General features: G+C 32.1%; 5 protein-coding genes across 8 annotated transcripts; 1 reads left to right on the forward strand and 4 right to left on the reverse strand.

Annotated features, from left to right (window-relative positions):
- Positions 1-10,642: 10,642 nt before the first annotated feature.
- On the reverse strand, positions 10,643-15,927 carry LOC107430343 ((S)-ureidoglycine aminohydrolase). The gene is made up of 13 exons (XM_016041179.4): positions 15,670-15,927; positions 15,246-15,374; positions 14,735-14,822; positions 14,584-14,660; positions 14,426-14,465; positions 13,995-14,061; positions 13,619-13,704; positions 13,234-13,315; positions 12,842-12,898; positions 12,712-12,750; positions 12,357-12,427; positions 11,078-11,131; positions 10,643-10,954 (listed from the first exon to the last, which is right to left on the reverse strand). The coding sequence occupies exons 1-13, from the start codon at positions 15,725-15,727 to the stop codon at positions 10,885-10,887; spliced, it is 918 nt and encodes a 305-aa protein (XP_015896665.3). The 5' UTR covers positions 15,728-15,927; the 3' UTR covers positions 10,643-10,884.
- A 172-nt stretch (positions 15,928-16,099) lies between these two features.
- Positions 16,100-32,562, forward strand: LOC107430356 (uncharacterized). 4 transcript variants are annotated; one of them, XM_060817792.1, is made up of 36 exons: positions 16,100-16,477; positions 16,933-17,026; positions 17,434-17,528; positions 17,633-18,138; positions 18,263-18,473; positions 18,590-18,898; positions 19,094-19,247; positions 19,410-19,547; positions 19,937-20,018; positions 20,239-20,528; positions 20,646-20,759; positions 21,903-22,165; positions 22,523-22,771; positions 22,887-23,039; positions 23,619-23,756; positions 23,883-24,125; positions 24,253-24,380; positions 24,605-24,728; positions 24,909-25,070; positions 25,158-25,305; positions 25,395-25,495; positions 25,593-25,754; positions 26,808-26,855; positions 27,261-27,368; positions 27,785-27,859; positions 28,233-28,283; positions 28,735-28,878; positions 28,986-29,116; positions 29,395-29,482; positions 29,986-30,045; positions 30,112-30,355; positions 30,684-30,835; positions 30,960-31,030; positions 31,659-31,815; positions 31,994-32,050; positions 32,164-32,303. In XM_060817792.1, the coding sequence occupies exons 1-35, from the start codon at positions 16,301-16,303 to the stop codon at positions 32,042-32,044; spliced, it is 5,421 nt and encodes a 1,806-aa protein (XP_060673775.1). In that variant the 5' UTR covers positions 16,100-16,300; the 3' UTR covers positions 32,045-32,050; positions 32,164-32,303. The 4 variants fall into 4 exon arrangements, with proteins under 4 accessions (XP_060673775.1, XP_015896678.3, XP_060673774.1 ...); XM_016041192.4 differs by lacking the exon at positions 31,994-32,050 and having other exon boundaries at positions 32,164-32,562; XM_060817791.1 differs by lacking the exon at positions 31,994-32,050 and having other exon boundaries at positions 18,269-18,473; positions 32,164-32,562.
- Positions 32,518-34,537, reverse strand: LOC107430357 (disease resistance protein Roq1). The gene is made up of 2 exons (XM_016041193.4): positions 33,911-34,537; positions 32,518-33,595 (listed from the first exon to the last, which is right to left on the reverse strand). The coding sequence occupies exons 1-2, from the start codon at positions 34,405-34,407 to the stop codon at positions 32,794-32,796; spliced, it is 1,299 nt and encodes a 432-aa protein (XP_015896679.3). The 5' UTR covers positions 34,408-34,537; the 3' UTR covers positions 32,518-32,793.
- Positions 34,538-36,646: 2,109 nt separating this feature from the next.
- Positions 36,647-43,785, reverse strand: LOC112493411 (uncharacterized). The gene is made up of 8 exons (XM_060818046.1): positions 43,132-43,785; positions 41,712-42,870; positions 41,301-41,585; positions 40,041-41,144; positions 39,277-39,951; positions 38,595-39,175; positions 37,528-38,506; positions 36,647-37,438 (listed from the first exon to the last, which is right to left on the reverse strand). Exons 1-8 carry the CDS (start codon positions 43,608-43,610, stop codon positions 36,857-36,859), a joined length of 5,844 nt encoding a protein of 1,947 aa, XP_060674029.1. The 5' UTR covers positions 43,611-43,785; the 3' UTR covers positions 36,647-36,856.
- A 9,113-nt stretch (positions 43,786-52,898) lies between these two features.
- On the reverse strand, positions 52,899-60,154 carry LOC107430342 (TMV resistance protein N). The gene is made up of 8 exons (XM_060818048.1): positions 59,595-60,154; positions 59,408-59,470; positions 58,106-59,264; positions 57,696-57,980; positions 56,426-57,529; positions 55,678-56,334; positions 53,930-55,568; positions 52,899-53,835 (listed from the first exon to the last, which is right to left on the reverse strand). The coding sequence occupies exons 1-7, from the start codon at positions 60,089-60,091 to the stop codon at positions 54,972-54,974; spliced, it is 4,362 nt and encodes a 1,453-aa protein (XP_060674031.1). The 5' UTR covers positions 60,092-60,154; the 3' UTR covers positions 52,899-53,835; positions 53,930-54,971.
- Positions 60,155-72,089: the final 11,935 nt, after the last annotated feature.

A 72,089-nucleotide genomic window follows, 5' to 3' on the forward strand; every position in this document is an offset into this window, starting at 1 on the left:
AATAATTTATTATTGGTTTATAGCAATCATTGGATGTTAGGGGTTGTTGACCCATTCCACGCAACAACTTGGTTTTTTGATTTTTTGGCAAGTCATAACAATGAAATCAATAAGGACTTTAGGAAGATGATCGACAAGTAAGTTCAATACAAACTTAATTTTAATAATTTGTTTGTAATGAAATTTACAAAGAATTTCATAATATTATAATAATGCTATAATGTATGTGTTGATATAGTTCATTTGTTGCATGGAAGAAAGAGACCAGGAGCGTAACCACAAAAAAAAATGACTGGCAAACCCATACACAGGTAAATTAGGATGGTTAAAATTGAGTAGTATTGTTGCTAGTTTATATGCTTATCAAACACAAGTAGTATTTTTTACATAATATGACGTTAACATTTATGATTGCAACTGTAGACTCCTAAGCAGCTTGATAGTATGAAATGTGGTTACTACATAATGATGATAATGCAGGATATCATTAGGCAACAAATACCTTGGAAAAACTTAAACTCACATGTGAGAACCACTAATTTGCCTGTACTTCAGTGCAATTTATTTATTTTTATTAAATTGTTTTGTACATGTGTATCCAATTGGTAATAAACTAATCGCATGTGTAGTATGAGGGAGGGAAGTGGCCACAAGATGCTGTCAACAAATTACGAGCTGAATGGGCATCTACTATGATCAAAGCTATTTCAAACTCATGACAATTTATGCTTGGTGGCCTCATTGGGTTTTGTAAACTTTGTTCATTCTTTGGTACTTATTATTAATTTATTAAATAATGATTTTGTAGCTTTTGTAAAATTTTTTTTTTTTTTATGTAGTGTACGGGTTTTTTTTTTTTATTTTTTGTTTACAAACTCATTTTTTTATTTTTTTTATGATGTTCTTACTATCATTTAAATTCCTTTGTTATAATTTTGTCTTAAACAAATCATTCGAATAATTACAAGCATCAATGGTAATGACAACAGTGAAGGCTAAAAGGGGAAAGAAATTTAAAAAATGAGGCCTAAGCCGACACTGGTACACCCCAACGGTGATGGCTTTGGTATTTTTAAAGTTTTTCTACTCTCTTTTAAACTTTCATCTTTTTAATGATTTTCTTACTTTTGTTTAAATTCCTTTGTTATTAGTTTGTCTTAAACAATTCATCCAAATAAGTACACGCATCAATGAGGCATACGCCGACGTTGGTATATGTGAACAACATTGGATTTGATATTTTTTAAGTTTTTCATTTTTCTTTTAAAATTTGTTAACGATACAAAAAAACAAAAAAGAGGCCTACGTCGATGCTGGTACATGTAAATAGCGTTGGCTTTGGTCATTTAAAATTTAAATTCCTTTGCTATAATTTTGTCTTAAACAATTCATTCGAATAATTACAAGCATCAATTGCAATTACAATAATGAAGGATAAACAGGAAAAAGAAATTAAAAAATATGGCCTACGCCGACGTCGGTTCATGTCAACAACTTGGGCTTTACTGTTTTTAAATTTTGTCAATTTTCTTGGACAATTTGTACTTTTTAACGTGTACTTATTTGATCAAAATTAGACGAGAAATTTACACGCATTTAACGAAATTACAAAGGCAATACAATCAATAAATTATCCTAATGTTGTTGTCGTATGCCGGCGAGTGGTCGTTGAACTAGCGACGATGAAATGAAAACGTAACGTCGGCGTTGGTCCCATAGTAAACATAACACATCATATTTTTGTTTTGGCTTGATTCTTTACATGATTTTGCAAAGTTTGTTTGAATTCCGTAGTAATTATTTCTAAAAAATCGGTACAAAAATATTTAAGAATCGAACGAAATTACAAAGGCAATACACTCAATAAATAATCTTAAGCCGACACTTGGTCATTTACCTAGCGTTGGCGTTTATGATTAAGACAACAATGATGCGAAAACGTAGCTTTGGTGTTGGTCTCCTGGTAAACATAACACATCATCTTTTTGTTCTACCTTGATTCTTTATATGATTTTGTAAAGTTTGTTTGAATTGTTCAGTAATTATTTCGACCAAAATCGGTGCAAAAACTTGCAAGAATCAAATGACATTACAAAGAAAATATACTCAATAAATTATCTTAAGCCGACGCTTGGTCATTTACCTAGCGTCGGTGTTTATGATTAAGACGACGATGATGCGAAAACGTAACGTTGATGTTGGTCTCCTGATAAACGTAACATATCATCTTTTTGTTCACGCTTGATTCTTTACATGATTTTGTAAAGTTTGTTTGAATTCCTCAGTAATTATTTTGACCAAAATCGATGCAAAAACGTACAAGAATCAATTGAAATTACGAAGGCAATAAAGTTAATAAATTATCTTAAGCCGATGCTTGGTCATTTAAATAGCATTGGCGTTTATGACTAAGACGACGATGAAGTTAAAGTGTAACGTCGGCGTTGGTCCCCTAGTAAACGTAACACATCATCTTTTTGTTCTACCTTGATTCTTTACATGATTTTGCAAAGTTTGTTTGAATTGCTCAGTAATTATTTCGACCAAAATTGGTGCAAAACTTGCAAGAATCAAACGAAATTACAAAGAAAATACACTTAATAAATTATCTTAAGCCGACACTTGGTCATTTAAATAGCGTCGGCGTTTATGAGTAAGAAGATGATGAAGTTAAAATGTAATGTCGACATTGGTCCCCTAGTAAACGTAACACATCATCTTTACATGATTTTGCAAAGTTTGTTTAAATTCCTCGGTAATTATTTTGACCAAAATCGGTGCAAAAACATGTAAGAATCAAACGAAATTACAAAGGCAATACACTTAATAAATAATCTTAAGCCAATGCTCGGTCATTTACATAGCGTCGGCGTTTATGATTAAGACGACGATGATGCGAAAACATAACGTTGGCGTTGGTCCCCTGGTAAACGTAACACATCATCTTTTTGTTCTACCTTGATTCTTTACATGATTTTACAAAGTTTGTTTGAATTCCTCAGTAATTATTTTGACCAAAATCAGTGCAAAAACGCACAAGAATCCAACGAAATTATGAAGCAATAAAATCAATAAATTATCTTAAGCCGATGCTTGGTCATTTACCTAGCGTCGGCATTTATGAGTAAGACGATGATGACGCGAAAACATAACGTTGGCGTTGGTCCCCTGGTGAACGTAACACATCATCTTTTTGTTCTACCTTAATTCTTTACATGATTTTGCAAAATTTATTTGAATTCCTCAGTAATTATTTTGACCGAAATGGTTGAAAGAACATGCAAGAATCAAACTAAATTACAAAGGCAATACACTCAATAAATTATCCTAATTTTCTGGACGTACGCTGACGAGTGGTTGTTGATATAGCATCGGCATTTCTAACTACGATGACGATGAAGTGTCAATGTAGCATCGGCATTTGTTCCCTAATAAACATAGCATATCTTTTTGTACTAACTTGATTCTTTACATGATTTTGCACAATTTGTTTGAATTTCTCAGTAATTATTTTGACCAAAATCGGTACAAAAACTTATAAGAAGCAAATGAAATTACAAAGGCAATACAATCAATAAATTATCCTAATTTTGTGCCCGTAAGTTGACGATTGGTCTTTGAACTACCATCGGCATTAACCTATACGACGACGATGTAGATAAAAAGTTGCATCGGCATTGGTCCCCCAATAGCCATAACATATCTTTTTGCTCCTGCTTTATTCTTTACATGATTTTGTAAAGCTTGTTTGAATTTCTCAGTAATGATTTTGACTAGAATCGGTACAAAAACTTACAAGAAACAAACAAAATCACAAAGGCAATACAGTTAATAAATTATCCTATTTTGTGGACGTCAGCCGACGAGTGGTTGTTGGTATAGCGTCGGTGTTGTTCCATAAGACGACGAGTAGTTGTCAACATAGCGTCGGCATTAGTCCCCTAATAATCATAACATATTTTTTTGTTCTACCTTTATTCTTTACATGAGTTTGCAAAGTTTGATTGAATTCCTCAGTAATTATTTTGATCAAAATCGGTACAAAAACTTACAAGAAGCAAACAAAATCACAAAGGCAATACAGTCAATAAATTATCCTAATGTTGTAGAGTAAACGAAATCACAAAGGCAATACAGTCAATAAATATCCTAATGTTGTGGAGCAAACGAAATCACAAAGGCAATACAGTCAATAAATTATTCTAATGTTGTGGTCGACGATTGGTGGTTGAACTAGAGTCGGCGTTTACACATAAGATGACCAGGAAGAGAAACCATAGCATCGGTATTGGTCCCCTAGTTAACATACCACATCTTTTTGTTCTAGCTTTATTTTTTACATGATTTTGCAAAGTTTGTTTCAATTATAATTTTATCCAAAATCGGTACAAAAACTTATAGAAGCAAACAAAATTACAAAGGCAATACAGTCGATAAATTATCCTAATGTTGTGGCCATAAGCTGACGAGTGGTCGTTGAACTAGCATCGGCGTTTACTCATAAGACGACGATGAGTCGAAATCATAACATCGGTGTTCGTCCTCTAATAAAGGTATCATTTCTTTTTGTTCTTGCTTTATTTTTGACAGGATTTTGCAAGGTTTGTTTAAATTTCTCAGTAATTATTTTGTCCAAAATCAATGCAAAAACTTACAAGCAGCAAATGAAATACAAAGACAATACAGTCAGGAAATTATCCTAATGTTGTGGCCATAAACCGACGAGTGGTCATTGACCTAGGATTTTGCAAAGTTTGTTTAAATTCCTCAGTAATTATTTTGTCCAAAATCGGTGCAAGAACTTACAAGAAGCAAACAAAATTACAAAGGCAATACAGTCAATAAATTATCCTAATGTTGTGGCCTTAAGCTGACGAGTGGTCGTTGATCTAGCGTCGGCGTTTATACAAAAGACGATGATGAAGCTTCAATTTAGCATTGGCGTTGGTCCACTAAATTATCATAACATCTCTTTATGTTCTAAAGCCGATACTTGTTTGTTTTCGTAGCGTCGGTAGTGGTCCATTTTTTAATTTCTTCATTTTCTTTGTAACTTCTTTTCTTTCTAATGAATTTTTTTTTTTTTTTGTTTAGAATCATTTGTCATTATTTTGTCTAAAATCATTCAAATAATTTACAAGATCAATTGAAACGAGAGTGGTGAAAGATAACATTCATAAACAAGTAATAAAAACAGGGGTAAGCTTTACATGTCAAAAGCACGGCTTTGTTGTTTGATTTAATCTTAGGAACTTTTGTAAATTTTATGGTTTGTTAATGATTTTTATAAAACATTTACAAGCATCAATGGAAATTTCAATAGTGAAGGATAACAAGAAAAAAAATGCTTAAAATAGTAAAGTCAAAAATAGCCGATGCTATTATTTATAAACAGCGTCGGCCTTGGTGTACTTTTTAATGTTTTAATTTTGTTCATGATTTTATTTTTTTATTGATTTTGTATATTTTGTTTAATATTATTTGTGATTATTTTGTATAAAATCATTAGAAAATTTACAAGCATCAATGGAAGTTACAATAGTGAAAAATAACAATAAAACAAAATTTAAATAAAAAAATGTAATACGCCAACACTGTTACGTGTATGTAACGTCGGCTTTGGTTCAAGTTTGTCAATTTTGATTTTTTTTTTAAATTATCTGAGAACTTTTGTTTCAAAACCTTTATCATTATTTTGTCTAAAATCATTAAAAAAATTTACCACCATTGATGGTTAGACATAACATATTTACATTTAGCTTAGACAAGATTTATTGTGCTAAACGAGTAACGTTGAATGCATGACAAGAGGTTAAACCATTGTATTGCACATTTTAAATGTAAAATTTACCAATATAGCGTGCAACATTAACTAAACAGTCAATGTACCTTAGACATCGGCTTTAGTGTTTCCATGGAAAAAAAAAAGAGATAAAAACATTTTGATGTTTTACTTCGACTTGCTAAAATTAGTATACTTGAATGAGTAGCAAGATGTTAAACCATCTTGAATGAGTAACTTGCCCCCTCCATTGTGCCAGACAATCCCTTTGTCCTGGTGGATCCCATAGAAGTTGAACAATTGCTTTGCAGTTGCACTGAACTTTACCAAGTGTATCCATTAGTACCATTTTATATGATTCATTTAGAATTGACAACAAATAGAAAAATGCCATTTATTTAATGAAGTCATATTGCATAGTTCAACAACATAAGTCAAATTTTTTTGGGATACATTTGCTTCTTAACAAGGACATAGCAGAATTTAGTACATAATTAGTTTACCAACACACACATATATTGTCACTTGGTCAATAGCCAAACATTTTAAATAAACTAAATAATAAAATTACTGCAACTATAACAGTCTTAAGGTCATATTGGTGGCTCCTCTTAGTATTCTTTTGAATTGCTTCAAGAATATTATTAGATTTCTCCACTTGCAAGGACAAACGATGAATTTCACCGATAAGTATATCCATTTGGTCAACCTTAAGCTCTCCTTCTTTTGCTCAAATGAATTTACCACATTCTTTTTCCTGTGTCAATTGAATTTATAAAATGAAAACCAAATGAAAATTTAATTAACTTATAAGCAAAAACAAATGATAATTCAACACATTCATAATTCTGTACGACCTGTTCTCCATCTATGCATTTCCAAAATTGATATTTTGGGTTCTTATCTGTCCTTGACGTTTTTAAATGCATATATTGTCCACATGAGCACATCCGGATCGGTTGAACTTCACTAGTACTAGTTGACATGCTTACACAATTAATCTTCAGCTGTGACTTCTGAATAAGACAATGCAAGATTTAATAAGTCATTGGTTCACATTAAATAAAAAAAAAAAAAAAACAAAGCAGAGGCTCACAATTACTAACCTTTGAGATTGTCGAGGAGAAGGTCTGGACAATGGAAGCAAAGAATATCTGGGGCTGGGAGAGGGAGATGTCGGATTTTATTTGGGAACTTAGAAATGTTGAGAGATGGTGGGATTTGAATGGAGAATTTTGAAACAGTTCAAGATGGTGGATTTTATTGAGAATTTTGAAATTTTGAAACGGTAAGAAATGGATTTCGAAATTTTGAAATGATGAGGTTCATGAACAGTTGTGCGGTGTGGGAAAGGAAATGGGAAAGGAAATGCTTTTTTATTGCTGGATGGTTGCAATTTCTCATGTGTGACGGGAAGTATCTAAGTCGTTTATTGGATAAGTTGAAATCCAATGGCTGGACATTTCTCCATGTTTTTGGACCGCACCCATTATGGTTAGGACCGACCTGACCATAGAATCTCTCCCTCTCTCTCTCTCTCTATATATATATATATATATATTACCTAGATTATTCAAAAACACTTAGAACTTTAGCCTTAAATTATGATTAGGAGGCAATATAGGTTTTGTTATGGTTACTATTAGAGATTCACAATTTTTAGTTTCTGTTCCATTTCATAAATTTCCATAAAAAATTCATCAAAAGCATTGAGTTTAATGTGAAAAGCATACAAAAACTACTAATTAATACATTGCAATAAGACATAGACTAGTAGGTTTCCCTAAAATTCACACACACATATATATATATATATATATATATATAAAAAGAGAGAGAGAGAGAGAGAGAGAGAGAGAGAGAGAGAGAGAGAGAGAGAGAGAGAGAGAGAGAGAGAGAGAGACTCACACTATGATGATTTGATGATTTTAACATCAGATCTTCATTTATTAGCTCTAGGATCACATAAAATATTAGAATTGAAATATAAAAAAGAGATTAAAAATGGATTTAATAATATATTAAAATCTTATTTAGAAAAAATAAACATTTTTACAATCCGATGATTAATAAATATATATACATATTTTTTACAGCAATACCCCCTTAACTTATAAGGGATTTGCAAATTACGCACTAACATTCATTGCCTTGGCCTTTTAAATTTATGGATTTTTTGTACCAACGCCCTTCAACCTTGCTTTCTTTCAAATTTAACTATTAAACGTCATGTAAAAGGCACATATACTGTTAAGTTAGAGTTATAATCGACATTTTATCATCATCTTCCTCCTTCATCTTCTGCTCCTCAAAGGGGGCTCAACTACATTGTCATCTTCTTCCTTTGAAAGCTTAAGCTTGAAGGAAATAGGACCTATCAAATTAGCACCCAATTATCAATACAAACCTTCAAATTTATTGGATAGCCCAAAAAAAAAAAAAAAAAAAAAGGTAGCCATGATTAACTAGATTTACTAGCATTTTATCTTCAAGAATGATTTATTGCTTTGTTTTTATGTACTAATACACAATAATAATAATAATAACAAAAATAACAATAATAATATTGTTGTTATTATTATTATTATTATCATTATTATTTAAGTCAGAAAGATAATCAAAACTCAAAAAGAAGTCATTGCAAAGGGAATTTGATGACCAAGAAGAAGGCTTTAGAAAGGGTGGGGAATTTTGTAACAAATTAAAAAATTAATGCCACTAATGATAGCTTTAGAGAAAGTAGGTCATAAAGAAAATAAAAGATAAAATCCTTTCTGAGACAAAAGCGGATAAAATTCTTTATCATAATATTCCCATTTAGGAAAGGCTGATATGGAGGAAAAGAATGGTGGAGGGAATGCGTCAGTGGTGGAAGTGGTGGTGGTGTGGTAGGGGGGAAAATTGGTGCTCTCAGTCATCATATTTTCATCTGTGGGTCCGTGATTTTAATTCATTCCTAGGTGGACCATCCTCTGCCTACATGGAGCACAATGAACCATATGTTCTATAAAATCAATATGATATTTGCTGCTAGTATCATTCTTGGCCATGGAAAAGTTAAACTGCATATTTATGATGATAATGTTGATGCTTAAATTAATCAAAGCTTGTTTGAAAGAGGATTCTAAAATTCCCTAGCTATCTTTTTGCGCAATGGGTGTGAGACCAATCGTGATGAATATTATCCATATAAGATTATTCCTTTGTGTTTTGTTTGTAAGAAAAATTAGCAGTTTTGCTAATTTTGAAGCCAAAATTGATTTTCATAGGCATTTGGGAATCTGGGTTTGTTAAGGATTTGAAAACAAGATAAATCAACATGAAGTTTTGTATGTAATTCCAAGAAATATAAGCTAATAAAACAATTTGCCCATAGGAAAATTTCTCTTTATTCAAGAAAGCATTTTACCAAGGGGAAAAAATAGTTGGCCTGAGCAGGTAGAAAAATTCTGTAAACAAATTTACGTGAAATGTTACTAAACTACATCATAAACAATTGTTTTTGTTATTTCACAGAAACTATCACTCAAAATTATAATGGACACAATGACTAGACAATTATAAAAGGTTACAATTTTTCTACTAAAGTGTTGTTATCTGTTTATTTATGACACTTTCTACGTTACCATATATCTCATTGTAATTTGACAGATTATTGTCCAAATGAACAAGACTTACATTGGTAACCAAAATATATCAAACTTGTAATATGGCTCAAACATCGAAACCATAGAAATCTAATCCTTTCTGGGATTATCGATTCTCTTTCTGGAGAAATGGGAAAAAAAAAACAGAAAAAAAAAAGATGGCATTGGAATGACAACTCTGCCATCTTCTAGTTTATTTCTCGACAATTTTCCTTCTGTTAAAACCCCAATGGCATTTTTATATTTATGATAATTTTTGTCAATTCAACATTATTTTGTTAAAATTACTATCATAAACTAAATATGCAAGTCAAAAATAAAATTTTAAGCCTGCCCCATCTATCGAGAAATAAATAGTTTACACCTTTTTAGAGTATCCATCCTATCTCCCCAATAAATAATTGACACATCATTTTAAATTTTTGTACGGAAATGAAATTCTATAGCCGTTAACTTACTTTCCGTTTTGCATTACCCTTTCTCCTTTCATTGGCTTCTACTAAGGAATACCACAATTTATTATGTTTAATTCATTAAAAATCTGACCACATATAATTTTTTTTATTGAGTATAACGATCAAATTTTTCCTTTTAATGTCAGTTTTGCATTCCAGAGACCACCAAGATATATGGAATTAAGCCATTCTACATGTTTGTCCTATAAAATACTAACAAGCAAAAATATTTCTATTGACCTTTTCATAAATTTGAATCATTTTGAAGACTATTTTGATGTGCTTCCACTGGATAGGATAGCTGATAAACACCAATATTACCCCAAAAAAATTAAAAAATAAAATTAAAAAAATGATAAACAGCAAGGGCTTCAGAACACAACCACATCTGTGCTAGAAAAATTACATTTACATTTTTTTAATTTTATCTTAATTACAGTTAGATTTATGCTTACGAAAAATTAAGTCCGCATTTATTTGTCAATTTTTATTAATTAATTTTTATAGTTAAATAATATAAAAGCTGAGAGGATTTAAATAAAATTTATCCAAAACTCAATTATGACATTATGGGACTTCGTTAAGAACATTAGGATGCAAGTTGGTGATTCAAGGTACTATGTGTGTACATTCTTCAAAAGCCAAAATAAAAAAGGAAAAAAAAAAAAAAAAAGGGAAAATATAGCATCGTGGAAATCAATAGGACATGATGAATTGAAGTAGAAAAGGGAAAAGGGACGTACAGGCAAACAGTAGAATAAAAAAGAAGATAAACGGCCTAGGGGTCCATTTGGCATTGAATTTTTTAAATACAAAGTATCCATTTTTAAGTGGTGGGGCAGAAAATTGAGGATAGAGTTTTGGTACAGAAGGTCCTTATCCTAACATAACATATATTATATTTAACAACATTAATGTACGGTAAAAATGCAATGAAGATTAATTAACTTGTTTTTGGAAGTATGTGATTGACAGTCTTTGTGTGGCAATTGACTACAGTTTACAGTGGATCCCTATTTGCATCTTTGTACAGAAAATATCGTGTACGGGTTTTACCCAGTGCAGCATACCTGAAAGTGTAGCAAATTATATATTCTTCACCTGCTTGATGGAAAAGAGAAAAAAAAAAAAAAAAAAAAAGAGAAAAAGAAATTGCAAATTTAACAACAGAAATTTATAATTTTCTAGCTTACCATTGAGGAACAAACGGTGCCATCCAAATGGCATCACCTGCTTGAACAGGGTACCTAATTTGCAGTACAATCAACAAAGAATATGATGATATTAGAGAAAAAAAAAAAAAAAAAAAAAAAAAACAGAATGTGGTGAACTTCATTGAAAGTGCCAGCAAAAGGTGAATTCTGATAATGTGAAACTAAAATGAAATAGGGCAAGAAGCAATCATCAAATAACATAAATTTTACTTGCAAAATATGTGTATAATATATATACAGCTCTTCTATGGTACAGATATTGGCAAATTAACATGTCTCTCCATGAGAGGTGGGACTTATAATTAGAAAATAAGTGCCTCGCAAGTTAATAACTTGTAGGTGTCCACACCTTACAATTTATATATAGATATATATTATTGATATTCTAGGATAAGGAGACATGCTGACATGGTAACTGTTAAGAATCGCCACTTGTTCAACCAGGTTTTTAGTTTTAAATAATTAAGGTATCACTTATAGTACATACCACGGAAGCATGTCTTGCAACACAATTTGTGAGATAGTTCCCATGAGAAAAGATTCCTGTATATGCTGATTACTTTTCTTCTCAAGGTTAATGCATGCAAAGCTACTTATTACTTGCACTAGATGGTAGATTCCATATAGGTGTGCAGTTGAAATCCACTTACCGATGCCCAAATGTCCAAAACCTTTGCATTTCTTTTTTTTATTTACTTTTTCTCCTATTGCTCCTTTTGCTAATATCCAAAACTTGCATGCAATGCCAATGCATTTTTAAATCAAATAAGTAATTCTTATTTAACTCTGGCTATTAGTTGTGATAAATAATTTACTGCCCATAGGAAACATAGCTCTTGAGCAATGTATCAATGGAAGCATTATGCATACAAACCAGTAATACAATGCATTGAACTCATAAAAGTGTGTCAAATGTTTAATTTTAACTATCCTCCATGCAAATATACAATATGTGAATCTTTTTATATTCTGAAATGCTAAACCTGGTGGAAAAATCACGACCAAAGGATGGTATCACTATTAACATTCATTAACTCTATCATCACCAAAAAAGAAAAATAAATAAATAAATAAATAAAATAAAATAAAATACAAATAAAAATAATAAGAAAGAGGAAAAACCAGCTATTCGTTATTCTGAAATGTTCTAAGCTATTAATTTTTTTATTCAGGGAAAAAACAGTTTAAGACATTCATCAAGTTGTCCAAATAAAGTTAATTAAATGTTTTTCTTTGACTTTAGATTAAAACTCCTTACCAGCTGTCACCCAAGCGGTAAATGCCCTTCCCCTCCAAGAGCAGCAATCCATGCTGATTATAATGGACCTCCTGCAAATTCAATAACCAGGTGCAAAATATAAAAAACATGCATGCTTGATATGAAACTATCCCCAAGAGTCTGGAGATCCAAATAACAATAAAAAAGAGGAAAAATTCTGTTATTTAAAGGTTGTACTGCAAACCCTAGGGCTTTAAGCTTCAAAACTTCTTTTATGTGGACTGACTAAAACAAAGTTTAACGATTTAAAAACCCACAGTAATTTCACTTTAAACACAACAAAACTAAAAACCAAACTCAACGTGATAGGTTCAACCAAAAACAAAGAAAGTACCTTCACATTAAGATATTCTCCAGGCTGAAAATCCATAATCTGCATAGAAAGGGGTTCAAACATATTGAATCACTACAAAAGAAGTCATAACTTGAACAAGGACTTGGATGGAATAGATCAAATGGCTTACATGGACATTGAAGTCATAGGCAATAGACACAGGCAGAAGCTTCCTTAGCTCAAAGACCTGATGATGGATAAAGGAAAAGAAAACACAAGGCTATCAGTTCTCAATCTATCATATCAGTGCATATCTGAAAATGAACAATTATGAAGAATATCTAGTAAACTTAACGCACATCAACCAACTAGAGTTTAGTTCCTCTTCATTGCATACTTAAAATGTCAATAGTACAAATACTATAATCTTCAAGAACAACCAAATCTAAAAATCATGGTCAAGTATCTTTTGTTATTAATATCTGTTGAGGATTATTTTCTAAAAATTTTAGCAAAATTATATTGCTAAGTCTTTTCAAGTCCATATGAATTCAGAAGTTCAAAAAGAAATTCACTATATACCTCTCCTGGAGTTTCAAGAATTGGCTGTTGGTCTGTTGAACCCACAATCAGCTCTGTAAAATGATTCTCCAGAGAAGCATACCTGAAAAGAAGAAAGCACATTAGGCACTTGAAAGAGTACTAAATAACTGTTTAGACAAGTCAGCAAATGGTAAACCAGACAAACGAGATCCTGCTAAGCAAAAACGTTAACGGTTTTAATGATAATTTGATATCAAAAGAATTTTCATGTGCTAAACAAGGTTGTGATTGTATTTCCAAAAGAAATTATGCCTTCAAAGTGTGGTCTGAATGAAATTTATTGCTAAGTATGCCGAGAAGATGCGACAAGTTTTGAGAGGGTGGCATGCTAAACATCCAGGCAATCATAAGTGGTGAAACAAACCTTCTCTCCAATACCACAAGTGTAGCAGACTCATCACACTTAAGGAGATGTTCAAAATTAGGAGGTAGATAAGCATATGAATCCACCTGTGTTTCATATATGATGACATCAGACTTCCTTTCAGTAATTGTTGCCAATCTGTTACAGCATCGTGACTAGCTGATAATTTTTAAATCTTATTACCCTACCCAAAGAATAAATACTTTATATATATTATTATAAAAGAACCAGATGCTAAACTAACATTTCCACTAGATGGTCCACCTGTGTTTCATATCTCTAGCTCTTTTTGACAGAATTTAAAGATAATATCAGAGGTAAGAAGCAAAATTGCTTCAACAATTCACAAAAGAAATAACAGATGGACTTCTCTTACCATAAGTTTGTGGCTAGCACCAGAAGCATTAGTCAGAGTCACAGCACCCTGAACCACAAATACGAACCTAGAAGGGTAAACACATACCAAAAAAGCATGAACATAAAAAATACATGAAAGGAGATCCTGACATATTGTTTAGGAAACAGGTAATGAAAGATGGATGTAAAGAATCTTACATGTTTTAGTAGGTTACTCAAAAATCCTGACATTCATGAGTCAATTTAACCCTTATGTTTAAACCAGATATTGTGCATGTGTATGTGCTATTCACTACTAGAATAATACAGAACACTATTGTCATGTCTCTCTATGCTACTCTTTCATATAGTTATGGAGCCTGATTCCAATCCAGGGATTCTTGGATTTACGGCCCCACCACACTTCCAGTGCATATAAAAATGAGAGAATAAAAAGAAAAAGGTTTATACCTCTCAACATTGTACGCTGGGAGTCCAGATAGTGAAGTCTCTGCACAGAGTAAATTAGTAACTTAAACGAATGTGAGTAAGAGAAATTATAATCCATGTTTTAACATTGAAAGCCATATGTCAAATTGACTGCTAACTTATAGGCATGTCAATCAAACCTTGCATCTTTGCCAAGTACATCACAAAGTGTGATCCAATGGCTGGAGTAATCAAATAGGCTCCTAACGTATTTTTCCTGTTAGAAGAATTCAGATTACTGCACAGCCAGAGAAGAGTTATAATCTTCATAGTAATACATCACAAAAATACCACTCAGGTAGGGGGCTGAAAACATGACTTTCAGGTGTTATCAGAGCATGGTCTCTTTTATAGACGCTTCGTGTAAAACCTGGTAAGTCTGCCAAGAAAAATACAAAACAAAATAACTTTAATTTCTCTTTATAGCCGATCGTTCCTTGATCAGTAACTAAAACAGGACAGGACTATAAGAAAATTAATTTCATGGTTTGAATACAAGCCCATTATTACCCACTCCGATTAAAAAATAAAAAAAATAAAAATCATTACATCAACTTGTACCAGAATCAAGACCAATTTGATTGCCAAGTGTGATTTTATTTATGTAACACTTGCTAGTTTATCAGTAACAGAATCTTAAGATAATACACCAAATGCACACACTTTAACAGTACAGCTTAAAAATTGATTACACTTCATATGAATATGAAGCAATACTCTTTTTAATAGTTTTCGATACCCATAGAATCCATTCTCTTGATTACCCCTACGGAATTTCAAACAAAATAGAGGTTTTTCTGACCTTGAAGATGAGAAGGTGAAAGCGTGGGATTCGTAACCTTCCAATACAGATGCTTTGAGTTCGAACTCGAATCGCTTATGGAAGACCAAGAGCAAAACCCCTCTTCAGCAACTATCACTTTGAGCAAACCTAAAAGATTTCAGATTGAATTAGTTCTGTTACAAACTTCCCAAATAGCTAGATAGCTTAACCATCGGTTAGGTTACTGGAAAAACCGATAAATAGCACGGGAAATAATGAGTGAAGATCAAAAACCCATATAAAACAAAACAAATTTTATCGGGGTTTTATTTTCATTTTCCTTGATGCAAGTGAAAGGCAGAAGTGATAATCTGTATTTTCTCTTCAATTTTCCTGTGTTCTCCATGCAACCAAACAGATGACCGAATGAAAAAACAAAGTAAAGATGAAGAATTTGAAGTACTTAGAGTGGTGAAAAGTGGGAGGAGAGCATGTAGAGAAAGTGATGAGAGGCGCTGCATTGTACTTGTGAAATGTGAATTGCGAGAGGGTCGGTGATATTCGAATCTCGTGGACTTCAGAGACTCTACTATGTTGTTGGGTTTAAAGCTTTCAGCTTTTGGGTTTGTGGGTTTGTAAAGTTTCAGACTTTTGGTAAGACGATGAAGACGACAAAAACATGCAACGCGGAACTTGGCCAGTCATTGGTCCAGGCTGACGAATTTTGGCATTTGTGAAGTGGGCAACCGGAAACATATTATTATTTTAATTTATTTTTAATTTTTTATAATAAAGTTTTTTTTTTTTTTTTATATTGTTGGCTTGGATAGGATTGAATCTGGGTACCTTAAATAAATTACAACAATAGAAGGGCACAAGAATAATTATCGAACAATTGAGAGGGTTGCTTTTGCAAAATCACTTCAAAGGGTGGTTTATGATTCGGAACCATTGCCAAGGGTTTATCAAGCCTGGTTTTTGATTTAGAGCCGTTTGAATTGAATATTTTCAACTTTTCGTTTGAAGATTAACCTTAAACTGTAGACACAGAGGAAGACAGTGACTCTCTCTCCTTCCATTTGAAAGAAGAACATATGGCTACAAACGAGAACGCTTCTTTGTCCTCTCTCATCACTTCTCTGTCTAAGAGCTTTGGGCAAGTACCTTTGGTTGCTGTTCCGGCGGTTCTGGATTGTGTCTTGGCTTCTACTGGTTTATCTCCGTTGACCCTTTTCACTTCACTGCTTGATACTTTTCCTACCCTCATTCAGGTATCAATGATTGATCAAGTAACCGGTTGGTATAAAGCCTGTATTTGGTGTATGTCAGTGTTACCCTTTTTGGTTGCTGTGAAAATGGAATTTAAATAGAATAAAGGCATTTTTCCAATATGAAGGGACTAATGGTATTTGTACTTTCAATAGCACACAGCTTTTGGAATGGTTATTTTGTTTAGTTGTTGAGGTGGGTTTTAGTTAATAAGAACATTGAATGAAATTTAAGCTTGGGTTCTAAAAGTTCATCTATTCTGGGTTTCTTTTCAACTAAACGTATTGTGGTTGATGGTCCTTAAAAGGACTGCTTGGATACAAAATTGCCGTTTCATTCTAGAAGCATTTGGTTCAACCAGGGGACGTCTAAAAGATGACTAACTACTTTTCAAGCCAAAAAACCAAAATTATAGGCTGGTTGGTTTTTAAGCTAAATTTTATCTGGGTTTTGACAGGATTTAAACCAAAAGGAGGAAAAATTGGATTCTGATCAGTGTAGCTACGTGGTTTCTTTAATTGGAGCACTTTGTCACCTTCTAAAGAAAATTGGTGAGTAATGTTCCAAAGTCCAGTCTCAGAAATGTGTTTTCCTTTATTGCTAACAAGTTGTCATAGTGTAATTTTCTGCTTGGTGATGTCTGACAATAGAAAATCACGCAGTTGTTGGAAAATAATTTATCTCCAGGAGCTTATAAACCATATTCCCAATGTTGATTTTTAATGGTTTCCGGTAGCTTGCTATAGATCTTTGTTAAATTTGTACTTATTTCTCTCATTGTATCATGGTTATCACAATATTATTGTGATTTATATATTATCATTATTATTATTTTTTGATTTAAAAAAGAAATTTGCTAGAAGTGGGTAGATCTCATGAGAGGATTTGCATTGGTAACTTTTAAGCCTATAGAAGTGTTAGCCTATAACATGCTGTCCATATGGAGTTGAATTTTCAGGATTTAAAGATGATGCTTTGGAATTATTTATCCGGAGAAGTTTTCTTCCATTAATGAAAATGGTGCATTTGTTCAATTATGAATTGCTTAACCAGGTAGTGTACTAACATCTTGGCTGTTGTCATATTTCTGATGTTCTCTGTCTCTAATATTTTGCTTTCTGTGTATACTGTTGTTGGTATTGGACAATGGTCATTAGGTTGCAGAATTATTCATTGATGTTGTGGTTAAGGCAAACACATGGGCAGTTGTTGAGGCAAACGTGGTGCCAGTTTTACTAAGATCAGTTAGTCATTCTTTGGGTATGCTTCAAAATGAAGAATCAGATATCTTAAAATGGGATGTGGACTCTAATAACCTAGTCAATGATTTAAGCACCTATAAAGAACGCTTTCTTTCTGCATCTTCATCACTTTCATTGCCAGTTTCATGCCACATTCTAAGTGTAATGCTTGAGGCAGCCCTTTCAAACAAGCAAATAGCTCCAATCTTAAAATCAGTGGTTGCAAATGGGAGTTTTGAGGGTCATAATTTTGCTGGTAACTTGATTTGGCGTCTTTGTAATATGGCTGAACGGATGTTGTTGCAAAGTTTGGAACATCGCTCCTGTGCAGTTGGCTTTCTTTTGCCAATCATTTTCAAAGCATTTGTTTCTTACAGTTCATTTGAAATCGTAATTCATGGGAAGATATGTCTGTTTTCAAGGTAGGATCTGCAGCTTCTTCCAATCACATTACTCTTACTGTATTATAGTTTTTTGAAAATCATGGATTATACCCAATTTCTTGTTTATTTTCTGTCATACTTACTATATCTGATTGGCTTCCAGGAACAGTTTCTTTCTGAAAATTTGGAACTGCTGTAGAACACTTTTTTCTCTTGGTCCTTTGGAGAGAAGAGATGCCTATAGCATACTGTCTCTGTACTTGTCTGTCTTGCCTTGTTCAGAAGATTGTGGAGATGTTGATATGGGTCATGAAGTGGAAGGATTTGATATAAGAACCCAAAAGGAATTTTGGGATGTAATTAAAAGAGGCTTGGTATTTGAACACTATCTCTTTACCATACCTTGTTAAATTACAGTACATTGTTAGTATATGTAGCAGTTAGAATCATAATGGCATCTCTTCTTTTTGATTTTTGTTTTACTGATCAGGTTGATAAGGAGGGATTAGTGAGAAAACAGTCATTGCATATATTAAAGACAGCGCTATGTATCACAGAAGGTGGCCAATCCACTTTGGTTTCAGAGACTACATCATATGAAAAATGTTCAGTACCTCATGGCATGACGAAAAGGGAACTCTGGGCTGAAAAGGAAGCCAAGTCATTGGGTGTAGGGAGAATTTGCAATTCCATTGAGTCAAATTGTAACAACCAGCAGAAATGGGAAGCATTTGTATTACTATATGAGATGCTTGAAGAGTATGGTACTCACTTGGTTGAAGCAGCATGGAATAATCAGGTTTGTCCTGTTAATGCTTGCATGTAATTTATCTTAAATTTGTAATGAAGGTAAGATTTTGTACCTGGCTAAACATAATGCTGCACCCATACTTAGTCTTTGCAAGAGAAGTAAGAAGGTATCTTATTGATTAGGTTAGAGTCTCTTGGAAATTTGAACTAAGCCTCCGAAAATTTTATAATTGTTTTCTTGTAGGTATCCTTGTTGCTTCAGTCTTTTACCTCTTATGATGATTTTGCGAGCTCTCTCATCGGGGCAGAACATGAAAAACACAGTGAAAGTAAAGGTGAAATCTTTAATTGGTTAGCAATTTTGTGGGAGAGGGGTTTCCATCATGATAATCCACAAGGTAATTGTGACTTTTGGATTCATCAAGTCTTATTATCTTGGCAAATTTATTGGGAAGTTTACTATGAACAATTTATTTTTGTGTTTTATAGGATAATTAGTACTTTGGATGTAATTTCTCCTCTTTTTTTTTTTTTTTTTTTTTTTGGGGTGCAAAATGCAGTTAGGTGCTTGATAATGGAGGCATTTTTGGGCATCAAGTGGCAGGATTATGGAGAATCTGTAAACTTAGTGCCCGAAACATTTATCCTCGGTTCTTTTTTGCAAGGGTTGAATGATCCCGTGCACCACAAAGAATTTGGTTGGTATTTTAAATTTTTCTTCGACAAGTTCAATGTTCAAGAATTCTTGATCTCCTGCTAATATATTATATCCATTACCAAAACTATGAAATACTCTATTGCAGGGAATGGAAATTGGCTATTTCATTGATTTAACAGAGCTTTATTGCAATAAGCATTGTAACTTTATTTAGTTTAAATTGGTACTACATATTTAATTTTCTTGCAAGCTTATAATTGTATTTATCATGTTGGTGAACTTTTATTATCTTGAGTATCAGTACCCGTTGATTATTTATTCTTTAAATTAGTTGGATTAATGCTTCTTCTTGACTCTGCCAATGTTGCAAGCAAAAATATTTAGGATCTCTGATTCCATTTACTTGTCATTTTGCTGTTTCTCTTACAGGTGTAAAAGGAATATATTCATCTAAGACAATTGAAGGGGCAGCTCAGTTCTTACACCAATATGCTATTTGTCTGAATGCAAGGTATGTTGTTATATCTTGTGCTTGATCCAAATATGTATTTCTCTACAACCACTTACATATTAATTTGACTGATGTATAGTGACAAGTACTTGGTATGTATGCGCCTTCTTAACATAGTGCTAAATAAAATGCTTTTACTTACTAGGAATTTATTTACTTCAAAATTGGTATGTTGGCTAGGAAGTGGGTGATATATGTTATTCATTCTAAATGGTTACAGGAGGAGGGTTGCTTTTTTGAGCAATTTAGCATCTGCTGCCAAGCAGCTATCTTTCAGTAGAGCTGGGTTGATTGGCCTTGTTGAATGCATAGCTTCTGCTGCCTCTAGAGTTAGAACAGATACTGATGACCATGAAGCAGAATTGGGTGGACATATATTTCCTGACATCGTGCAAGAGGAATTTGAGTCAGAAAGTTCTCCCCAAAATGGCAAAATCCTTTTAATTGATTCTTTGAGATTTATAATTGAGAGCAGCAAACAACATTTCAATCCTAACTATCGTCTTCGAGGTCTCTAATCACTAAATTGGTTAGGTTATCGTGTTTTCTCTTTTAAGCTTTAATATTCACGTGCAGGGGCTAAGAGGCCAGAGTATAACTGACTGGGTATCTTCTTAATGACTCCAGTTTGTGAAAAAGTCTTGGAAACTGGTGCTTCAGTGGTGTGTACTTATAATGTACCTCTTGAGATACTTTTGCACTTCATTTCGTCATTTCCACGGGAATTTACTGATTATGGTGGTAAGTTTGAAGTCTTTTTGGCAGTTTCTGATGTTCAGCTTCCTCATCTCTCTAGTTATTGTTGCACTGCTTATGTGCTTTTGCTTGTTTGAATTATGAGGATACTCTTTTGCATATATCTATATGAACCGTAAAGATAATTGTGAGGAAGAGGAAATAAAAGCCAATTTTATTATATATAAAGTAGAAACAGAAGAATGTGAATAATGGGATATTTTTTTATGCTTCTGTACATTAGGTTTTATAACCTTTTCTAGGATACATAATAGGTAATAAATCCCCTTAATTCTAAATATAAATAAAATAAAATAAAATTGATTCCTAAATATCTGTACAGCTCATAACTACCTAAAAAAAAAAAAAAAAAAACACATAATCAAACACATATGTACAGAATCTTCCAACATTATATTTATGGAAATACTAGTCATAAACCTAATTATGTAAATGCTAGACTGAAAGAGAATGTTAAATAGCTAAGAAGAGTGTGTTTGGCTGAAAAATGTACAATCATCACTTCACACAGCCCAAGAAGTTTTTGATTAAACTTCTTGAGGTTTGTTATATATATTGGTCATGCTTAGAGCCATGTCATCTGTAGACTTAACTTTAGTCGGTATTACCCTCTACAAATGGGGGTGATGGTCTACCGTTACCTTGTTTTGCATGGACCAGTGTATGCATATTGATACAGGTACTTGCTCCAAGTACTAGATGTTACTAATTTCTAAGATTTTCCAATTTAAGACTGTTTATTGGCCATATTCTTACAAATTTGATGTGCCATTTTCAAGGGTATGACTAGGTGAATTGAAAGGTCTACTTTATATCCTATTGCAGTGTAAAGAATATTTTAGTTTGAAACAATTGTGGTGAAATTATGCATATTGTACTTTTAATGATTCAATGAAACTGGGCATGTACGTTTTTTTGATAAGTGAAATAGTACTTCTAATATTGTATATACATTCTAGAAAAGTAATTTGTCAAAAGAATACTTTTTTGTTTTTGAAATTTAGAAGGGCGACCTCTCATGATATTTGTTTGATCACTTGAAATTTAAGCTTCTTCAGCTGTTGATTCCTTTATGTGCAAATTACTTTGGAAGTCACTAAGAAGCAAAATTTTGTCAATCAATTCTAGGTTCCTTAAGAGGAAAAGTACAGCAATGGCTTTTGGGTTGTGGAAAGAAGCACTGTACTGTCAATTGTTCCAGTACCAAGATGGAGCTCCTGAGTAGTCTTTACAACTTCCCCAGTAGGTTTACAAGTTCTCATTATATTGATAATGCCTCAGCGACTTGTAATGATGAAGACCTGAATGCATGGGAGGTTGAAGCTAAAAGATGGGCAAGAGTGCTTTTTCTTGCTATCAGGGAGGAAAGTCATTTGATGCCTATATTAACGGTGTGCCTTCACCTTTCTTTTGCTCTCTGTTCATTATGACTGCCTGCTCTATATGTCCTTTATAAGTCTTACAGTCTTTGTGGCAGTAAAGATCTCTCTTTTCTCAAAATCCCTTAGTTTGTTTAATAGCATATCAATTGGTGATGAAATTAATGGTCTTTGATTCATTTCCCTTTTTAGGTTTAAAAATTTAATATCAACAATGATGCCAAATAAAGTAATATAATTATCTGCATTCATTGTTGTTCTGTTGTTGGTAAATCTGTTTTCTTCTATTTAGTTATTATGAGTAGTATTGTCTTTTTTCATCCCCTCCATAAAAGGTTCTGACACTTGGTTGATATGGATTTTGTTCAGTTCATTCAAAACCATGGTACTAATATCTGCAATCAAAATAAAACATTGGAGTTGACACCAGTTAAATTTCTTATCTTGGCCACAAGCTTGGTTCTGGAGCTTCAGATAGTGCAAGAACGAACTACTGAACATGGTATCAAATTTAGAACCAGATCAGAATTTAGCTTGCTTGAAACAATGGATCGCCCAAGTTATCCAGATTCTATGGTTTTATATCAGAAGTTCACCGATGTTTTTCTCTCTATAATGGTATTAGGAACTAAATGGATCAAACTTATGTTTGTTTTCTAATGTAAAATATGCTTCATGTTCAACTTGCTACTGATGGACATGTGATGTTGTAGTCATTTTCTCTGGTTTTTAGGAGGAGCTGGTCGCATTTGCAAACTTGTCTTGTTCAATATTCTCTTTCAGGGCAAACATGGAGGATTCCCTCCCTAGTTCTGTGAAAGGAAAACTTGGAGGCCCTAGTCAACGCAGATTGTCATCTTCTACAACAACTGTTGTTTTGCAAGCTGTATGATTCTATGGAGCTTAGTTATTTTTATTTTTATTTATTTTTTCTCCCTTTGATCATCTTTGTTTGGTTTTTTTACTTTATCCTGCTTTAAGCAAAGGTTACGAAGTCATACATGGACATACACATGCATTAATAATTCTCTATTTTCTTTTTAATGCATTTTTATTTTTTAAGTTTATCAGTTCAATTCTACAGCTAGACCATTCCAAAGCCTGGCTGAGCTTGAGTATGACCTAGTTTTATTCACATTTATCATCTTATATTTAATGCTTTAACCAGTAGAAACTTAACTTATCACATCGCATTTTTCAATTCATAGATCTTTTTTTGAATATTTATTTAATAGTAATAACTTTTCTTCCATTTTTTGTGCTTTAACAAATTGTATGTTAGTAACTCTGTGATAATTGAACTTTTTAGTTTAATGTCAAATATACACTTTGAGTCATCTTTATGGTGCTCTGTCTGCAGTAAAATACAAAATAAACATGCCGAGTGTTTCCAGAGTCAGGATACTTCATACATTTTTACAAGATTTGGTAACTTTTCTTGTCAACTTTCTGTACAAATTAACAGATAACCTCCATGAAGGCTGTTGCACTAATATCATCATGGTGTGCACAGTTTCGAAGTTATTGTTCACTGAATTTTGCTTTCAGCTTCTTTTGGAAATTCTACTGGAAGACTATTTCATCTCCAGTTTGTGATTCAGAGGTATCAAGTTGTTTAGATTTTCCAGTGTAAAGTAATTGAATATTTATGCCATAATAAATTTTACACTTAAAGATTATTCTAGTTTGGACGAGTTAATTTCATTGGGTGATGTATGCTCCAAAACAGACTGGTGCAGAAATCTGTCTTGCAGCTTATGAAGCATTAACTCCTGTTGTCAGAGCACTAGCATCTGTGTTTTCTCCCCATAGTATTGCTTGCATCAGAGAAAATGACAACTTATCGCCATCGGATGCTGAAGGCAAACCTCTGTTAGATTCCTTGGTTCTTTCTTTTCTTCAGAATATCAATAATCTTCTTGCAGTTGGAGTTTTGGTACGAACACGGCGAGCAGTTCTAATGAATTGGAAGGTTACTGATCTATGTCAACTTTATTAGTTTTCCTATATCTATTTTTTAATAATAATAATAATTCCATGGATAATAATGGTGAAGTAGTTCATAAAAAAAGATTAACTGGTTTATATGGTTCAACCAGTGGCTATGCCTAGAATCTCTGTTGTCAATTCCTAGCTATGCTAGGAAAAACGGCCTTCACCTAGAGGTCAATAACTCTTTCTTCTCAAATGCTGCTCTTAAGGAGATTTTCAGTGATCTTGTTGAGAGGTAAGAAAGAGGGTGAGCTTTTTTGTAATGCACTCATAAGATATTTGTATGTTGTTAGTTCTCTCTTCTTCTTCTTTTCCTTTTTTTTTTTTTTTTTTTTCTCTCTCTCTCTCTCTCTCTCTCTCTCTCTCTTTTGGGGCTGGGAAAAGTGAGGATGGTGGTTGGAAAAGGGAGGCCTCACTGAATTCTTTTATTGACTTGGAAAATTCCATGTTAAAATGCAGCCTTGAGAATGCCGGGGAAGGTTCTGTATTAGCGATGCTAAGATCAGTCAGGTTAACTTTGAGCCTATTTGCTGAAGGAAAATTAAGTTCTGTATTCTCAGCATGCAATGGGGTGGACGTTCAGGTTCGTTTCCCAACTCCAATATTTCCCAGTATTAACAAAAGTAGTTGCTTTTCTCTCACCTCCCAAAGAGAAGATGAAGAGGAGAGGAAGTAAATTGTTTGACCTCGTTTATATACTTTATTCCTGTTTATGAGTTGTTGAAACAATCACATATCATTTTGACTGTTGATTGTAATTCAGATGATGTGGCATTTGGTCCGTTCTTCATGGATAATGCATATGAGCTGCAACAAGCGGAAGATTGCTCCAATTGCTGCCCTTTTGTCTTCTGTTCTGCATTCTTCCCTCTTTAGCAATGAGCATATGCATATGGCTGATAATGCAGCTGGGCCTCTTAAGTGGGTCTGTAATCTCTCTCTCACTCTATATATATACACTATTTATTTGTCTGTCCTCTGCTGATTACCAATAGAAATTGTTTTTGGACAGTTTGTTGAAAAAGTTGTTGAAGAAGGCACGAAGAGTCCTCGTACAATTCGTCTAGCAGCATTACACTTGTCAGGGCTGTGGCTATCAAATCCTAGGGTTATAAAGTACTACATTAAGGAGCTGAAACTCCTATCACTATATGGTTCTGGTGTGTAATCTTCTTTATTTTTGTTACACTCGACTTGGCTTTTTTTTTTTTTCTTAACTAATTATAGATGAGGGTTTTATTTTTCCCAGTTGCATTTGATGAGGATTTTGAAGCTGAATTAGCTGATAGTCATGATACAAAGATTGAAATATCATCACTGGAAACAAGTCCTGATGCTGAACTAACTGAAGTAAAAGCATTATTTCTGCCTTATATGTTCTTGATGTTTTTCTTTGCTCTTCCGATATTTGAAACTCTATTTTTAATTTTGGCTAATTTTTGACCAGGCATTTATCAACACGGAATTGTATGCTCGTGTGTCAGTTGCTGTTCTTTTTTACAAGCTAGCTGATTTGGCTGATATGGTGGGATCAACAAATGAAGATGAAGATTGTCATGCTGCTTTGGAAGTGGGAAAATTGTTTCTCCTTGGGCTTCTTGATGCAGTGGTAATTATATTTTATAATAAGGAAAGTAATAATAAAAACAAGTTTGTTATTAAAAAGAGGGAAATTGAGATGAAGCGAGAATGAGCTGCTGCTCAGGAGACTTTTGCTGTAGAAACTGGTTTTTGAGTAAAGAAGAGTAGATATTAGAGAGAGGAGGAAGATACTGCATTCCATGAGTTGCTGTTGGTCGAAAAAAGGTTAGCAGGCTACATATAACTATGTATATATGTTTACTTTTATTTCCATTCACATGTGGTTTATTTTCTACTCAGAAAAAAAGTTGTTTCAATTTTTTTTTTCTGATTAATTTATATGTTTTACTTTATTTAATTAAACTGACTTATTCTTGCACCGTTAATCTTTAACCTCATTTTTATTACTTCATCTCTTTTTTTTTTTTCCCCATTCTGTTTTGTTCAAATCTATTTTCTATTTCTGTTGCTAATTATTTTTTTATTTATTTTTCATTGTGCAGTGATGATGGTGTCGAAGACTATTTGATTAAAAGGACTATGGAAGTCTACAAAGAGAAGAAAAATTAAATTTAATGAACTATAAAAGACTCAATAGAGAATCGACTAAACAAGGAATAGATAAAATTGACAAGTAATTCATTTTATTTCTATGAACATATTACTTTATCAATAACTCATAGCTATTCAAGAATATTTTTTTTTTTTAAACATAAAATAAAATAAATTCAGACATATCCCTCATTCTGCCTTGAAGCTTCCGCACCTCAATTTGGCCAAATGCCTCAAGTACAGTTTTAAGATTTTTAAAACTTTGCATATGAGGATTAAAATTCTTGCACAGATCCTGAAGTTGAATTAAGTAATCAATTAGAAAATTATCTCATCTCATAGTACCTTCTGAGTTGCTGATCAAATTTCTATTGTTTATCAACTTTTCATGATTTTGTCATTGTGCATTCTTCATGGTCTCACTAGTGACTAGACATGATCTTGGGATATTTACTATTGTTTAAATTGTTCTGTTAATCTTAATAATGTTGTCTTGAAGTCTCTTTGTGATTCACACTTGCTAATGTAGGTAAGTGACAAGGATCTTGCAAAGGAGTTGTATAAGAAGTACAGTGCAGTAAGTATCTTTTTCTACATTAATATTTTTATCTGTTAATCTTTCATCTTTTGAGAATTGGATAATTTATTAGAAATTATGAGAGGATTAACTTAACAAATAACCATTCGGAAAAAAAAGTAAAAAATAAAAAAATTGTGTGTAATCTTTGGAAATGATATGGACAGCAGACTTGAAGGAAGTCTTGTCCACAGAAATAAATGATTTTATTTTTAAAATGTATGGAAGTGACTGCAACCTAACATTGTATTTTGTCACAAGAATCTATACATTGTAATGCTTCTAATAGTCAAATGGTCGCCATTATACCAATCAATGGTATGCCATTCATATGCTTCTTCTTCTTCTTTTTTTTATTTTTTATTTTTTTTATTTTTAATTACTTATCTGTACTCTTTCTAACAGATCCATAGGCGGAAGATACGTGCCTGGCAAATGATATGTGTTTTGTCACATTTTGTATGTCAAGATATTGTTGGCCAAGTCACACATCACTTGCATATATCCCTCTCTGTGAGTAAATGTTTTATTAGTTGCTCATTCTGCCACAGTTTTGAACTACCAAATCCTAATTTTTATATTTGCTCTTTTTTTTTTTTTTCTTTTTTTTCCTTTTCTTTTTGTGGAGGCATGATTCATTTTCTAGTGATGTATTATTTCTGTACTTAGATTCTGCTTCCTTGCACCTCCATATGTCTATGCATCGAGTCCATGTCTTTCCATTCGCTTGAGTTTAGTTTTGCAAATATTTTTGTATGTAAGATCGATGCATTAATGGAAAATATTTTTGCAAATTGATATTTTTGATTTGCAATGATAATCTAACTAAAAAATTTTCACCAAAAAAATAAGGGTTTTAAATGAGCTTAGCTGACTAACAGATTACCCAGAATGGGATGCTTAACTATTTGCTTTCTATTTTATTGCAGAGAAACAACTTACCATCAGTAAGGCAATATCTGGAGACCTTTGCAATTAATGTATACTTGAAGTTTCCATCTCTGGTGAGCCATTTTTTATTGGTTTCAGGGTGCAGATAGAGCCTACTTGAAGTTTGGTGTTGATTAATACAAATATTATTTGGCTGATGATGGCTTCTCTGTAGTTTAGGGCTTACTTGAATTAGCTTATTATACTTGGGAGTTGTGTCTCAATATGATCCTCAAACCTTTTTTTTCTAAGCAATGTCTCAAATGGCTTACTTGCTGATGGACACTTTTATACCTGCTGGAATCTCAATATTTTCCATCTGTGATTTATGAATTGGATTTTTTACAGGCCAAGTTATCATCTTTTTCTTAGTTATTAAACAGTTATACTGTTGATTTTACAAGTTGAAAACCCCTTGTTAATTCTTACATATTGTTGGAATAACAGGTTGGGGAGCAATTAGTTCCTATATTACGAGATTATGACATGAGGCCACAGGTACGTACTGTTTTGATGTCAATTTTCCCTCTTTGCTACAATTCTGGTTGTTACAATTAACTGGTGATCTTATGTTGTTGAGAAATGGTTAAGATAACTATAACTTTTGGTGGTGCTTTAATGGGATTTAGCATTTTTCAATAAAAACAAGAAAAAAAATAGATCTAGCACTTTTTGCCGTGAAAATACAAATTGCCTTTATTTCATGTAAAAAAGGCTGGACTAATAGCCTATGGAACGACACTTGAGGGAGTTCAAGGTGAATTCAAATTCCTTCAAGCTCAACTTGTCCAATGTCCAATGAAATTTCACACTTGAGTTTAACTTGTAAAATTTAAAATCATTTGTATAGGCTACAATCGTGTTTATTTTTATTTTGTTTTATCTTGCTGCACTGCTTTTAGAAATGATACCTATTCAGACTCACTGGGATAGTATACAATGATTGCAGGCACTCTCTTCTTATGTATTTATAGCAGCTAACATCATCCTGCATGCATCGAAAGCAGTTCAATCTAGCCATTTAGATGAATTACTTCCTCCAATAGTTCCATTATTAACCTCGCATCACCACAGCTTACGTGGTTTTACCCAGGTTTTTTCATTAAACTTAAGCTGATGCTCCTGCTGTTTTCTCTTTTTATACATATTTATATTCTATTATGATATAGTTAATAATTGGCAAATTAACTATTTATGCAGTTACTGGTATACCAAGTTCTTTTCAAATTATTTCCGCGATTAGATGTTACAACCTCTGCAACCAAGTCTTTAGAGAAGAGGTGCTTTGAGGATCTGAAAGCATACCTGGTGAAGAACTCCGACTGTACACGGTAGGAAATTGGATTCAGATTCTTTTAAAAATTTGTTTGCAGCTTTGCATATTAATTATTCATATTAAAAAGAAGAAATATGTTTAACACCAATTGGTAAAAAAGGCCCTCAAGCTAAAGCACATGTGAAGGTGATTTAGTTCAAGTACCTTCGGTCGAACAAAATCATTTATTGAAATATTTCAGGCCTTCAGTTTTACATATGATTTATAAATATATTTAACATATTAGTATGCTTCCTTTTTTTTTTTTTTTTTTTTTTTTTTTTTTTTTTTAAGCTTGCGAGCATCGATGGAAGGATTTCTTGATGCCTACAATCCTACTAGCTCGGTTACCCCTGCTGGAATCTTCATCAATCGGGTTGAGGTCGTAGACATTAATTGAAGTTTAGCAAGTTTTACTTTATTTGCTTTGACTCTAGTTTTAGTATTGTGGGTTTCTCATATGGGCTTATGGCCTTCTTATTCTTCATAAGAATTGTTTTTGCAGCGTTGATAATTTTATAATGCTATTCTTTTAGGAAGAAAAATTTAGATTTGAAGCATCATTTCATACAGGATTATGATAAAGAACAGTATTTTCCTAATACAACAAGATATTTTTCTTTTTCACTTGACATTCATCAAGTTCTTTTATATGACTGCTTTAATCATGTCTACGTCAATTTCAAATGTTTGTTACATATTTTAAAAATGAAGTATATTGCCTAATTCCCTGAAACATGCCAATCATCAAGCAAACATGCAGATGCCAAAACTGTTTTTGACTCTGCAAATAAATAAGAATTCTTATTTGCTCTCTGTAAATTAAACTTGTTACTAATTAATCTTCTTCTTTATTTACTAAATTTTTTCTCTGTCATAATAAAGGAACTAGAGTTTGAATGTGTGCCAACATCCCTCATGGAGGAAGTGCTCACCTTTCTGAATGTAAGCCCTTGTTCATTTTCTTCACCTTTTCCTGCAAGTTTTGTTTCTCAGATTTCTGTGCCCCAGGATGTGAGGGAAGAACTTAGGAGTTCAATGGCAAAGGATTTGGTGACCATCAAGAATGACAGCTTAAGGAGTAATGAAGACCATAAATGCCCACCTAATGCCAACGAAGGAAATTCACAAACTCAGCAGGACAGAGATGTCTTGTTAGATTTTCAGAAAAAGCTTACTCTCTCTAAACACGAGAAACAAGACACTGAAGTTGGTTTGTTCTTAGGCCAGAAAGCAAATTACAAGCAACTTGTGGGTATGTATAAATTATGTCGTGTAAGAGATTTAGTGAATAATGTACCATCGCAACTGAAGTAGGACAGTGGTTGATTGCATAATTTGCACTGGTTATTGCTCAATGTCTCAACACCTCAAAGATAAAGATAAAGATTAAAGGGAAAGAAATGGGGGAAGATATTTTTGTCAGATATAAGACTTTATTGCTGTAGTTCTGTTGATCTTACTTCTTTCATATATGTCATCATTTTTTTTTTTTTTTTTTTTTTGTCCTTTGACTTTTGGTTGTTATATGGAATTTTGATTTGTACTGCTATAAGCTGATGTGGTATACACATGAAATGCAGAAATAGAAAAGGATGGTCAGCTTCTTGATCAAATGTTGCAATCTAGAAGTCTGGCTTTGGAAAAAGTAAGAGCCAGTCGACAAGATTTTATTCTTGTAGCATCACTGCTTGATCGAATACCTAATCTTGCTGGATTGGCACGGACATGTGAGGTGTGTTGTCAGGGCTATGACTTGTACTAGTTTCTTTTTCCTTTTTAGGTGGTGCACTTCTTGTATCTTGTTCTTTGGCAGGATTAGTCAGCTGACTTTCTGCTTATTCCATCGTTCCTAACAGGTTTTTAAGGCAGCAGGTTTGGCAGTTGCAGATGTAAACATTTTACGTGATAAACAATTTCAACTCATCAGGTTCGATGTTAATTTGCAATGTATTTGTACTTTCCTATTCAGTATCCTCTTGATATACTTCCACTTAATCTTCATTGCTCTGAGATTCTGATTCTTAAGTGTTTGCTCCAATTGCTTTTGGATGACAAGATTGTGATAATAGATATGTAAGATACTGAATAATTTTGAAATTTTAAGTGGAAAGCCTGTCAAAACTTCTTGATTTATCAATTGTGGCAAGTTATTGAAGTATTGTTTGCTCCTGGAGGATGTGTTATCCTTCTGCTGGTGACGAAGACATAAAACATTTTCCCATCTCTAAGTTACAAGATTTTGGGATCATTATGTTTCGTGAAATGGGTTTTAGCATTGAATAAACTTTCATAAACCACTTAATCAAATAATAGAATATATAATACTATTTTTGTTTTTTAAATTATCTTAACTGGTTTTTGCCCAGAATTTTTTTAGCTAATTGAGATTCTTTTGTAATGCTTATTATTAAGTATAAATTCCTTTAAGAAGCGGAAATAAGAGTTGAAATAGGAGGAATCCCAAAACTATCTGTCTTGTTCGCAAAATTCTGATTTGGATTTATTTAAACATCTCTAGATCAAATCAATAACAGTAAATGTTTTTGTTTTTCCAGTGTAACAGCAGATAAGTGGGTTCCTATCATTGAAGTCCCAGTGAATAGCATGAAGGCTTACCTGGAGAAAAAGAAGAAAGAAGGCTTCTCTATTTTGGGATTGGAGCAAACGGCAAATAGTGTATCTCTTGATCAGTACACCTTTCCCAAAAAGACAGTTAGTTTCTTTATAAAACTTGCTTATTATTTTACTTCGACACATGCCGAGTTTGAGCGGTATTTAGGGTAGAGTTAGTCCTTATTGTTTTATGATAAATAAAATCTTTCAATTCTTTTGTTAGACCCTCTTGAACTACTGCACTCACCAAAATAAGAAAAATTACAAAAATGCTCAGGATTATATATTCGAACTTCGGGATTATGACCTAACTTTGCCGTCAGACTAATCTCTGGTGAAACTATCCCACCTGCTCAAATGCTGTGTTTTTCGGTTATATTGCATCAGCACTGGATCCCATTTCAATCATTGTTACGACTTGAAACACATTTTTTATCATATTGTCAGGTACTCGTTCTTGGACGTGAAAAGGAAGGTGTCCCGGTGGATATTATACATATTCTGGATGCTTGCATTGAGATTCCGCAATTGGGAGTCGTGAGATCTCTCAATGTGCATGTCAGTGGTGCCATTGCTCTCTGGGAGTATACTAGGCAACAAAGATCACAATAATCCATTCGTTCATTAAAAAACATGGTGGACGGTCTTTTACAGAAGCTAGATTTCAGCAGCAATTTAGACTTTATAACTGGCTGCAACCTCATGGTTCATCTGTTTTATCATCTTAGAATCAGGCTGTTGTAACATTAAACATCTTTTTTATATTATATTGTTGGACTGGGGGAATATAGAAGATGGTAATAGAGATATATTAGTTATGGATTAATCAATTGTTTTATTTAGTTCTTACATGAGTAAAATCTATCACCTAAAAAACCCACAAGCTCACGCGCACACAAAAGCACTCACACACACCGTAAAAAAGAAAGGAAAAAAAAGAAAAAGAAAAAAAGATATGATCTTTTTACAAAATGAATAAAAGGTCTCAAGAGCTAGATTTCTTGACAGTCTCACGTAATCGAGGAAAACAAAACGATAATAGTACTTTCTGAACATCCTACCTAATCTATGAAAATCTTACTTGAATATACGAAGAATGTCTTTGTCAGGATTTTTCTTCAGTTTATCTATCATGTCTGACCATTCATCCATATTTCTCCCTACTAAGAAGGAACTCAAAACTTTAAGAGCTCTAGGATTGCCATTAGCATATTCTACAACGTCCTTGGACAGATTTACAAAATTATCAAAAGGGTGGTCTTGCTTGAAGGCTTTCCGAGAAAATAGCTGAAGAGCTTCTTCATCATCTAGTTTATCAACCTCGTATATGTTGTTCTCTCCATATGTTTTCAGTAAGTCCTTATCTGTAGTTGTCACAATGACCCTACTCCCCAGATGTAACCAATCATGTTGTTCTTCAGCACTTCCGACCAAATGCTCGATTTGTTCTAAATCATCAACATCATCTAAAATGATAAGCACCCTCCTAGAACATAATCTTTTCCTTAACTCATCTCTTCCCATTACAGCATTTTGTATGTTCGGTTCTTCATCCAATAAGAACTTGTAGAGACGCTTTTGTAAATGGACTATATCATTTTTTTCAAACTCCTCTCTTATGTTAGCTATGAAAGCAAAAGCTTCAAATTTCCTATAAATCATTTTGAAAACTTCTTCAGCAATAGTGGTTTTACCAATCCCTTTCATACCACATATTCCAACAGTGTGAACATCCTCTAATTGGCTAAGTTTCAATAGTGAATAAATTTTCTCTATGCGAGAAGTCATTCCAACAAGATCATTGTTACTGACAGAGAATGTCATATTCAAGTCTTTTAGAACCACTTTAACAATTTCACCAATATCTTCTGTCTCATGCCTGGAAAATAAGAAATAATGCATCTTTTATTATGCAAGATAGATTAAACCCTTCAAACTATTAAATTATTCATGAAACAATATAAAATGAAAAACAAAACTCTTTGTTTTTTTTTTTTTTTTTTTGAAATTTGTGGTGTGGAATTCAACCTCAAGCTCAGCCCCTAAAAATAATGAACTTTGCCACTAGTCATGAATCAAATAACAAAAAATTAGCCTTTCCATATCTTTATTATTAATTATACATATATCCATTATGTTAAAATTTTACTTGCAAGTTGAAATTGGCTAAATGAAGAACAAAAGTAGAATTTACCTTTCTTTGATGTGCCATCCGGATACACTGGCTATTTCTTTCAAAGCCTTCCTCCATTTGTTCACCTTCTCTATATCATCTTGCGAAACTGCTTCATGCATAGCAAATGCCTTTCCAAACTCCCCTGTTTGTTTTCTTACATGGGTTGGTTCGACATGGTAGAAAACCGGAAGAACAATAAAACCCAAGTTTTTTTTCTTGCATTCAAAGATCTTGGCTAGTTCAATCAAACACCTAGTTGAAGCTGCATAGCCCTCGGAAAAAACTATTATTGCAAATCTTGATTCTTCAATCGCTTTCAGAAGTTCCGGTGAGACATCATTTCCTGTTTTAAGCTTGTTATTGTCTCCAAGGGTATAAATTCCTTTGTCACTCAGAGCCTTGTATAGATGGTCTGCGAAACTTTTGCCAATGTCCTCACCTCTGAGGCTGAGGAAAACATCATACTTTCGTGACGAAGATGAAGATGAACACGTTAAAGATTTTTCTGTCTCCATGGAAACCTTTGGAACTCACTGATTTTTGTGTGTTTGAGAAGTGGTGGGGGTGAAGGAAAAAGGGCTCTTGTTATATATAAAAATGTATGTCAACTTTTGGTTCTTTGGGTTTCTTGGCTGTTGGAGGAAGTCCAAGAAGTCATCCTACAATAATTTAACAAATTTGAAAGACAACTTGCATTAAAATATTTTATACGCGTAGAAGAAATTTCTTGGAAACGTATAGTATTTTCCTCTCGATCGGCACACATGTAAATAAAAAGTAATTTTTATGCATTCAAATTCTCTCTGTCATACTTTTTTTTTTTCTTTTTTCTTTTTTTTGGGTCAACTATTTGTCATACTTTGTGAATATAAAACTTTAAAAACCTTGCGATTACATAATATCCACATAATTTTTTTTTCTATTCTTTTTGGGTAGAAATTTGTTAGATTATTGATTCTTAGATGGGGAATTATACAATGAAAGACGCGCATCATGTAACAAGAGATGCACATTACGATATATTACCAACAACACCAAAAAAAAAAAAAAAAAAAAAAAAGAGAGAGAGATATTACTGGCATTCGGGCCAGATAGAAGATAAAAATGAGAAGGAAAGAAAAAGAAGACGTTGGGCTTGGAAAGCATGCATATTAATAGTATAAAAAGTTAATGCAACAAAATATACAATCTTATTATAAAAAAACAAAATAATAATAATAATAAATACAATTAATCTTTGATGTTCTAATGAATTTTTCATCAGAATTTATTTTGTCAATTTTTAAAAAACTGAAATAGATGATATACAAAGATCCTAAGAGGACAAAGTGAGTTTTATCTAAACCTGTTTAAACTTCAAAAATAATTTTAAATTTTGATTTTTAAAGAAATTCAAAACAGAAATATAAAATATTGATAGAAAAATTATCATAACGTCATGATAGGAGAATTTTTCATAATAAATAATAAATAAAACAAACAAAATATACAATCTTTCTATATATCCTATACACATATAATTCTCAAACTAGGACCAATTTGATTTATAATTTTTTATCTTAATTCTATTGCTTTAGAGGTTGAAATTTAAAAGGATTAGGGTAACTTATATTTAACTCTTTGTTTTGAAGCAATCCAAAGACTAGTGGTTTATCAATGGCTTCTGATAGAAATTAACCTTATCATGATCATTTCTAATAGGTCCCGTATGTATGTTGTTGTTGTTGTTGGTTTTTTTTTTTTTTTTTTTTTAACTAAAAAAATTAATTTAATTTAATTTATCATTGATTCACATATGGAAGAAATGAGCATTGCCACCAGACTATTCCTGAAGGATAATAGGTCCCATATGTTTATTTAGCAATTTGAAAGCTATAATTCATTTTTGGTAAATTCACTTTTCCATATTAAATTTTTAATTTTAAAAAAGTTAAAAAAAAAAGATTAAAAAAAAAGATTCAGTCTATTCACAATTATAGTAACATCAGCAGTCTGATTATATAATTACAAACAAAAAGGTATAAAACAAAGGTAGCAAATAAATATGACTTGAACTATAAGTTCAGTGATGCAATATTAGCTCAAAAACCAAAGACCAAAGCAGTGACAAATCTCTTTTGTTACTTGGTTGACAATTTCTGCAATTCTACACATTAGTTCACTTCTGTCACAGAACAGTTTATTGTTAATTTGCTCTAGTCAGGCAATGACCTATTCCTACGTTTGCCCATCAGTGAAAGCTATAGGTCCAAGATTCCAACCTTGACTTGGATTTAATCTCCTTCTCTCAATGTTAATAACTTGTAACGTTGACCAACCACAAAAAAAAAAAAAAAAAAAAAAAAAAAAAAAAACAAGTCAATGAGATCTCGTTTTCTCTTTTTAAGTCCCACATACATGGCAACATGTGAGGCGCGCATTATAAGGTGAGCGTACAAGTTCACCGCTGCAAAACTGTACGCATACATCCTTTCATAGGATCAACTAAGTGACTTAATTTAGAACTCAAACGGAGGTTAATTAGTTCAGCTAGATTTACTTAATAATCTACAGACCAAAAAAACCTGCTTATATGGTAGTAAAACAAGAAAAAAATGGACCAGAACCAGAAACTCCAGTAATATAAGATAAATGTCAACGGCATCCTAAGTTGAAATTACACCATGCATGAGAAGTTGTCACATTTTCACATCATACCACAATAAAAGAGAAAGAAATCAACAGACAAGATATGGAGCAGTAGGCGTACTGATCAGCCAATAAATTTGACAAGCCTTAATTATCTCATTTCCTAATAATAAACACTCAAAAACATTTAAGCAACACAACTTTTGATTAATGTATAATCAAATGCAAACAGAGAATTACACGAACGAGACTATGAGAGTGGAGCTGGAGATGAGAGAATTCTGAACACGTAATGATTAGCTGTCCGATGCTAATTAAGGAGAAGGCGCAGAGAGGTTATTGCTGAGTACGTTTACCTTTATCTTCTGCTTCTGTTTGTTTCAAAGTCCTTCCAGTTTTTCTCGTTGAGGCTTGTTGAGTAAACCTGTCTGATATACTGTCAGAAAATGAGGCCATGCAGTGGTTTATTGTCTGCTTAAACTCTTCTTCATCATGCTGGTATAGAAGACGCGCACCACACTTATAAGCAGATAGCTTTTGTCTATCACTTTCAAACGAAGCCTCAATAAGACTGCAGTGCTTCAACCGATCTGAAAACCAGCGACGTGGTATATAGGACATCCATATGAATTCTCCACTATTTAGCTTCTTCAATTCCTCATTGGTTATTTGGAACTCATGCTGAGATTCTAGACCAACCTTCTCAGTTTTCATTTGGCAAGTAAGCCTATGAGGAATTTCTTGATGTTGGAGGTCTGAAAAATATGCACACAGAGCTAATCCTATCCAATTACCATCACCATATAGACTTGGTGGCAGCTGAATTGTCAATGAAGAGCCAGTACTGTGAAGTCTGAACCAGTCTAGAATTTCAGTAGGTGGGAAACATGAGTCATATATCATGCCGCGATCAAAGTCCTGTGCAATACAAAATATAAATTCTGAAGCGACAGAGAGATTGAGAATGGAAAGAGAGATCAATTAGCTATTAATTAATAATTTCTTACCACTCCAGTTTTTCTTGGGTAAATGGATTCTGTTTTAGCTGCAAGAGATGGGTTTTCATTTTCAAAGCCACAATATGCGGCAATACCAGCCAAATAGTGCAAAGAACAATCATGGTCGAAGTGAAAATAGCATTCACAGTGTTGATGAGCCATAGTTTGACGAATGGGATCCAAATTGTCAAAGATTGAGCTCCTGCATTTGGCTATAGATTGTGTAAGTTCTTCCACATCTTGCTGGTACAAAAAACGTGCACCTAGATTCGTTATAGCCACACCAGGACACTCATTAAAAATGTTAATCTCTAAAATGCTTTGCCCATTCAAGTGGCCTGCAAACTCATAACTTGGTATGTAGGTTAACCAAATGAATCCCCGTATATGTAACCAAATGAATTTGAACTTATTGGTGTGAAACATGGGGGGATGAAAGCAATATTCTTCTGTATTCAAATGGCATCTTAGTCCAAAAGCATGTTGTAAAATCTTATAATCACGAATGGCAGTTGGATGCTCATGAACTGAAAAAGAAACACATACGGCTATCCCCCTCCAATTATGATCTGCACTCAGATTTGGAGGCAATGTGATATCCATGTTCCGCTTTCTAACCTTATAACCTTCAAACCAATCCAGAATTTCCTTTCGTGGGAAACATAAGTTGTAATTTGAGAAAGGATTAAAAGGTTTGAAAACAGATATGATATGTCCTTGGAGAATGAGAGTGATGACAACATCAAACCCGATGAGTCGTTTAAGAGTTTCCTCAATACCTTTTTGCCACTTTATTGGATCACATACTTTAAGGGCATTCTCTGCCACAATCTGTAAGTTGATGAAAACAGGACTTGAATCTTTTGGGGTGCATGCTGGAATTATTTGATAGGAAGATTCAAAATGAGGCCGTTCCACTTTTTCCTTTGATGTAAAAGAAAAGTGACAGATTCGTTTAGTACTTGACAGAAACTCTTTCAAAGAATCCCTACGACACAATGAAAAATGTATGTCAAAACTAAAAGAACTAGTCTATGAATGGATATCATTAAAAAAAGTATCTGTAGGGAACTTGCCTTTCATAATAGTCAAAATCGATAGGTATCTCTACTTTGGGCACAGTAAATTCAACAGCACTAGAGGAATCTTCCGGAAATTTTCCAAATTCTTCATAGCAAAAATGATGGGGATAACTACTTAACGTGATGTCAGCTATCATTTGAACTACAGTTTTCAAATCTTGCTCACTTACTAGTCGGATGCCGCACATTTCGATCTCCAAATTTTGGATCTTCGTCCTAAACATAGCACTTACTGCTCGACATTGATTCGGAATGAACTTGAAATAAACTCGTGGAATATTCAACAATAGAAGTTTATGTTTAATGGAAATGGTATAATTTATTCGAGATATTTCACCACCATCTCCATGGGCTTGAAATTCAAAATCAAGCTCAGATGGAGTTTCTAAATCCAAAGAATCGTTAGGCCAAGTAAGTAGAACATAAAGACAAAATCCTACCCATGGCTTCTCATCGAATAAGTTCATAGGAAGGTAACAAACTGTGAAAGGAGCCACGCTGTGATGGAAGAACCAGGTCGGAATTGCTTTCAGATGAAAATTGAAAGCAAATCCATAGTTGTGTGCATAGCACCTCTGTCAAGTGCAAAACAGTTAAAATAGTTAGTGATCATAAAGAGATATAAATACATTAGACAGCCAGAGACAGACGCAGAGTTAGAAACAGACGTGATCACCTGAATAAGTATTGGAACCAACCATTCTAGATGTCTTCTCGTCTTCCTGGCTGAATCAGACTCAGTACTACTTCTGTAGCTTTCTCGTTTGATTTGTTTATGCTGATTGGATTGAATTTCTTCGTCACACTTAGATGTTTCAAATTTAGTTGCCTTTATTCGTTTTCTTCCACATTTATATTTGAACATCATACTTTCACTTATTATTTGACTTAATCTTCTGCTAAAGTCTGGCACATCTTTGTTAAACGCTATATGTATCCCACACTTATCTGCCATTATATGTGAATTTTCGGTTGAAATTGAAGCTGCAACATGACTTGCTTTGTTCAACTGTTCAGCGAATTTAGCTTGTGGAACATAGATACAAACTCCATATGATCCAGTCCTCGTAATCCGGCTATGATCCAGGACAAACTGCTCATTTCCAAGATCTGCTTTATCGGTTTCAAAACTAAAATAAGCATTTTCGAGCTTCCCATTTTCATTAAGGATGCCACCTTCCTGAATTATAAATACGGTAAATATGGCAAATCCAATCCACGTTTTACCATTATCCTCAAGAGGTATTTGGATTCTTATTGAAGACCTATTATTTTTTTGACTGCACCACTCAGGAATTCTTGTACAGATAAAGTCATATTTCAGTGGAATTTCCCCATTGTAAATATTGTCCTGACCAATATGAAAAAAGATTATAATGAAAATTAAAATAAATAGAAGATATTCGAAAAGAAAGAAACAAAAAAATTTTAGTAACGAACCTCAAGCTGTTTGGAAAAAATCATTTCATTATGTTCACCAAAAAAAGGTAAATCTGCAGAAGCATCCTCATCTGGGGTATCATAATGTATTACAGTCAATCCCCTATCAGAGGTCCATATTGATATTTGACTGTTTGAATTTTTCAATATAGGACATCCATGTGCAAATACATGTTTTACACTCAATGGAAGCTTTGGCAATGATTCAAGCCGCTCACACCCATTCAGATGAAGATTCCTAAGATTAAAAAGTTGAGAGATGCTTTCAGGTAAGCTTGCAAAACTGTTTTCACTCAAATCTAAGAGCTTGAGTGATGACAAACAACCAATATCTTCAGGGATTGCATTCTCTCGTAGATTGCATTTTCTTAGACATAATGATCTCAAAGAGATTAAATGAGAAAACAACGAATTAGGTAACTGGAAATGGATGGATTCATCCCTAGGCAACAAACAACAACTGAGAACAGACCAGCATGATGTATATGCCACACCTCCACATTCACAAAAACATAGGGCTTTAAGTTTTTTCAGAAGTACAAAGGAAGGTGGTACTTTTCTAATTGCAGTTCTACCTGCACTAAGATTCTCCAATTGTTCCAAGTGCCCTATGTTTTCTGGAAGTTGCTCAACAAGTGAACATCCTGATATATCCAGATTTTTCAGAGATGTCAAGCGGCAAAGTTCATTTGGAAGTTTCAAAATGCTCTTGCAATCTCTTAGATTCAACAAAATAAGGCCACTTAAGTGCTCAATTGATATTGGCAGCTCTTTAATAGCGGTCCCATCCAAATAAAGTTCTGACAAACGATCCATATTTCCCACAATCTCTGGAAACTTTGTAAGTTTTTTGCATCCTGAAAGAATAAAAGTTTCAAGAGATTCTAAGTTGATACCTTGCGGAAGGCTCTTGAGAGATTCACAGCCTTTCAAATTTAGTAAAACAAGTTGTTTGAGTTCCCCAATTGATGGATGAACTTTTGATAATCCTATACAATCTTCAAGAATCAGCTTTTCAAGATTGGATGCTCTTTTGAGGTTCGGGATTTGGCTCAAGTGGAGGCACTTGGTAAGATTGATTGAGATTAACATTTCCAAATCATGCTACGCAGAAAGGAATATAAAAGAAAAGAAAAGAAAAGAAAAATAGAATAAGAGGAACACATAAATGGCAAGTAAAAAAAATAAACAAATAAGAACTAAATAAACGTAAATTGTACTAGTTTATTCAAAGAAGCATGAAAAAGTATATAATCTTACTGTAGTTTCCTTCCATAGTCTTTCAATGTGGCTGCTAGACATGTTGAGTTCAACAAGTTTATTTGGACAAAAGCTTAATGGCATAGATTTTTGGGGATATCCATGCCACTCCAAAAGTCGTAACTCTTTAGGAAGATATCCAACACATTTAGGAAAGTGTACGTTTGGGAATTTCAACAATCTTAGGTTTTTCATCTGTAAGATTGGATCAACACGTACAGTACTCAAGTTTAGCTCTACGTTCTTAGGCAAATTAAGGAATATGCCTTTGACAGCTTCTGTTCCCTATAACAATGAACAACGTTTTTCAACAAACATTATATACTGAGATGGACGGCGGATAAGATATGCATGAAGTAATATAAATGATACAAATAGTAATATTGAAAAAAATTCAATTAGATTTCTCACCGTATTTTTCTCAAGCACATTATGTGCATCCTCATGAAACCATATCCTGCTGCGCTTACCCGGCTCCTCAGGGCATTGTTGACGAACAATGTACTGACCGAATTGTTGTAATAAATCATGCATCCATAATTTATTTCCCATCATAATTATCAGCGATTTCTCAATTAGCAATCTTATATCGATTGTCGGATGAAGTCCACAACCTTGTAATATCTTTTTTACAAGATATTCTTCCTTTCCCTTGAAGAAACATGCTATGTCTAAGAATATTTCCTTCTGATCATCATCCAATCCATCGAAACTTATCTGAAGCACATGAAAAATTCTTTGCTCAGGATTTTTCTTTGATGTGGCTTTCCCATTGTTGCTTTCCATTGAATTCCTTACCTGAAGCTCATTAAACTTATTTAATGTGGCTTTCCATTTATCCATGTCACTCCCAAATAAGAATGAACCCAACACTTTAAGAGCTAAAGGTTTACCATCAGCATATTTGACAAAGTTGTGAGACAGATTTACAAAATCATCAAAAGGGCGATTTCTCTTGAAGGCTTTCCTAGAAAAGAGCTGAAGAGCTTCATTATCAGATAGACTATTAACCTCATGTATGTTATTCTCTCCATATGTCTTCAACAAGTGCTTATTTCTAGTAGTCACAATGACTCTACTCCCTGGACCTAACCAACCATGTTGTTGTTCAGCACTCCCAACTAAATCTTCTATTTGTTCCAACTTGTCAACATCATCTAAAATAATAAGCACCCTTCTAGACCATAATCTGTTCCTCAAAACATTTCTTCCCATTTCAACATGCTGTATGTTTGCTTCATGGTTCAACAAGTATTTGTAGAGGGTATTTTGTAAATGGATTATGCCATTTTTTTCAAATTCCTCTCTTACATTGGTTATGAAAGCACAAGCATCAAATTTGTCAGAAATCTCTGTTTTAACATGCTCAGCAATGGTGGTTTTGCCAATTCCTGCCATACCCCATATCCCTAATGTGAGAACAACCTCCAACTGGGTAATATTCAACAGGGCATGTACTTTCTCCATGCGAGAAGCCATTCCAACAAGGTCATTGTTACTGGTTGAGAATGTCAGATTCAATTCTTTTAGAACCACTTCGACAATTTCCTCGCTAGCTTTTGTCTCACTCCTGGAAAAATAGAAATTGTCGTGCAAAAGAAATAGATTAAACCCTTTAAATTAATAATATTTATAAATTACTCATTAAACTGTATAAATGAAAAATAAAATACTTAAAACTAAAATAAGAGGATACTTAACATTGAATACTTGCCCTGAATCAAATAACAAAAATTGACATTTTCATACCTGCAATTACTTACAAAAAAAAAATAAATAAATAAATGAAATAAAGGCTGAAAAGCAAATTTGGAAGAGTGGAATTAATTACCTTTCTTTGATATGCCATCTATTCATGCTGATGGCCACTTCAGTCAAAGCCTCCCTCCACTGGTTCACCTTCCTGATTTCATCTTCCGAATCTGTTTTGTAATGCTTAGCAAAGGCCTCTCCAAACTTCCCTGTTTGTTCCTTGACGTCATCTATTTCTACATGATAGAAAACTGGAAGAACAATCAGACCCAGCTTTTTCTTACATTCAACAATCTTCGCAAGCTCAATCAAACACCAAGTTGAAGAAGCATAGTCCACGGAAAATACTACGATTGCAAATGTTGAGTCTTCAATCGCTTTCAAAAGTTCCGGTCCCACGTCCTTTCCCCTTCCAAGTTTCTTATCATCCCGGAAGGTAAAAATTCGGTTGTCACTCAAAGCCTTGTATAAATGGTCTGTGAAATTCAGGCGAGTGTCTTCACCTCTGAAACTCAGAAACACATCATACTTTTTCGGTTGAGATGTTTTGGTCGCCATGCAAACCTTACTCAGTTACTGCTCCGTTGTTGAGATTTGCTAATTGCTGTATTGTGTGTGGAAATGATTCAAAGGAAGGTTTAAGGAATAAAAGTTCACAACTGGTTATGACAAAAAAAAGACAAGAAAAAAAAAAGTAATTTACGTAATATTTTCATAGAAATGGGTGAGTTATGTCCAATTAATTGGTCATACTTAATCAATATAAAATACCTGCGATTGCATGCACAGCATTTTCAATTTTTTTTTTTTTTTCCGGTGGAAATGTTGTCAGATCATTGACTCACAAATGGGAATACGATGAAATTACACCTGTCAAGATCAAGAAAATGACATTGATTAAGCCTAGAAAACAAATTAATATTATAATTAGAAAGAAAAAAAAAACTCTCTCTTTCCCCACTCTTCAGTATAATTAATAGCCACATTATATTATATATTTTTTATACAGGACCTTGGTCTTTTTTTTCTTTTTCTTTTTTTTGGGGTAATCCAAGTCTTCTTTGGTCTGTTAATTGAAATTGTTTATTTCCTTTCGGCCTGTCTGAAACGATATACTTTGTGGCGGGGGTCTAAATTGATCAGCTCATGGAAGAAAAATTAATTATTAAACTAATCAATAGTTTGTCATGTACTAATTGTGCTAAACCAAAATCAGGTCTTTAATTATAGATTTTAGGTAGTTGAAACTTTTAATTTTGGTTTTCTTTTTTAATAATTTAAATTTTTCATTAAATTTTTTTAGCATTTTTAAAAAATAAAAATATCTATTTTTAGAATAAGATAAATAAACAAAATTAATTAAAATAATATATCAATGAAAAATAATTTTTTTTAACTGAATAATGCAAATCAATATAAATATCAAATAAAAACAAAAACAGCAACAATTTAATAATTACTTTTTAAATACACAGTTAGTTATTGATATTTTAAATCAATTTAGTTTGAATCGGTTTTTGTCTTTTGAAATAGATTAGCTGACTAATTGATTTTTTTGCACACCACTAATTGCAGGAAGTTACCAATTGTTAATTGTTTATGTGTTTGAAAAGTGGAAAAACTAAGCTTATTTGACAAGCAGAATTTAGAATACTTATCATACACATAACCATTGTTTTCTGATAAAAGTTTTGAAAATAAAAATAATAAAAAAACGAAAATTAAGAACATTTTGTTGTTTTTCTCTTTTAAAAAATCAATTTTAACGTAGTAAAAGATCATCCAAACTAACATTTTTATATAACTCAATAACATTAAAGCTTGAGATCATTCGAATAGGGTGAAGGCATGGGATTTCTTGAAAGAGGCCGAAAAATACCCAAATGGACCTCAATATACAGGAAGTATTTAAAAGGACCCGGGGCCTGGGATATCTAAACGGACCCAACATATAAAACCGCTTAAATGGATCCAATATTCAAGACAACCCAAACAAGCTAAGCACCCAAAAATATAAAAAATATTATAACAAGCTCGAGATTTTAGATTATTATACGACCTTTATTTTAAAAATAATGTTTTAAATAGATTATAGAAAACATGGCCACCTAACGGACCCTTTAGTTCTTTGGGTTCTAGCAAGTCTAATAAGTCATTTTATAATATTAGTTAACGCACTTGAAAGACTTGCTTTAAAATATATTATATGCGTGGTTGAAATTTCTTAGAAACTTATGTGGTATTTTCCTACCAGCACATATGTAATATATATATATATATATATATACACATACATAGATGCATTAAAATTCAATTTGCTGTTGTTGTTGTTGATCGAAAAATTTAAAAAAAAAAAAAAAAATCGGTTGTGAATATGAAAACCTTATCATTCCGCAATGTCCACTGCGTTTTTTTAAATTGTTTTGGGCGGGAAATTTTGTTAGATTATTGGTCTTAAATGGGAATACAATGAAAGTGGCGCTTATACTCCACCCCCAAAAATATATACATATATATAGAAAAATTAAAATTTAAAAAAAAAAAAAAAAAAAAAAAAAAAAAAAAAAGATAGATAACAAGGCTGCAACGTCAAATCTTTAGTCCTGCCAAATCAAGTGTAATCAAATCGTGAACTCCTAAATTTGTTTCAATGGATCACATCAGTTGGCCCAACATGCTGTCTCTGTTGGTTATGGTGAATCCTGGTTAAAATCTTGTCTTACAAAGTTGGATCATTTATTCAGCTATTAGTTCTAACTTTGAAATCTCTTATACACGTTCCCTTATTTTCGCAAAAGAAGAAAAAAAAAATAATAATAATAATAAGGAAGATGATGCTGTACTATACTTATGGAAACCTCGCACTTTATATGTTTCCAACGAAAAATAAATTTCAAAATCATAATTACTACATTTAATAATTTATGGGAGTATTTAATTATTTTTTTTTCTATTTTAACTTTGTTTATTTAATTAATAGTTAAAAAATATATAAAAAATTCTAAATTTTAAATAATAAATAGAAGTTTTGATGCCTAGGCTTTATCCTTTCACGCCTTAAACGATCAAAATAAAATGATATGATATATATAATTAGATTTATATTGTTTTAAAAGTTGAAATTTTAAATTTATTAATAAGTTTTTATTTTAAATTTCTGTTTAAAAGCAATTCAAAAATTTATAATTTAAATTTAATCAACGTGGTCCTAATAAAAACCTTACCATATATATATATTTTTAATAGATTTCATACGTTGATATGATAATTTATATATTACATATTTACTTTTCAGATTTATTTTTTGATATTAAAATTTTAGTTTAAAAAACTCAAGAGAAAAAAGTACAGCTAATTAACGATTAATTAACATCAACAGTCGATCGAACCGATAATGATGACACGTTGAAGAATGACTCAAAATTTTCAACTGTTCACATCTAATCACGATGAGAAATAAATAATCAACAGACTAATTGAGAAGCTGAAGAAAAAACTCAAATTTTTGTTGGTGAAGATGTTATGGTCGCCATGGAAACCTTACTCGGTCACTCCTTTCTTGTTGAGAATGGCAAATTGCTGTATTGAGTGTGCAAATGATTCTAAGGATTAAGGAATAATAAGTCTAAAGTTCACAACTGATCATGACAGAAAAAAGAGAAGAAAAAAAAGTAATTTACATAATATTTTCATAGAAGTGGGTAATTTGACTACGCCTATCATGATCAAGAAAAAGTCATTGATTAAGCCTAGAAAACAAATTAATATTATAATTAGAAATAAACTGTCTTTTTCCCACCCCTTCTACGTTATATTATATCTTATTTGTACAAGACCTTGGTCTTTTTTCTTTTTTTCTTTTTCTTCTTTGCCGTTTATTGAAATTGTTTATTTCCTTTTGGCCATTCTGAAACGATCTACTTTGTTCCAGGGGCCTAAATTGATCGGCTTATGGAAGAAAAGTTAATTATATTAAATTAATCAACAGTTTGTCATGTACTAATTGTTATAAAAACAAAAATCAGGTCCTTACTTTTAGATTTTGGGCGGTTGAAACTTTGAATTTTTATCATTTCTTAATAATGTAAAATAATCAATTTTTTATTAAAAAATTTTAACATTTTAAAAAATAAAAATATTTATTTTAAAATAAGATAAATAAAACAAAATTATTTAAATTAATATATCAATGATAAGTTTTTTTAACTAAATTAATACAAATCAATATAAATATCAGAAGAAAAAACACAATTTAATAATTATTTTTTACATAGATACTTAACTATTGATACTTTAAATCGGTTCAATTTGAATCGATTTTTACCTCTTGAAATCGATCAACAAATTATCAATTATAAATTTTTAAAACCAATCCATTTCAATTATTATAAAATAATTAATTTAAATAAATTAAATTAGATTAGGTTAGCCTATTAATTGTTTTTTTTTTTATTTATTTTTTTGAGAATGGCAAATTGCGTTGAGTGTGGAAATGATTCTAAGGAATGGTAAGTCTTAAAGTTCACAACTTGTCATGACAAACCAAAAAAAAAAAAAAAACTTTTTTTTTGGCTGAAGTAATTGGTCATACTTAGTCAATATAAAATACCTGTGATTTCCTCCACAGCATATTTATTTATTTATTTATTTTTCCCGGTGGAAATCTTGTCCGACCATTGACTCTCAAATGGGAATACGACGAAATTACGCCTATCATGATCAAGAAAGGCATTGATTTGGCCTAGAAAACAAATTAATATTATAATTAGAAAAAAAAAACTGTCTTTTCCGTACTATAATAATAGCTACGTTATATTATATATTATTTGTAGAAGACCCTGGTCTTTTTTTTTTTTGGTAATAAAAGTGTTCTTAATCTGGTAATTGAAATTGTTTATTTCCTTTGCCAGTCTGAAACTATATACTTTCTGCCAGGGGTCTAAATTGATCAGCTCATGGAAGAAAAGTTAATTATTAAATTAGTCAACAGTTTCTCATGTATTAACTGTATCAAACAAAAATCAGGTCCTTAATTTTAGATTTTAGATCGTTCAAACTTTAAAGTTTGATTTTTTAATAATGTAAAAATAATTAATTTTTTATTAAAAGTTTTTAGCATTTTCAAAAAATAAAAATTTTTATTTTTAGAAAATAATAAATAAAAAAAATTAATTAAAATAATATATCAATAACAACTAATTTTTTAACTAAATAATGGCAATCAATATAAATATTAAATAAAAACAAAAACAACAACAATTTAATAATTGTTTTTTAAATATATAGCTAATTATTGATATTTTAAATTAGTTTAGTTTGAATCGGTTTTTATCTCTTGAAATTGATCCGGTATCGATCTAATTATTGGTTCTAAGTTTTTAAAATCAATCCAATGTAATTATTGTCAAATAATCAATCCAAACAAATTGGATTGGATTACATTAGGCAATGAATTAGTTTTTTTTTTTTTTTTTTGGCACACCACTAATTACATGAACTTATCAATTGTTAATTATTTATGTGTTTGAGAAGTGGAAAAACTGAGCCTGTTTGACAAGCAGATTTTAAAACGTGTATAAAAATATTTGATTGTTATTTTTTCTTAACAGTTTTGAAAACAAAAACAATGAAAAAACAAAAATTTAGGAAATAACATTTTGTTGTTTTTTTTCTTTTAAGAATCAATTTAACGTAGTAAAAAATTATTCAAACCACCAATTTTGTATCACTCAACAAGATTAAAGTCTAAGATCATCCGAATGGAGTTAAGGCATGGAATTGCCTGAATGATGCTGAGATTGGAAATACCCAAATGGACCCCGATGTCTAGGAACTATCTAAATGTACCTGGGGCTTGAGACCATCTAAACAGATCCAAAATATGAAACCGTTCAAATGGGTCAGATATTCGAGACCGTCTAAACAAGCTAAGCATTGAAAAATACTATAACAGACTCAAGATTTTAGATTACCAAATGTCCCCTATTTTTCAAAAATAGTAAAAAACTATTTTTTTTTCTCTATTTTAAAAATAATGTTTTGAATAAATTATAAAAAACACGGCCGCCAATCAGATCCTTTAGTTCTTTGTAGGGGTGGGCAAAATCCAATCCAACCCGTTCAATCCGCCCAATCCAATCCATTTTTAACTGTTTGGATTGGATTTTTATATCAGTTGGATTGGATTGGGTTCAAAATATTATAAATTGTATGGATTGGATTGGTTATGGATTGGAAATATAAATCCAATCCAATCCAAATAATATATTATATAACTAAAAAATTATATATTTTTTATTTTTTTCATTTTTATATATTAATTTTAGAATATTTTTTTCATTTTTATATATTAGTTTTTAATTTTTTTTCCATTTTTATATATTGATTTTTAATATATATATATATATATATATATTTTTTTTTTTTTACATCCTCATATCCCAAATCCTAAATCAAATTATAAGTTGTAACGCTAAACTAAACATTTACCTTTGTTGCCGCCCACCACCAGTCCATCACCATCACTATAATATATATATATTTTTTTACATCCCCATCATATATATATATATATATATCTACATATATTGTATCCAATTGTTACTTATATATATATATATATATATATATATATATAAATGTTTAAATATAATTTATTACTAATTTTATTGTTTTGATCTTTGTAGAGCTTATAGAATCAACTAAAATTAGTGAACCTGTCAACGCAGACTCAAGATTTTAGATTACCAAATGTCCCCTATTTTTCAAAAATAGTAAAAAACTATTTTTTTTCTCTATTTTAAAAATAATATTTTGAATAAATTATAAAAAACACGGCCGCCAATCAGATCCTTTAGTTCTTTGTAGGGGTGGGCAAAATCCAATCCAACCCGTTCAATCCGCCCAATCCAATCCATTTTTAACTGTTTGGATTGGATTTTTATATCAATTGGATTGGATTGGGTTCAAAATATTATAAATTATATGGATTGGATTGGTTATGGATTGGAAATATAAATCCAATCCAATCCAAATAATATATTATATAACTAAAAAATTATATATTTTTTATTTTTTTCATTTTTATATATTAATTTTAGAATATTTTTTTCATTTTTATATATTAGTTTTTAATTTTTTTTCCATTTTTATATATTGATTTTTAATATATATATATATATATATATATATATATTTTTTTTTACATCCTCATATCCCAAATCCTAAATCAAATTATAAGTTGTAATGCTAAACTAAACATTTACCTTTGTTGCCGCCCACCACCAGTCCATCACCATCACTATAATATATATATATTTTTTTACATCCCCATCATATATATATATATATATCTACATATATTGTATCCAATTGTTACTTATATATATATATATATAAATGTTTAAATATAATTTATTACTAATTTTATTGTTTTGATCTTTGTAGAGCTTACAGAATCAACTAAAATTAGTGAACCTGTCAACGTTGATTGACTTATGATTTACCAAAGTTTTAAAGTTAAAAAAAAAAAAAAGGAATTATGCATTGATTCTTGAGTGAATGAATTTTGACGAATGTATTATTTTACATTATTTGTTCTAACAATTTTAATTTGATTTTATAGGAGTAAGATGATGACATTAATGTTTGTTATTTAATAAGTGCATGATGTGTATCATTTGCTACATTTTCTTCTTTATTTTCCATTGTAGACTATGTTGTATTATTCTAATTGTATTTTATGTTTGGATAATTATAATTTATTATTTATATTTTATATTTGAAAAATTTTTTATTTGTATTATATATTTATAAATTAGTAAGTTTCAAACCAATCAACCAATCCAAACCAAACCGATCATAAATGGTTTGGTTTGGTTTGGATTTAATACTTCAATGGTTTGGTTTGGATTGTAAATTAGAAAAACCAATATGTATAGATTGGGTTGTATTTCGGTTCAAAACCGAACCAATCCAATCCATGTCCACCCCTAGTTCTTTGGATTCTAGCACATCTAACGAGAGTTTCTATAATATTAGTTAACATATTTGTAAGGCTTGCTTTAAAATATATTATTCATCTGGTAGGAAATTTCTTAGAAACTTATGTAGATTTTTCTATTGGTAAATATGTAATATATATATATATATATATATATATATATTAAAATTCAATTTGTTGTTGATCGAAAAATTGAAAAAAAAAAAAAAAATCAGTTGTGAATATAAAAACCTTGTCATTCGGTAATGTCCACTGCGTTTTTTTTAAAAATTGTTTTGCGTGGAAATGTTGTTAGATTATTGATCTTAAATGGGAATACAATGAGAGTGGCACTTCATCAGGCGTTTATACTCCCACCCACAGAAACAAATAAAAAAATAAAAAAAAATAAAAAAGTCATTGGGCTCAACTGGGTTCTAGAAGACATGATATATATAACAAGGCTGCAACGTCAAATCTCTAGTCCTGCTACTCGTAAATTTGGCTCAATGGTTCACATCAGTTGGCTCAAAATGCTGTCTCTCTTAGTTATGGTGAATCCTGGTTAAAATCTGGTCCTGCATGGTGGAATCATTTTTTTAAGTCATAGTTCTAACTTGTAAATCTCTTAATACAAGTTCCCTTATTTTCGCAACCAAAAGAAAAAAAAAAAATGGTAATCATACTATAATTATAGAAACTTCGCACTTTTTATGTTTCCAACCAAAAATAATTTTAAAAATCATAATTACTGCATTTAATAATTTACGGAAATATTTAATTACAAAATGGAATTTCTATTTTAACTTCATTGGTTTATTTAACATATTTAAAAAATGAAAAAAAATTAAAAATTAAATAGTAAATAAAAATTTTCCACGGCTTGCTCATGTCCGAGCTTTTTCCCACACACTATTTTGGACTAATCTGTCCCATTTAGTCCAATTTAAATCTTACTTCACCAAAAATCAGATAAATCATATTCTTGTCCTGTCTTGATAAATCCTAGCAATCAAACACACCCTAATAGTACAAAAAGTTGACATTAGTAATATATAGTCTTTTTAAATATATATTATCCCATAAATAATTTTCAAATTAGGATGATATGATATATAAAATTAGATTTACATTATTTTAAAAGTTGAAATTTAAAATTTATTAGTGAGCTTATATTTAAATTCTCTGCTTCGATATAACTCAAAAAATTATAATTTAAGTCTAATCAATGCGGTCCTAATAGAAACCTTACCATGTCATTTTCTAATAGATTCCATACGTTGATATGACTATTTGCAAACTACAGGTCCATTTTTCGATATTAAAATTTTAGTTCAAAAAACTCAAAAGAAAAAAAATGCAGCCAATTAACAACTAGTTACATGAACAGTTGATTGCACTGGTGGTGATGACCGGAGACAACAAATAGCAAAATCATAATGTAGTTGAATTCTGCTAATTAATTGCTAACTTTTTACTTCGTCATGTGCTTCAAGTCAGCCAAAGAAGAAAACTATAAAACAACATAGCAAGTAATGTGACTTGAACTATAAGTTTTAGCGATGCAATATTTGCTCATAACACCAACGTAGTGATGACGTTCTCTTTAGTTCTTGGTTGACCATTTATTAATTCTAGGCATGATCGATTTCACTGCTGTCCAAGAACAGTTCGCTTTCTCTCTCTCTATCTATATGTGTAATATATATATATATGTCCTTTCATAAGGACAACAAGGTGAACTGATCTAAAACAAAAATGGAGGTTAATTAGTTCAGCTAGAATTACTCAAGCCGACTCTATCTATGGTGATATATTTCTACAAACCATTCCCGCTTCTACAGTAAAGCGAGAAATGGAGCAAAACGAGAAATCTTATAATATTACATAAATGCCGAAGCCATCTGAAGTTGAAATTACATCATGCATGAATGACTCAAAATTTTCAACTATTCACATCTAATCACGATGGGAAAGAAACAATCAACAGACTAATTAAGGAGTTGAAGAAAAACTTGACAAGCTTCTTTTCTTCCTAATTAAGCAACTTCAAAAAATTAAGCAGCACAGCACAACTTTTGATTATATAATTAAATGAAAACAGAGAATTACAGACTGGTGAATGAATGGGCACGTGAGAGTGGAGCTGGGGATCAGAGATATCTGGATATGTAACGATCAGCTTCCTCATGGTGATTAAGGAGAGAGGCAGAGATGTTATTGCTGAATTCCTTTACCTTTATCTTTTCGTTCTGGTTGTTTGGTCGTTCTTCCAGTTTTCCTTGTTGAGGTTTCTTGAGTAAAGCTGTTTGAGTCTGATAGGCCGTCAGAAAATGAGGACATGCAGTGGTTTATTGTCTTCTTAAACTCTTCCTCATCACCTGGGTTCAGAAGACGAAGACCACACTTATAAGCAGATAGCTCTTGTTTATCGCTTTCAAACGAAGCCTCAATGACACTGCATAGATTCAACTGATCTGTAAACCAGAGACGTGGTATAAAAGACACCCATATGAATTCTCCAGTATTTAACTTCCTCGATTCCTCATTAGTTATTTGATACTCATGCCAAGCTTCTAGACCAACCTTCTCAGTTTTCAGTTGGCAAGTGACATTATGAGGGATTTCTTGATGTTGGAGGCCTGAAAAATATGAACACAGAGCCAATCCTAGCCAATTGCTATCATATACATTTGATGGTAGCTGAATTGTCACTGAAGAGCCATTATTGTGATGTCTGAACCAGTCTAGAATTTCAGTAGGAGGGAAAAATGAGTCATATATCGTGCCTCGATCAAAGTCCTGTAACATTACAAAATATAAATTCTGATAAGCAACGGAGAGATTGAGAATGAAAGAGAGAGACCAATTAAGCTAATAATTAATAATTTCTAACCAATCCACTTTTTCTTGGGTAGATGGATTCTGTCTTAGCAGCAAGAGATGGGTTTTGATTTTCAAAGCCACAATAAGTGGCTATTTCAGCCAAATAGTGCAAAGAACAACCACGGTAAAAATGGAAAAAGCATTCGCAGTGTTGATGGGCCATAATTTGCCGAATAGGATCCAAATTGTCAAAGAATGAGGTCGTGCATTTGGCTATTGACTGTGCAAGTTCTTCCACATCTTGCTGGTACAAAAAACGTACGCTTAGATCCCTAACAACCAAACCAGGGCACTCACTGAAGATGTGAATGTCTAAGTAGCTTTGCTCAATCAAGTGTCCTGCAAACTCATAACTTGGTATGTAGGTTAACCAAATGAATCCTCGTATATATAACCAAGTGAATTTGACTTTGTTTGCAATATACACTGGAGGATGAAAAGAATATTCTTCAGTGTTCAAATGGCACCTTAGTCCAAAAGGGAGTTCCAAACTCTTGTGATCAAGGACAGCAGTTGGATGTTCATGTATTGAAAAAGAAACACAAACAGCCAACCCCCTCCAATTTTTATCACCATTCACATTTGGAGGTAATTCGACTTTCATGTTTGGCTGAGAAACCTGCTGATGACCTTCAAAGAAATCAAGAATTTCCTTCTGTGGAAAACATAAGTTGTAGTTTGAGAAAGGATTAAAAGGCTTCAAAACAGATATGACATGTCCCTCAAGAATGAGAGCAATAACAACATCAAACCCGCTGAGGTTTTTAAGTGACTCCTCAATTCTTTCTCGCCACTTCATTAAATCATTTACTTTAAGTGCATTCTCTGCCACTATCTGTAAGTTGATGAAAACAGGCCTTGAATCTTTTCTAGTGCTTTCTTGAATTACTTGATAGGTAGATTCAATACAAGGCCGTCCTACTTTTTCCCTTGATGAAAAAGGAAAACTATAGATGCGGTTAGTACTGGATAGTGCCTCTTTCAAGGATTCCCTATGATACAATGAGAAACTATATGTCAAAACTCAAAACTAAGACTATTAATTTATGAATTTATGAATGCATACCATAATAAAAGTATTGGGGAACTTGCCTTTCACAATATTCAAAATCGATAGGTATCTCCACTTCAGGCTCACCAAATTCAACAGCACCGGAGGGATTACCAAGTTCTTCATAGCAAAAATCACGACTACTTGAGGCGATGTCAGTTATCATTTGTATTACATTTTCCAAATCTTGCTCATTTACTTGTCGGATCCCACACATTTCAACCTCCACTTCAGGAATACTCACCCTAAATGAAGCACTTACCACTAGACATTGATTCGACATTGCTTTGACATAAACTCGTGGGGTATTCAGTAATACGAGTTTATGTTTAATGGAGATGGTACACTTTGTTGACTTTGTACCACCATCTCCATGGATTTGAAATTCGCAATCAAGGCCTAGTGGAGTTTGTGAATCCAAATTGTTAGGCCAAGTAAGTAGAACATATAGGCAAAATCCTATCCATGGCTTCTCATCAGATAAGTTCATAGGAAGGTAAGAAACTACAAAGGGAGCTGCACTGTGATGGAAGAACCAGGTTGGAATTGCTTTTAGAGGAAAATGAAAAGCAAAACCATAGTTATGTGCATCACATCGCTGTAAAATTCAAAATAGTTTAAATAATAATTAGTGATCAGATAGAGATATGTAGATATTGGATATTTGGAGGCAGAGATAGAAACAGAAATAGAGACAGAGTGATCACCCGAAGGAGTATTCGAACCAACCATTCTAGATCTCTTCTCGTCTTAGTGTCTGAATCTGACTGAGTAGAACTTTTGCAGTTCTCTTCTTTGACTTGTTTATGTGGGTTGGATTGAATATTGGCCCCATCAGATGTTTCAAATTCAGTTGCCTTTATTTCTTTTCTTCCTTTAATATCGTTAAAATTTATACCACTACTTACTATTTCAGCTAAGTTTTTACTAAATTCTGGCACATCCTTGTTAAACAATAAATGCATCCCACACATATCTGCCTTTATATGTGATTTGTCTGTTGAAATTGAAGCAGAAACATGACTTGCTTTGCTCAACTCTTTCTCGAATTTTGCTCGCGGAATATAGATGCAAACTCCATATGACAAATCAAAGCTTGAAATCCAGCTACGATCCATGACAAAATGCTCATTTCCAAGATCTCCTTTATCGGTTTCAAAATGAAAATAAGCATTTTCTAACCTCCAATCTAATTCATAACGGAATTCAGCAAATATGGCAAATCCCATCCATGTTTTACCATTATCCTCCAAAGGCAGTTGGATTCTTGATGAAGCCCCAATATTTTGTTGACTGCACCACTCAGGAATTCTTGTACAGGCAAAGGCAAATTTCAATGGCATTTCTTCATCAGAAAAATAGTCCTGACAAATATGAAAAGGAATATGATAAAAAATATACATAAAAAAGAAAAATGTTTATAGAGAACGATACAGAAAATTTTCAGTGACCGACCTCAAGATCTTTGGAGTAGAGCGTTTCAACGTGTTCTCTGAACTTATATACATCCATAGCCGCCTCCTTGTCTGAGTCCTGATAATATATGCGAGTGAATCCCCTATCAGAAGTCCAAATTGTCATTTTATCGTTTGAATGTTTCAGCTTAGGACATCCACGTACATATACATGTTTTACACTCAATGGCAGTTTTGGCAAGGATTCAAGCTTCTTACACTCATTCAAAAAAAGATGTCTAAGATTAAAAAGTTGAGAAATGCTATCAGGTAACCTCGTAAAATTGTTTTCACCCAAATCTAAAAGTTTGAGCGATGACAAACAACTGATATCTTTTGGGATTGCTTCATTTGGAAGATTGCATTTCCTCAGACATAATAATGTCAAAGAGATAAAATGAGCAGACAATGGATTAGGTAACTGGAAATGGATGGGTTCTTCCATCGGCAACAAGCAGCAACCGAAAGCAGACCACCATGATCTATGTGCCACACCAGAACATTCGGCAAAACGAAGGCATTTAAGGTTTTTCAGAAGTATTTTGTAGGATGGTGCTTTTCTTATTGCAGTTCTACTTCCGTCAAGAGTCTCCAATTGTTCCAAGCTCCCTATATTTTCTGGAAGATGCTCAACATGTGTACATCCTGATATATCCAGAGTTTTCAGAGATGTCAAGCTGCAAAGTTCATCTGGAAGTTTCAAAAGGCTCTTGCAATCTCTTAGATTCAACAAAATAAGGCCACTTAAGTGCTCAATTGATATTGGCAGCTCTTTAATTGCGGTCCCATCCAAATAGAGTTGCGACAAACAATCCATATTTCCCACAATCTCAGGAAACTTAGTAAGTGTTGTGCATCCTGAAAGAATGAGAGTTTGGAGAGATTCTAAGCTGATGCATTGGGAAAGATGCTTGAGTGATTCACAGCCTTTCAAGTTAAGTATAACAAGTTTCTTGAGCTCTCCAATTGATGGGTGAACTTCTGATAATCCTTTGCAACCTTCAAGAATCAGCCTTTCAAGATTGGGAACCCTTTCGAGGTCCGGGATTTGGTTCAAGTACACACAATGGCTAAGATTGATTGATATTAACAGTTCCAAATCATGCTAAGCAGGAAATTTAAAAAAAAAAAAAAAAAAGACAGAAAGAATAAGTGGAAACAAAGCAATAGTCAGGGAAAAAATAAAAAAATAAAAGAAGCACCAATATTTATGAACTTAAATTGTACTAATCTATTAAAAGAAACACAAAAAAGAAGATAATATAGCTTACTGTAGTTTCCTTCCAAAGTTGTTCAATGCGGCTGTTAGACATGTTGAGTTCAACAAGTTTATTTGGACAAAAACTTGATGGCATAGATTTCTGAGGATATGCATGCCATTCCAAAAGTCGTAACTCATTAGGAAGATATCCAACACATTTAGGAAACACCACATTCTGAAACTTCAACAATCTTAGGTTTTTCATCTGTAAAATTGGGTCAACACGTACTGTACTCAAATTTAGCTCTTCATTCTTAGGAAAACTAAGGAATATGCCTTTGACAGCATCTGTTCCCTATAACAAAGAAAAAAGTATTTCAACAAATATTTATGTACTGTTGCATATTGTGTAAAGATATGCATGAAGTAGTATAAATCACACAAATAGTTACACTAGCAAATTTCTATAAGATTTCTCACCGTATTATTCTCAAGCACATCACATGCATCTTGATGAGACCATATCCTGCTGCGTTTACCAGGCTCCTCACAAGATTCTCGATAAACAATGTACTGACCAAATTGTTGTAATAAATCATGCATCCATAATTTACCTCCTATCATGGTTATCAGAGATTTCTCAATCAGCAACTTTATATCGATCATCGGATGAAATCCGCAAGCTTTCAATATCTTTTTGACAAGATATTCTTTCTCTCCTTTGAAGAAACATGCTATGTCTAAAAATATTTCCTTCTGATCATCATCCAATCCATCAAAACTTATCTCAAGCACATGAAATATTTGTTGTTCAGGAGTTTTCTTTGATGTGGTCTTCCCATTGTTGCTTTCTATTGAATTCCTTATCGTAAGCTCATTAAACTTATTTAATGTGGCTTTCCATTTATCCATGTCACTCTTAAATAGGAAAGAACCCAAAACTTTAAGAGCTAAAGGATGACGATTAGCATAATCAACAAACCTGTGAGACAGCTGCACAAAACCTTCTAAAGGGTAGTTTCTTTTGAAGGCTTTCCTAGAAAAGAGCTGAAGAGCTTCATTATCATTTAGACTACCAACCTCATATATGTTATTCTCTCCATATGTCTTCAACAAGTGCTTATCTTTAGTTGTCACAATGACTCTACTCCCAGGACCTAACCAACCATGTTGTTGTTCAGGACTCCCAACTAAATCTTCTATTTGTTCCAACTTGTCAACATCATCTAAAATAATAAGCACCCTTCTAGACCATAATCTGTTCCTCAAAACATTTCTTCCCATTTCAACATGTTGTATATTTCCTTCATGGTCCAACAGGTAATTGTAGAGAAGATTTTGTAAATAGATTATACCATTTTTTTCAAATTTCTCTTTTACACTGGGTATGAAAGCACAAGCATCAAATTTGTGAGAAATCTCTTTTTTAACTTGTTCAGCAATGGTGGTTTTGCCAATCCCTGCCATACCCCATATCCCTACTGTGAGAACAATCTTTGTTTGGGTAATATTCAACAGAGCATGCATTTTCTCTAGACGAGAAGCCATTCCAATAAGGTCATTGTTACTAGTTGAGAATGTCAGATTCAATTTTTCCAAAACAACTCTAACAATATCCTCATTAACTTCTATCTCAGGCCTGGAAAAACATAAATTAGGGTGTGAGATAGATTAAACCTTTTAAACTATGAACAAATTATAAATTACACATTAAAATATTTAAATTATAAATGAAAAATAAATCATCAAATACAATAAGAGGATAGGTAACATAAAGAGTACCCGTGAGGTTCTGGATTTGACCATGTTTGGCTGAAATCCCCCTCCCCATTCGTAGTACTGACCCTAAAACAAACAGAAAATTGACATTTTCATATCTTTATTATTAATTATATATATGTTAAATTTTACTTACAGAAAATATGAAGGCAGCTAACAAGCAGATTGGGAAGAGGGTAGAATTAATTACCTTTCTTTGATATGCCAAGGCCTTTCGCCTATGTTGCTGGCTACTTCAGTCAAAGCCTCCCTCCATTCCTTCACCTTCCTCATATCATCCTCCGAATCTGTTTTATAATGCTTAGCAAACGCCTCTCCAAACTCCCCTGTTTGTTCTCTTACATCCTTTGGTTCTACATGATAGAAAACTGGAAGAACAATCAGACCCTGTTTTTTCTTACATTCAACAATATTTGCAAGTTCAACCAAACACCAAGTTGAAGAAGCATAGTCTTTGGATAAAATGACAACTGCAAATCTTGATTCTTCAATTGCTTTCAAAAGTTCCGGTGCCACGTCCTTTCCTCTTTCAAGCTTCTTATCGTCCCTAAATGTATAAATTATTTTGTCGCTCAAAGACTTGTATAAGTGGTCTGTGAAACTTTTACGAGTGTCTTCGCCTCTGAAACTGAGAAACACATCATACTTCCACCGTGAAGATAAACTTGAAGATGTTTTCATCGCCATGGAAACCTTAGATTGGAAACCTCACTTTTTTGATCGTTGGAAAAACTCTCTTGTACTCTTATTTTCTTTTTGGTAAACTAAAAAAAAAAAAAAAAACTTGTATTTGTTCATATATTTTTGAAAGGCAAAGTTGGTGTTAAATATAAAAGCCATACATGCAGAGGAAAGCTAAGTAATATTATTTTAGTTTAAAGTTTTTTTTTTTTTTTTTTTTTTGATAATTAAGTTAGTCTAAAGTACTTTCCATCGCATCGATAAAAATATAGCATAGTTGTTTCATTTATTTATTTTTTTATATCCAACTTGTCATATTTTTGTGAATATACAAAACCTTTGTGATTCCATTCGCGGCATTTTTTTATTTTTTATTTTAATTCTTTTTTGGATGAAACTTAATTTGTCGTCACGTCAATGACTTTCAAATGGGAATGATGAAAGACGTGCATCATCTAGAAAATGACATTGAATGGGCTGGCAGGAAAACATATTTTAATAGTATAATTAATCAGATAAATGTTGTCCTTTCCCCACTTTGAGTACGTATAATAGCCTGATTATTATTTTTTTTTTTTCTCTTCTTTTTTTCTTTCTTTGTTAAGACTTCTGGGTCTTTGTTTGATTGAATTTGTATATTTCCCATTTGGCCGGTCTGAATGGATGTACTTTGTCCAGGGTCTAAATTGATCAACCCATGAAAGAAAAGATATTGCATTATTCAATAGTTTTTGTTTTGTACTAATTACTAAACTCTATATATATATATATATATATATATGATAATTGATCTTTTAGAAATACTATCCAACTTATTGTGGAAAATATAAATATAATAAAACGAGATTTATATGGTTTTATATAATTAGTTGGTTATCTTTATAGATTTATTTTTTTATATTAAATTTTAATATTAAAAATTTATTATAATAATAGAAAAACATTTGAAGATTATTATATAAAATTAAGTGTGCCAAAGCATATGGGTTCGATTTTCCTTTCAAATTTCTACTATGTCTTTTTGTAAAAAAAGAAAAAGAAAAAGAAAAAGAAAATCTTGTATGCTTTCCAAAATAATTTGGGAATTATTTACCACACTGGTCAAAATAAAAAAATACTGGTTGTTTCGGTTGGCTCGTTTCTTTTCCTTCTTTTCCAGGTTGGCATGCAATAAAATATCAAGTCATTTGTCAAAATTGTCATCACCTATGCTTTCCGTAAGTGAGAGCATCTCTAATCAGATTCAGAAAATTTGATCAGAGCGGGCACAATTAATTTTTTAATCGATTAAATTATAATTATTGGTAACAAAACCAAAATTTATTTATTCGTGAACAAGTAAATAATCAATAATTTATGTTTTCTTTTCAACTATTAAATATTAAAGTTATTAAAGTGCAGTCATACAAAATAATGAAATGGTTATATTGTAAATAATATTTAAAAAGCTAAACATTTTACATATAATAAATTTGAAAATTATATAGAAATTGATTTATTTTTCTTTTTTGTTTTATAAAAAACTAGTTTAATTCATAAAAAAGTAGTGAAAGATATTTTTAGATTTTTTCTCAAGGAAAAAAATTTATAGGCTTACATGTAAAATTTAAAAGTATTTTTACAATTTTTAATAGAGTATTTAGGGTTGAATTAGACAATTTTTTTAAACAAAAAGGAAAAACTAATTAAAATAAAGGAAATATGTGAATATTAGATAGAAAACCATAAATTAGGAGATAGATGCCTTAAAATTTAAGTGATAATCAACAAATTAGGGGAAAAATTAGTAAAACCCTTGTCTTTAATGGTTTAATGAATTACGGGGTGTATTTAATTTAGAATTTGAAGGATTTTAAAAGTTTTTAAAAGTGTAGAGGTATTGGATTTAGATTTTAAAGGAGTTCATACAAGTTTAATGATATTTAATTTAGATTTTGATGGATTTTATAAAAATCCATCAAATCTAGCTGTATTCAATTAAGACTTTATAAAAAAATTTTAAAATCTGGTGATATTCAAAAAGTCATTGATTTTAAAAGACTTTGAAAAATGATAGATTTTAATGGATTTGAAAGGATTTTAACAATAAAATTGTGAAAAAAAAATTGTCAATATGAAATGCAGCCTTAAATCCAAAGATTTCATTGGATTCTTGTAAAATTTTTATGCAGTCTGTAGAATTCCATAACAATCCATCAAATCCTTTAAAATCTATAATTCATTTTAAATTTATCATACTCTAAATTGAATACATTCCCCTTAGTAAATTTTGTTTGCTATATCAAATATATAACATTTATTCAAAAAAACAAATGTCTCATAAATGATTCTATCTAACTACTCTATCAAGCTAATATATAAAATAATAATAATAATAATAATAATATTAAGAAAACTGTCTATTTTAGACGCTCTGTTAGATTATCTGATATAACAAAATAATATTTATAAGAAATATAATCATTTTTTAAAAGGAAACAAATAAATATATGGATATTATTAACTAGAACAAATAAATAGATAGATATTATCAACTATTATTTTATTTAAGAAAAAAATAAATATACATATCATTAGTTTATTGAGATTTAAATATAACCATTGGAGATAGATTTCCAAATCAACTGCCTATCAAGTAAACATTCATGCCACATAAATTGGAAGTCCTTTCAATCTCTATATAGACTACAATCCACAAAATCATTGAAGATATTTTGATAAACCTTTGGACCTCATTTGGGAAATGTTAAAGTTAAGAAGGAAACTGATTTACGGGATTTAGTTTTCTGTGAATTAATTTTTCTCCTAGTATGTTTGATGAGTAATAGGAAATTTGGGACTTGTAAATAATTAAATTTAATATTTTATAATAAATTGAAGGCAAATATGTATTTAAAAAATAATTTAAAATTATTTTCTCTAAAATTCTCAAAATGACATCTTATATGTGGGAACAATTTTTTCATATATTTTCCTGCATTGGTGAGAATCTAATTTTCTAGGCTCACATTTTTCCAACTCACAATAAATATCCAAACAAAAGAAAATTATCATTTTTCCAAAAAAATTAGATTCTTATTAACTTTACCATTATCCAAATATACCGTTATAGTATTTTTACATGAGAATTGTTCTTAAGATGACTTTCAAAACTGAGAGTTGGTGCTTAATATTGAAACATCAACTAAGATTTTTTAACTTGTATTTCATATAATTAATTTCTTTAGTTCTTAGGATCAAAGCTTTTCATCATAGGTTGTATGCATGTATATTGCATGCAGCTTCATTATTCTTTCCTTCTTCTTCTTCCTCTCTTTCTTAGGTTGGGGACTTGTCAAAAGTCTGAAAATTTTCTGAAATTTTTTTAAACCATTGTGTTATAACTTTCAAGGCAAGTTGGAGCTCTTCCGTCTTTTGCATTTCTTTTAATATGAAGAGCCTAATCAAAGCACATATCAACAACTGCAACGATATATGTTAATATAAGATCTACCATCTTTCATTTTAAGACTCTAAAAGCAACATAGCTAAGACTTTCAGAAACTCTCATTAATCATTGTAATAATATTATGACTAGCAAAAAATTAATTTGGTTAGAACCAGTAGGAAAATTATAGAGTTGAATTATTGTTCATTTATAATTACTAAGTAACAGAAGATCCAAATAATAATAATAATAATAATAATAATAATAATAATAATAACCCCAAAAAAAAAAAAACAAAGTAGTACATCTTGAAGGCAATTTGACGTTAATTTTCATTGAACAAATATTTTCGATGAAAAATATAATTACTTCATAGGTGGTTATAAAAGATATAAATTAAAATTAGTTACAATATATAGATAATTAAAACAAATAATTTGAAATTCACAACAAATTTATAAAAATCAAATGTACTTGTCGAGACAAAAATAAATTAAATATGTGAATGTATTGGACTGGGATTGGTGTAGGTGATCATAGAATTTTGGATATGAGGTAGTGCATGCATGCTACTAAAGACACATCCTAAATTCAGTAGGAAGAATAGTTCACAAATAATGATTAGTTGCATAAGGGAGATTTAGGACAAATGATGGATCTTTCGTTTCAAATTCTTTGGACAAGCAACTCTGTAAACCCTTTCTTTCTTCAGGATCATTACTTGTGACCACCATATCAACCACATAAACAATAAGTGCAATGATCTTACCCTATTGTTTTTTAAGGAGAAAAGTATGATTTGAATTATTTTAAAAATAGCCAAAGGTTGCTATGGACTTTATGAACCTTCCAATCCATGTTCTTGGAGATTATTTCATCCGATATAATGATTTCTTTAGTTTGCATAACATTTGGCTGTGTGTATTTTGGAGATGATGCATCCTGGTGGAAAATACTGTAGACTTCTTAAAATAATTCACCATGTAAAATAGCATTCTTCACATCAAGTTGTTGTGATCGCTAATCCAAGTTTGCAGCTAAAGATAGCAGGACATGAACTGTGTTGATCTTGGCTACATATGCAAATATTTCTTTATAATCAATCCCATAGGTTTGGATGTATCTCTTTGCTACCAATTTTGCTTTAAAGCATTCAATTGTGCCATCAACCTTATACTTTATAGTGTGAATCCACCAACATCAAGTTGGTTTCTTTCCTAGTAGAAGATCAACTAATTCCCATGTTCCTTTTATTATTATTATTATTATTATAGATTGCATCTCTTTATTCAAGCTGCTTTCTACCCACGGTCAGCTAAGGCTGCCTTCATAATGTTAAGACTAGATACAATAGATAATTGATTCACTAACATCATGTTTGATTCAGACAAATGGTGGCTAGACACATAATGACCATGGCATATTTGACTTTACAAAATAGTTCAGGTTCACATGATGGTTTAGGAATACCTCTTGTGTGATAGTGTGATAATTCTCTATTGTGTATGTTAGGACCCATTTAAGATCGCTTCCCAAAACCGTAGAGAAGTTTTGATCCCAGGAAAAATCCTATCGGACCGTCTTATAACAAATTTGCAGCATCTCTCCTAAGGATAAAGCATGCCCAAAAACTATTTGCACGAAAACGCACTTCTATATAGTATCACCTTATCTTTCCCACCTTACTACAATAATTTCCATCAATAGCAGCACTTTGATATCAAACTATAAATATATATATATATATATATATACAATAGAAATAATTTAATAAACGAGCAACAAAAATATACCTTTAAACGTTTAAGTTTGCCCACACCACCTGCTTAGTGTCATACATTTCAAATACATTCAAATATCGTTATACAAATATACCAGTGCGTAATATTGAAATGAAGGTAAAACAACCACGACATTAACAATAATAATAATAGCAACCATTTTAATGATAATAATAATAATATTAATATAACTTGCCTAAGGGCTACCATATTACCATACATGCCAAAAGGTTATCATGCCTAGCCGAAGGAAATCACCTATCTAAGGGCTATCACATAATTACACCTGTCCAAAGGCTATCTCACCTGCCCGAAGGCTACCATTTGTCCAAGGACTATTATATTTGCCCAATAGCTATCTTTGTTGCTGGTAGGTTGTGATACTTGTCCAAAAGTACTATATGATAATAATAATAATAATAATAATAGCAATAATGAATAAATAGTAATAAAAACATCAATACTTGCAATAACAACATTAATAATAATAATAGTAATTACAAAAATTAATAATAGCAACTATAATAGTGACTACCCATATCAATGATAAATAATAATAATAATAATAATAATAATAATAATAGAAATAGTGACAATAACAATAAAAATAAAAATAATAATCATAATTATAATAATTTTAATAATAATAATAATGAAAATAATTGTAAACGTAATCATGATAAATAATAATAACAATATAAATAACAAGAATAATATTAATAATAGTAATGACAATAAAAGCAATTAAGTATAATATTTAGAAAATTAGATTATGAACAGATAAGATAAAGTAAAAAAATAATATTTTAAAATTCATAATATATCATGAAATATGCACTCGTATCGAAGGTACAAATGATACCCTCTAACATGTTACGCGATCCATGAATCCAGCTGTCACCGGCACCCTACTACCAATACAGTCCGGGATGGCTGCCTAGATTGGCCGTTCGATCTCCTGAACTCGTAGGCAACATAGTTATGAGGCTAGCTCTTCATGGACCACATCAGATCGATGCCCCCATACGATGTGATACATACAAACATAATATAATATAACATATATATATATATATATATATAAAGATACTTGATACACCATATTATATACCAGTGGTGCCAAACAGTACTCAGTGTTCCAAGTACGGCTTGACAGGGAGGTTAAAGAGAGAACCTACATCCGGTCGCCGCCTTAGCGTCCCAATGGCACCCATGCTTATAATCTACCATGGTTAAACAATCGGCCGAGAGGGCGGCTGATGCTTACTGTGCACGATACCTGCCATGCCTCAAACCCATAGCTCCCATAGGATGACCATATATATATACAATAGTCCGTAATAATAGCCATCTTGCAATCAAAGGGGAAACCGCTAATGCTAACTTTGCATTATACCATGCCTATCCTCACGGGAACGATCCTGAATATAACCTTTGCACTAATCCATAACAACCACCTATGGCCAAGGAGGGGGGGGGGGGATAATATTCATTATGCAATACACTTGCCAGCCCTTAGGTTCATGGCACCCACAAAATAGCCATAATAAACAACCAACAGTCATCCTGGCTATGAAGGGGGATGGTTGATGCTCATTTTGCATTATATTTGTCCACCCTCAGGTCTATGGCTCCCTTAGGAAGACCCTACAAACTTACACGCTAATCATAATCACGTATACAGTATAGAACACCAATACTGTATGGTACATCGAAAATCGATTAAATTTTATAATATTATAAAATTTAGATTTTGATAAAATACAATCAATTTATGCACTTTTACCAAATCCATAAAATTCCATATTTCTTTTAAATCATCAAAACAATCCAATAATCTCGTAAAACAATTCCTCCCACAATAATTTCAATTTCATGATTATTCAAATGCACAATATATTTTATACAGCAAAAAATTACTATCTTCTTAAATCATTAAAATTTATTTATGCAAAAATTATAGTAAATCACATATAACACTTTAACACACTAATAAATATAACAATAAATTCAATTTTTAATAAATACAATTAATTTCTCCAACAATATAATAAATATTATACGACAAATATATGTAAACCATATAAATAGCATCATAAAATTAAATCACAATTTTCTTAGTCCTTAAAGCATACATGATGCTTTCCAAAATTCTAAACAACTCAATATATAATTTCACATACACAAACACATATACCACCTTTCAACAATTATGTGTATATATACATATATGCACCTACACATATAGATGGCCGGTAGCTATAGGAAAACCAGCCAACCGGAATAACATCAGCAGTCGGCATTGGGTGCAGATTTCGATGCGTCTTTTGGCCAACTGGCTGGAAATTCAATGGCTTGGCTCGCCTAGCTATGGGCCACCACATCATCCGGCGACCGGAGAGGGTGTAATAATAAAAACCCAACCGGAGAGGGAGAGAGAGAAGAGAGAGAAAGAGAGGGAAGAGAGAGAAGTAATTTTCGAATGGGGGAAAAAGGAAGAGAGAAAGAGCCCATGTGTGTGTGGGACAAAGAAAAGAAAAAGAAAAAGAGAGAGAGAGAGAGAGAAAGAGAATAATAAAATAATAAAAATAAAATAAATAAATATTTTTATTAATTCTTTTATTATTAAATTATGGTGACATGTGGCATCTTTCTATAGCGACAAGTGGCCCTCTTCCATCACAACATGTGGCACTTTTAAGTAGTGACACGTGACACAAATTAGACTCCCTTGAATATTTTATTACCCGGTAAAAATTGGTCTCAGAAAAGATGGACACAACTTTACAGATCCGTAACTGTTCAATCATAGGTCCCATTTAAGCATGTTTCCAGTCTACAAACTTGTATCGATGATCATTTTCGTAAAACACATGGGTCAATGCTAAAATCCATATAAATAAAAAGTCAACTTTAGACTCATTGATCAGTTCGAATCACATTTTGTTTCGCTCATAACTTTCAAACTGTAGCTCTGTTTTTTATGTGCTATTAGCCTACGAACTCGGATCGATGTGTACTCCACAATGGTACCTTAATCAATGCAAAATTACATCTATAGCAAAAAGTCAATATTTGACCCTGCTTGGTCAATGGTGGTCAAACCCGATCAAAGCGAAAATTTTCGGTGTGATTCAAGACGGGGTGTTACAGTGTACCCTCAGACTATGTTAGATGGAGGTGGAGCCATATTTTCTTGGAAATCAGGTTTTGGATGAGTTGGAGATAAACCCATTTCTTCGGTTACTGAGTACTCATTACCATTTATTTTTTAAGGGAAAAATATAAATAAAATAAAAATTCACTTTTTATAAACATGCTTTTGGATTTGGAGAATAGTTGTATCTTCATGAAAAGAGACATCCATTGTGATAAATAATCAACATGTTGGAGGATGGTAGCATCGATATCCTTTTTGATTTGTGGCCTATGCAACAAAAACACTTCCCAATGCTTGAGAAGTCAACTTGGTGCATTGATGTCTTGAAATTGATGATATTGGAAGGTAGCTGATTGATTAAATAGGCTACAAAAGTGATTGCTTCTCCCCAGAAAGACAATGGCATATGAGCTCAGTTAACAAGGCTAGACAACCTCCAATATGTGTCAATTTTTGTGCTTTGCAACCCCATTTTATTGGAGTGTGTTGGAACAAGTAGTGTGATCAGTCATTCCTTCGCTACCAAATATTGTTGAAGTAGTATTATAATATTCACCAAATATTGTCACTCCGAAAGAACTTGAATCTTTGCATTGTACAAAGTTTTAACTATTTTATGAAACTTTTGGCATAATGAGTTCACTTCACATGTGGATTTCATCAAGTACAACCATGTCATCTAGGTACAATCATCAATAAACATTACAAACCAAATGACCAACCCAAAATAGTGATTTTGTATGGATCATAACATCATAATGAATAATCATAAAAAGCAGTGGATTTTTATTCAATCATGATGGAAATAAAACACAATGGCTTTTTGCAAGTTTATAAGAACCACACTAAAAACTTGAAACATCAACTTTTCCAAATAAACTAGGAAATAATTTTTTGAGATTCCCAAAGGAAGCATGCCCAAAACAATGATGCCGTAACCATATATTCCTTCTTCCTTTTTGTCTTCCTCTGAGCCACCCACCTTCAAAGCTTGTCAAAAGCTGTCGGTACCTTTTGATTCCAAGTCCAGGTAATATAGCTTCTCTTGCCTAATACCACAACCAATTGTCTTCCTAATTTCGATGTCCTTAAACACACAAAAATCAGACCAAAAATTTACAACATAAGTTAAGCTAGTTGTTATTTGAGAAATTGACAGTAGGTTGTAATCTAAAGGTGGAACAATTAAAATATAATCTAAATTTAATGTATCAATTAGAGTAAAAAATCATTACCTAATGATTGAGGTCGAAGTTCCATTTACTGTAGAGACAATTTTTTTGAGTGGAAGGATTAAGTGGTGAGACTTATCTAGAAGCAAATCTTATGCGATATGCAACACTATAATCAATTATCCATGCATTATTCAAAATAGGCATAGATACATTTAAACCTTACCACCATTGTCTCTGGTTATTTATGGTGACAATCCGTACCAAAATATCCCTATTGAACAAGTTTGACCAGGTTTGACCAAGTGGACTATATTTGGGTCCTAGTTGACCTTTTCTATGGTTAAGATTTTGGTTTCACTGATGTACCATTGTGTAGAGCTCATTGATACGAGTTCATAAACTGACAGCACACCAAATTTTGAATTACGAATAAAAAATTATGGTTCTATAAAGTTTCAAACGTTAGTTTTATATCATTGCTCAAATCAGTCCCAAGTTTTTATCTGTTAGTAACCGAAGGCTCTATATAAATTTTGGAAAGCATGCCTAATAGGAAAAAAGTCCTAAAATATCCATTTTGTCCCCCAAATTCGAGAAATTTCTCTTTAGACCCACGGATCCGAACGGGGTTGTTTTGAACCTGTTTTATGCCCAATCGAGTCATCACTGTTTTATCTAAATTCGACCACCACCTTGATGCATGTGCCAACCACCCTTGTTACCCATCTTGAGACAACTTCGCCAACCAAATTTCAGGCCAAACTGCCCGTCAACGCACAGGGATCGGCTGTTTGAAGCCAACAGCTGTAGTTTTGCATATCCTCCCTCCATTTTTGGATCCTCTAAATTCAATTTCATGCTCCCTTTGCCAAAATTTCTCACCGTTTGAGAGATACATCAATGTGGAATTTGGTCGAGTATTGTGACAAGTTTTTCGGTTACTGACGACACTTTTGGATCGAGGTAAGTACACCATTGCATTTGTTATCTCTTGGGCTTTCTATTGATATAAATTATTGAATTTTGTAGGTCGTTTGATAATTGTTCCATTTTTAGGTCCATTAGTTAAATACCGGATAAATTCAGACTATATTTGGACAACATTTGGTCAAAATTGGACAAAATTGAAGTTGGATTAGTGAAGTTAGATATTATTAGGACTCATTAAGAGGTTTAGCTTCGAAATATTAGTCTTTGGATGAAAAGCCCCAATTTTGGATATCAGATCCTAAGGGTACGCAATATAATTGGATCGGTCAGTGTCCAATTTGTTGAATTTTATAGTTGTACAAATTAATTTAAGACATTTGGTGTTCACAACTATCTTTAATTTAGTTATTGGAGCCTGATAAATATTTTATTATATTACATTCACCCGAATTCAGCTTGGAGGAGATCTCGCAAGGGGATAAGAGTGAGCATCTGCAGTACAGTGAGTAGTTATATTTTTAAAATGTTTTGGGCATGTAGTATAATATATATGATTCGGTTATTTTACATATATATCATTTGATTTAAATGATTACTTTATGCGTATATGAATATCAACATTTACATATATGTGTTATTATTTTATGTGGATTTTTATAAGATTTTAAATAGTTTCTAACTTTGATGAGTTAATAATAAACTTGTGGATCATGTTATTTAAATATCCTGGCATTTGAATTGAGGTTTTAAATCATTTTGGAAATTAATTGAATTAAGAAAGTAGATTGAAAATTATATGATTTTAAGCATGTTCAAGTATTGTACAATTTTACGCGCTTTAAATTGGTTTATGGTGATATATATTTCACTGTGGTATTTTTGGTTTTAGTATGAAATGATGATTTGAAAATTTTGAAATGTTTAAACAAGCGATTGAGTTTGAATATTAAATTATGATTTATGATACAATATCGTTTAAGAAAGTATGATCTCATAAGATTGTTTTGATGGATACTGTATTATTTATTTTTAATTGATGTACCATATAGTACCATTATTTCGGATCATATTATATTATAGAGCATGGATTTGTCATGGTGCCGTGTAACACCCCGTCCCAAAGTACAACGGAAATTTTTCAACTTTCACCGATGTTGACTGTTAACCGTTGACTTTGACCATTGACCGAAGGAGTCAAACGTTGACTTTTTGACTTGGATGGAATTCTAGGTTGACTGAGGTACCGTTACGAAGTACACGTTGGCACGAGTTCGTAGACTAGTAGCACGTTGAAGATGGAGCTACGGTTTGAAAGTTATGAGCAAAACAAGATTGGGGTCCAAACTGTCCAAGGGTGCCGAAGTTGACTTTTTATTCATGCAAAGTTGAGCTTCGACTCATGCATAGTTGTAAAGTTCTCATCGATACGAGTCCACAGACTTGCGGCACGCCTAATTTGGACATCTGGTTAAAAAGTTATGGACCTGTAGAGTTTTTTAAATACTGTATTATTTAATATTATTTTTAAAAG

Source organism: Ziziphus jujuba, chromosome 6 (assembly GCF_031755915.1).
Source record: "Ziziphus jujuba cultivar Dongzao chromosome 6, ASM3175591v1".
Lineage (NCBI taxonomy): Eukaryota > Viridiplantae > Streptophyta > Magnoliopsida > Rosales > Rhamnaceae > Ziziphus > Ziziphus jujuba.

Coding starts and splice junctions, on each gene's coding strand:
- LOC107430357 (XM_016041193.4), bottom strand. CDS start 34,407: ATGGAGACAGAAAAATCTTTAACGTGTTCATCTTCATCTTCGTCACGA. Junction 33,596..33,910: donor GGATGGCACATCAAAGAAAG/GTAAATTCTACT, acceptor CTTATTTTCCAG/GCATGAGACAGAAGATATTG.
- LOC107430342 (XM_060818048.1), bottom strand. CDS start 60,091: ATGGCGATGAAAACATCTTCAAGTTTATCTTCACGGTGGAAGTATGAT. Junction 56,335..56,425: donor TCTACTCCAAAGATCTTGAG/GTCGGTCACTGA, acceptor CATATTTGTCAG/GACTATTTTTCTGATGAAGA. Junction 55,569..55,677: donor TGGTTCGAATACTCCTTCGG/GTGATCACTCTG, acceptor TGAATTTTACAG/CGATGTGATGCACATAACTA.
- LOC107430343 (XM_016041179.4), bottom strand. CDS start 15,727: ATGCAGCGCCTCTCATCACTTTCTCTACATGCTCTCCTCCCACTTTTC. Junction 15,375..15,669: donor CCCACTTTTCACCACTCTAA/GTACTTCAAATT, acceptor GAAATCTTTTAG/GTTTGCTCAAAGTGATAGTT. Junction 12,899..13,233: donor TTCTTGAAACTCCAGGAGAG/GTATATAGTGAA, acceptor ATCCATCATCAG/GTCTTTGAGCTAAGGAAGCT.
- LOC107430356 (XM_016041192.4), top strand. CDS start 16,301: ATGGCTACAAACGAGAACGCTTCTTTGTCCTCTCTCATCACTTCTCTG. Junction 23,040..23,618: donor CAACTGTTGTTTTGCAAGCT/GTATGATTCTAT, acceptor ACAAATTAACAG/ATAACCTCCATGAAGGCTGT. Junction 30,046..30,111: donor AAGTGCTCACCTTTCTGAAT/GTAAGCCCTTGT, acceptor TCTGTGCCCCAG/GATGTGAGGGAAGAACTTAG.
- LOC112493411 (XM_060818046.1), bottom strand. CDS start 43,610: ATGGCGACCAAAACATCTCAACCGAAAAAGTATGATGTGTTTCTGAGT. Junction 41,145..41,300: donor GACTATGGAAGGAAACTACA/GTAAGATTATAT, acceptor CTTTCTGCGTAG/CATGATTTGGAAATGTTAAT. Junction 38,507..38,594: donor GATTTTGACTATTATGAAAG/GCAAGTTCCCTA, acceptor ATTGTGTCGTAG/GGATTCTTTGAAAGAGTTTC.